The 50,540-nt window shown below is 39.2% G+C and overlaps 1 protein-coding gene across 1 annotated transcript; it reads right to left on the reverse strand.

Moving 5' to 3' along the window:
- Window positions 1–16,832: 16,832 nt before the first annotated feature.
- Window positions 16,833–42,447, reverse strand: ZMYM2 (zinc finger MYM-type containing 2; the record flags this gene model as incomplete). Its single annotated transcript, XM_010729103.3, has 14 exons — window positions 16,833–18,667; window positions 21,866–21,986; window positions 22,369–22,620; window positions 23,652–23,766; window positions 27,166–27,317; window positions 28,233–28,401; window positions 29,040–29,134; window positions 30,916–31,023; window positions 32,303–32,474; window positions 33,282–33,397; window positions 33,567–33,696; window positions 35,543–35,577; window positions 36,453–36,618; window positions 42,262–42,447. Coding segments are annotated over 14 exons (2,010 nt in total), but the record flags the coding sequence as incomplete, so codon positions are not given.
- Between the last annotated feature and the right edge of the window lie 8,093 nt (window positions 42,448–50,540).

Consider the following 50,540-nt stretch of genomic DNA (forward strand, 5'->3'; position numbering starts at 1 on the left):
CCAGGCAACGCTACAGGCTTGGGGCAGAGTGGCTGGAAGACTGTATAAGGGAAATGGACCTGGGAGTATTTATTGATGCTTGTCTGAATATGAGCCAGCAGTGTGCCCAGGTGGCCAAGAAGGCCAGTGGCATCCTGGCTTGCATCAGAAACAGTGTTGCCAGCAGGAACAGGGAAGTGATTGTCCCCTGTACTCAGCTCTGATGAGGCCACACCTCCAGTACTGTGTCCAGTTTTGGGCCCATGGCTGCAAGAAAGACATTGAGGCCCTGGAACGGGTTCAAAGAAGGGCGACAAAGCTGGTGAGGGGTCTGGAGCACAGGCCTTATGAGGAGCGGCTGAAGGAGCTGGGATTGTTCAGTCTGGAGAAGAGGAGGCTCAGGGGAGACTTTATTGCTCTCTATAACTACCTGAAGGGAGGTTGTAGTGAGCTGAGGGGGCCTCTTCTCTCATGTAACTGGTGATAGGACTAGAGGGAATGGCTTCAAGCTGTGCCAGGGGAGATTCAGGCTCGTTAGGAAATACTACTTCCCTGAAAGAGTGGTCAGGCACTGGAATGGACTGCCCAGGGAGGTGGTGGAGTTAGTGACCCTGGAGGCGTTCAAGGAATGTTTGGACATTGTGATGAGGCATATGGTTTAGTGAGAGCTATTCGTGATGTTGTACTGGATGATCTTGAAGGTCTTTTACAACCTTGGTGATTCTATTCAACTCTTGGATCCAAAGAAAAGAGAGATGGCTGGGCAGACTGGCGCCCACATGGGTGTCAGGATTTTAAGTGGTCCCTGCTGTCTCTTCAGGTATCATACCTCTTGATCATCTCAGACACCAGAAATATTTTGTGATATTTTTAACTAGAGGATTTGATGGAGGGTTGGAGACATGTCAAAATTGATGATAGTATTTTCAGAGTTTTTTTTAATACATTTTGGCTTAAAACAAAGTCTTAAGAAAAGGACAAGAAAGCAATAAGTAGAAATAATTTTAGAACATTTTCACATTTGTACATTTTTAATACATGTACATTTGTACATTTTTAATACATTTTGAATAACATATATTGAACTCATTAAATACTTAGTTAATATTTTACCTTATTAATCAACTTCAGTTTCCAACTTGAGTTGAGAGGTGGAGGTGGAAACTGACTGCTCATGCGAGTCATAAAGAGTACTGAGTCCTCATCCTCTGAAAAGATCCATGTTCTAACCGAAACTGGCTGGAAAGACTTGCACTTAGAAAATTTTAACTTCAATTTTTCCTAGCTGTCTAAAAAGATCACACAGTACTTGCTTAAACAAAACATTTGAAAATGCAGTTGTCATCCATTCTATTTCTCCTGCAGCTGAACACTTTGTTTTTTTTATAATGAACGGTGACATTTGTTCATATCATGTGATTAAAAAGGATTCATCGCACATTAGAGCCCATAATCGCAGCCTATAGTCACAGTTTAACATTTCTCACTGGCATATCCTACTTGACCCTGCTTACTGCAGCAGTTCTATTATGCTGTCTAAAAGGACAAGAGGACTGAACTGAAACAAAAATGCAGGGGTGAACATTGCTTTCACACTCACAGCTATGTGTTCAGTACTATTATAGCTCCAGATGAATAGAAGAAATCTGGAGTCCGGCCAACACTGCTTAATAGAAATCTCCATCTTCCAAAAAAAATGTCCTGATGCATTTAAAGTAACTGGAATAACTAAAACAGTGAGCAAGAACCTTCTTTCACAGAAATACAGGACTCCACTCAAGACAACCAGATTTAAAGTGATATCAGCTTTATACTTCCTGCACTGTTTCATGGCATTTATTTTCTTTCTAGGAATGCTGGTAACATGTGCTGAGGATAAATATCAAAAGGTTGAAGAATACTGATTAGGGAGGCTTATCATAGGTAGAGTAGTGCTGGCATATTGCTTAGGAAATAAATCAAGATCAAAAGTTTACCAACATGGTTCAAATTCGTTACATATATTTTGCTGTTAACATCATAAAAATTGCTTTCATATTTCTAATGAGTGACAAAACAAGCCAAAATTCTTTGGTTTATTGTGTTTTTTTTTTTTCCTGTATTCTTAATATTACAAGTTTTGCATATCAGAACAGTGTGAAAGCAAAAGGCAGCAAAGCACTGCCTGAAGATGAGTCAAATGAGAGCAAGCTGTGCTCGAGCTGAGATGCTGACAGGAGTGGGGACGCATCCCTTCCAGCCCTTTGGGCTGGGTGCATGGTGGTGTGGTGCCAGGGTGAGCTTCTCTTGTGTTTTGTCCCAGGGCTGAGGATTTGATGTGGACTGATCTTTTTTTTAATGTCATCATTTAAGGAGTGCCCTAGAGAGCAGCAAGCCTGAATGAAAGCTCTTGGGTTGGTGCACAGTGTGCTTGGGGCCCCCTTGTCCTTGTAATCCCACTTCTGGGTCCTGCATGCATCTACCTGCACACATCCAAGCTACACACCCATGGCTGAGCTAATTTAATTCATCTCCTTAATTAAAGCTTCTCCAGCTTTGCTGAAACCCAGGTGTGCAATGATGGATTTCTTCTACCCAGCAGCAGCACTTTCTTCCAAGGGGAAAAATAATCCAGAATAATGAAAAAAATATGGATAAAGTGACCTACTTCTCCATTTTTAAACCCTCTTCCACCGTGCTCATAGCTCCTCTGTCAGTTGCTCATGTTGTCCTGTCACACCACAGACTCTGTCTGTTCCAGTGAACAGTTTTCTTCTCAAAATCAAGCTGGACTCAGGCTTTCCCCAGCTCTTCCATAGCCTTCAAACAATTAATGTGTACAAGGTCCTGTGCACAGAAAAACCACAGAACACCCTACAATCCAAAGTATTTTACATTTTCACTAGAAAAAAATTGCTCAGGTTTTCAAAACTTAACAAAATTTTCCCTTCATTCTTTTGAGGCTGATTATTCTGACTGGGCCTTTTTAGACATAAATATATATTTCATTTTATCTTCTAAAGTTCAGATTTTAGGGCTGTTGTACAGTGGATTTCTTTTCTCCCTGCACTGTGGCTGATGATGTACTGGCTTTCCACAGCCATCTGTGTCAACCACTTTCATGGTCCTGTTGCTTCTTGGCTCTCCTCTCTAGGTCTGGCCCCATGGATGTCCATCAGCCACCATTTCTTTCTTCTTGCAGTCATGCTTCTGAGCTCTAACCTGTGAAAAGAGTCTGGTGAGGGAATTGATGTGAGCATTTCTGCAGCTGTCAGTCTCTCTCCCCACAGAATGGGAGCTCTTCCTTATCTCCTCCCACCAAATCATATCATTGTAGAATCATAGGATTGTAGAATCAAAGAATCACAGAATGGCTTGGATTGGAAGGGATCTCAAAGATTGACTAGCTCTAACTCCCTGCCATGGACAGAGCTGCCACGCACCAGATCAGGCTGCCCAGCGACTCATCCAACCTGGCCTTGAACACCTCCGGGAATAGAGCATCCACAGGTTTTCTGAGCAGACTGTGCCAGTGCCTTGCCATCCTATCAGTGAAATTTTTTCCTCTGACATCTAATCTAAATCTCCTTTCTTTTAGTTTAAAACCATCACCCTTTTCCCAATCACTGTCTATCCAAATAAAAAGTTGACTTCTCTCCTGTTTCCTTCATGTGAAGCTTTTCATCTCCCAGGATCCCCAAGTCCTTCCTGTCAGGGCTGCTCTCAAGGTGTTCTTCTCCCAGGCTGTGTATATATCTGAGATTGCCCCAGCCCAAGTGCAACACTTTGCACTTGGTCCTGTTGAACCTCAGTCAGTTCACTCAAGCACACTTCTCAAGCCTGTCTAGGTCCTTCTGAATGACACCCCTTTCTTCTATGGTGTCGACTGCATCACTCAGTTGATGTAATCAACAAACTTGCTGAAGGTGCGCTCAATTCCATCACCTATGTCATTGACAAAGAATTTGAAGAGCACTGGTCCCAAGACAGATCCATGGGGTCATCACTCATCACCAGCCTCCATCTGAATATAGAACCATTAACAACAACCCTCTGCCTGTGACTTTCCAACCAATTCAACGTAGAAGTCCTGGTGATGAAAAATTTAACATGAGTCTGCAGTGTGCATTTGCAGTCTAGAAGACCAATGGTATCCTGGGTTCCACCAGGAAAGGGGTGGCCAGTTGGGTGATGGATGGGATTGTCCCTCTCTACTCTGTCCTTGTGAGGCGCCAGCTGGAGTACTGTGTCCAAGTTTGAGGTCTCCAACACAGGAAGGATGTGGAGTTTTTGGAGAGGGTCCAGAGGAGGGCCATGAGGATGATCCAAGGGCTAGAGTACCCTTCCTATGAAGTCAGGTTGAAAGAACTGGCTTTGTTCTGCCTGGAAAAGAGAAGGTTGCTGGGAGATTTCATTGTGGCCTTCCAGTATTTAAAGGGAGTTTATAAACATGAGGAAAATCAATTTTTTACATGGGTAGATAGTGATAAGCAAGGGGGAATGGTTTCAAATCAGAGGAATAGAGATTTAAATTAGATGTCGGGGGAAGTTCTTTTCTAAGAAAGTGGTGAGGTGCTGGAACAGGATACCCAAAGAAACTGTGGATGCCCCGTCTCTGGAGGTGTTCAAGACCAGGTTAGATGGGGCCCTGAGCAATCTGACCTAGTACTTGATCCAACAGCTGGCAGCTCTACCTGTGGCAGAGGGGTTGGAACTTGATGACCCTTGAGGTCCCTTCCAACCAAAGCCATTCTATGATCATATGTTTACATATTTACAACTTTTATATCTAGAAAACAAAGTACATGAGGCAAAAGAAAGACTTTGAGAGTTATTTGAGTCACTTAAACATGCTGGGAATGGGGATTCAACTCGTTTAAATTTAGACAAGAATAAAAATACGCTGTCTTAAAGTCAGTGGCAAGAGACAGTCGCTTCTGCATGTGTGTAATTCATCTGTTTTCCTTTGTCCCATACTGAGATCTGCGTGAAGAGCTGTACTCTAAAGCTGCTTATTCTCATAGTGAATGAGAAAGTAGCCAAGGAAAGATCCGATAGTAGAATCACAGAATTGGAATGTTCCAAATTGGAAGGGCTACAAAGAGGGTGAAGGGTCTGGAAGGCAAAGAAAAGCACGTAACGGGCAGCTGAGATCTCTGGGCTCGTTCAGCCCAGAGCAGAGGAGGCTGAAGGGAGACTTCATGGTAACCTGCAGCTACTCACAAGGAGGCTACTGCTCTCGGACACAGACTTTTATTTTTGTGTGGTCCTGTGTGGATTCAGGAGCTGGACTCAGTATGGTGGGTAAAGCTGTAATGACATTACTGTGCATCTTTAAGTAAAGAAAAATATCTGTAATCCAAGTATCTGGCTCTTCAGACCTGGAGCAGATGAGACAGAAACTATGTAGTTTGGAGTTTGAGACAATGTTTTTGCTGGAAAGAACCTACTCCTTAGTTTCACTGTGGAGCTCAAGGCACCAAACACCAAACAGCTCCAGGAGGGATCCCAACTGTATGCATGCTATTATTTTTTTGTGATTTTCTTGATGAAAAACACCTCCCAACAAGTCACGTTCTCCATAAATCTTAGAAGGAAACATGGACAGGCATCTGTTGGCCTGCAAATGTTACCTGCCATCAGCTTTCCTTCCTCCTCTCAGGCCCAGCCACCTTTCCCAGACTACCAGGACACAGTGTTGCCTCCCAAAACGTCTCCTTCCATACCAGGGGGAGTCAGCTGTTTCAGTCAGCCCTTCTTCAGGCCTTCTACCCACACAGCAGGATTGCATCTTCTCTCTGTCAGCTGAAAGGCCACAGGACTCCTCTGTTGTCCCAGGAGAGGAAATCCTACCTGTTGTTCTTGGATGGTATCTCAAGGAGGACCCATCGCTCTGATAGTGTGCCTTGCTCTGTGCTGAGCACTCAGAAACCCACGTGCCTGATGGCTACTGCTGGAGCAGGTTTATACTAGCACACCTCAAAGGTATCAGGAAGGCATCAGATTTGTCATCTATTTCTTGCTTCATCTTCCAAGTGCAGAAGATCTGTTGGGTCCCAAGGTGTCAGAGCCACAACAGTGGTACTTTACAACAGGAAACTCCCCAGGAGTGAGTTGCAGCCAGGAAAACAGTGACACTGAACTTACTCATGGCTATATTTTCAGTCTTCAAGTACCATCTGCAGATGGTGATCACAAGAGATGCCAGTCTGCGTTGCTGAAAAGAGGTTTTTTTTCCCTCAGATATTACGACAAGATTGATTTTAGATGTTGATGTCCATGTTTACACAAGAAGTATGGCAGTGAGCCCCAGAAAAAGTGTGGTGTTCCTATGTTTGTTGACTCAAAGCCTCACACAAGTGTGATGCTCTCTCAAGGAAGATACACTCTCCTAAATATCAGGTTGGATGTTAGGAAAAAATTCTTCTCAGTAAGAGTGGAGAGGCACAGGCTGCCCAGGGAGGTGGTGGAGTCACCATTCCTGGAGGCATTTGAGAAAGGTGTGGATAAGGCACTGAGGGACATGGATAGTGGGTGTGGTGTTGAGGGGCTGATAGTTGGACTGGATTATCTCAGTGGTCTTTCCAGCCTTTATGATTCTGAGATTCTATGAAACACATCCATGGGGAGACTTTGGGGAACTGCAATGCAAACCATAGAAGACCAACATCCAAACTCTGTTTTACCTTGAGGAGTTCCCATGCCCCAAGGCCACCAGCCTACGAGATTGCCTGGTGCCACATCTCGGGGAACAGGAGGGAAGACCAGCCTGAAAAGCTCCTGGCCAAGCAGGGGTAGCTCTCTCCTCTCTGGGAGGTGTCCTTGTTGGGCAGATGGCTGAAGGTTGTAATGTTGTGTCTGGAGTTAGTGAGGTCAGCTCAGCAGGTACATATGGGCTAGAAAGGTGGAAACATCTGCACTGAGGGACTTAGGGCAGACAGGGTCTCCTTCTGCACTCTGAAGCCCCACTTCATTTATCTCTGATCCGTCAGATAGGAAAAAAAAAAGAAATGTGCAGTGTGAAATTCTAAATGTTTATTTTTGTTTGAATTTGTCTGGTTAGCACTGGCTCTTTCATGTCTGCTTCACTGTAGCACATCTGTGTTCCCCAAACCCAGCAGTAACAGCACACTATTCAGTGTACAAAAGAAGAAAGTCCATGCTTCAGTTATGTCAGCTTGGAACTGTTTGGATACATTACATGCTGAAATGGAAACTTGTAAAAAAGAGAGTTGAAACTGAATTACTCTTTCCCCCTTCGTTATTAGAAAAAGGAATTATGAAATCGTTTGCTTGTTAAAACTAATATGCATTTAGTGTACTTCTTTTCAAGCTAACATGAAACTTTGTGAAACGTACATTGTTAACATGCCTGATTTTTCACAGAGTTAACAGAAATGTGGTTACATCAACCTTTCATTGTATGCGGTCTCAGTTATGCACGGCAGCCTTTGTTATGCACTGACCGTGAGCTCGCTCACGTGACCGTCTCAAACACCTCACACAATGGCATAAAAAGGCTCTCTTCTGGTCAGCAACACCAAATTTGGAGTAAAAAAGAAAGGAAAAGATTTCAAATGATTACCTTCATTTGCAAGAGGATGTATTTTAGTAGAAATAACTCTGATACATCATTTATCATTTTATAGAATCATAGAATCATAGAAGCGTTTGGGTTGGGAAGCATCTTTAAGATCATCTAGTTCCAATCCCCCATTTTATGTAATAATGCAATTTTAACTTAGAAGCTGACAACATCAGGTACTGTTCAAATAAGTGATTTTGATCACCCAAATTCCTACTTCAAAAGAAATCCATCATCAACTTCCACAGACAGTGATCTGCTGTCACTGTTGTAACTGTCACGAGTTAGAGAGATTTCTGTTTATCTGGGAACTTTTACAACACTTAGAAGTCTGAACAGTTGAAAATTATGTTGAAAATGAGTACAGGTAACAAATGAGTATTATATATAAGGTACATGCCTGCTGACACATACTGTTTATTTTCTGAGTATAATTGCTGAAGTTCTTCTGACCTAAGACATATGGAAATCAAACCTGGCAGATACTACAGCAATATATAGTCAATGGTGTTAATGTTCCCACCTGCAGAAAAAAAATGTAACTGATTTGCATCCTGGCTTGTATCTGCAAGAATGCAGCCAGCAGGAGCAGGGAGGGGATCATCCCTCTACAGCTGGCACTGGTGAAGTCACATCTTGAGTACTGTGTTCAGTTTTGGGCTCCTCACTATAAGAAAGACACTGAGGCCCTGTAGGGTGTCCTGAGAAGGGCAGTGAATCTGTGAAGGGTACGGAGAACAAGTCTTATGGGGAGCACTGAGGGAATAGGGATTGTTCAGTCTGGAAGAGGCTCAGGGCAGATACTGCTCTCTGCAACTGCCTGAAAGGAGGTTTTGGTGAGGTGGGGTTTGGCCTCTGCTCCCAGGTAACAGTGATAGGATGAGAAGTAATGGCCTTAAGTTGCACCAGGAGAGTATCAGGTTGGATCTTAGGAAACATTTCTCCTCAGAAAGAGTGGTGAGGCAGTGGCACAGGCTGCCCAGGGGGGTGGTGCAGTCACCATCCCTGCAGCTATTCAAGAAATGTGGAAATGTGGCACTGAGGGATGTGTTCAGTGGGCATGGTGGGGATGGGTTGATGGTTGCAGTAGATGATCTTAGTGGTGTTTGTTTTTTTTCAACTTTAATGATTTTATGATTTTCTAAGTGTTACAGTAACTGAGAAACATTATCACCATTGAGCTGTGCCCCAAAGCTCCCTGAGACCAACATCACCACTTTGATTTTCTGCAGCTACCTTTGGACCTTCCAGCACCTACCAGCAGCAGGTGACACAGCTGCCATGAGATGTCTGCTTGCAAATATTAGAATATGAGTAACATTTTTGTACTAAAGAAATACTGGCTTATATTGGGGGAAAATACAATTATAAGGCAAAATACTTAGTGTTAAAAGAATGTTACCTGTTAAAAAGAAAAGTTACTTGTCTCCAAGCAAGTTACATGTACTCAGAGATCACTAATGAACGTGAACCAATGAGAAATGCTGCTTGTATGACAATTTTCTATTGTGCCTTTTGCTGGATTCATGGATGTGGTCACCATAAACACCCCTTGTAACTAGCAAATGAGCAGAATCATGGCAGGAACAGACTTGTATTTCCTATCTGGCCAAATAAGCAAAGGCAATTTGAGGAATTTGCACTGCAGTTCAAATAAGAGCTCCCTGCTTCTCCCCTGTGGGATGCTTTGTTTTGCCAGGTTTCCAGTACTCTTAATCAAACATTTGGTAACTTACAGAAGGGGTCTGTTTCCTACACCCTTTGTTCATTGGTCTTACTTGAAGGCCTGTCTCTTGCACTGTTGCCACTAGCAGAGGTGAGGATTAGCCATTCCAGACTTAGAGTTGGAAAGCAGATGCATGATGCAGAACTTGGCCCCAGCAGGAGCTGTTTGCTGCTAGCCATGCTTGTGGAACATGTCAAAACTCTAGAAATCACAAAAGGCTATTTGGTTCTTGTATAATTTAAGGCAGCAGCATCACAGATGTTTCTCAAGAGGAGATGTGGGAAGTTTGGGTGGGCTAGAGGAGTGCAGAACATCTCCACAGATGTGCAACTCAGCAGCAGTTGCAAGTGAGCTCAACAAACCTTGGCCCTTGAGGCAGACAAAGCAGCTCAGGTTTTCCATCTGGAAGTCTTGCCATGGTTGACCAGAAAAATGCCAAGAACTGTAACTGTTTCTAATACGGTTTCCTGTCTAATGCTCCTTGCTCTGACTACAGAGGCTTCCTTCTGAGAAAAGCAGTCTTAGTGAGACTTTCCCAGCAAATGAGTATGCACGTGTGTCTGCCCTTGGCAAGGCATGCTCTCATGGTGAGAGCATATATCACAGAATCATTTGGATTGAAAGGGACCCTTGAAGGCCATCTAGCCCACCCCCTGCCATGAACATGGATACCTACAGCTCTATTAGGTGCTCAGAACTACATCCAGCCTGACAGTATCTCCAGGGACAGTGCACCTGCCACCTCTCTGGGTAACCTGTGCCAGTGCCTCACCACCCTTATTATAAAAACTTTTTCTTTAAATCCAGTCTAAATCTCCCCTCTTTTAGTTTGAACCCTTGTCCTATCATAGCAGATCCTTCTAAAGTCAGAATCCCTTCATCACTTCGTGTGTTCATAGGAACTCAAGATCTCTCTTTTGACCAAAAGCAGCTGCTCATGGACTGAAAACAATTTATGAAAAGTGTAATTTCATGCACTTGATCTCCCTTTCTGTACCAAAGGAAGTTTTTTATTCTCAGGTATTAAACACAATGCTGATGATAGCATTGGATTCTCTTTAATTTGACCCAATTATTTGGGTATCCTTGGATGGGCTTGCTCTTTCTACCCTAGCCAATTCTATGTTGTCTTTCTTAATGACAGACAGAAAAAAACCAGACCTTTCACAAAGTCCCAGCGAAGACTTGTTGTAGCCTGTAGTTTATCACAATCTCAATGTATGGAGCTGGTGAGGCTGTTTCAGCCTTTGATACTGTCTAAGCTTCTCTTCCTGAAACAATACGGTTGGATCTATTTATTCTTCTAGCAACAATTCAGCAAAGTGATACTCATGAACCAGAAATGTACTACAAAAGCTCATCTTCAAAATCTCCTCAAAGAAAAGATTCTGTAAGGCAGTTTAAGCCCTTAAAAGATTCCTAGTGCTCTCCTTGGTACCTGCTTTTTCTGATAGAGTTTAGGAACCTAAATGCTGATAGAGAATCACATAAAAATCTAAGTTTTATCAGAGCTTCCAGATCTGCATTCAAACAAGTCAGTTTATGACAAATTCCCTATTTCTCACATCACAGAACAGCAGGGACCTCTGGGTCCCTCTGCCCAACCTTGACCCAGGAAGGACACCCAGAGCAGGGTGCCCAGGGCCACGTCTAGGTGGCTTTGGCAGATCCCTAAGGAGGAGACCCCAGAGCCTCTGGGCAGCCTGTGCCAGTGCTTGTGTGCACTTCAAGGGTCTGCCAAAAACACAGTGGCTGGCAGGTTATGGACTTGCATAGGATGCTCTTTTATTTAGGTGATGTACTGAAGCTTAATTCACAGAGTTGTTTCTTGTGGTTTCTGGGATTTCACTGGTATGAGGAGTTAGCATGCTGCTTTGAGCCTCCTCTTCTCCAAAGAGCTTCCCTTATGGGATTCTCCACTGAAGCTGGAAGAGAAACCATTTTGCTTCACCATGAAGATGACACCAATACGAATGTTGTCCCTGAATATTAGCACTTTTTTTTTTTTAATGTGAAAATGAGTGGTGGACCATGTCTCTGGAGATGGAGTGGGATTTTGGTATAAGAAACAGATGCAAGATGCAATGAGGAGGGAAGGCTTTTAGGAATTATGGTTTTTTCAGAGGCAAAGAGGCCAATAGTTTGGCAGTGGTGGAGGACACCTTCATTTGTCCCAAGCTGGAAAGCTTCTTCTTCAACCAGAAGGGACTGCAGAAATTCTTAAGGCTAGAAATGCAAATACTACACTTACATTGCCTTGCATAATGAATACTGGAAGCAGAAAAGATCATCTTCAAGACTGCAGGGAGTATTTTGTTTACTCTGCAATCACACCAAGAAATAAAGTGTTGCATTGTAAACCAGTAAAGCACTTTGAGTGATTTGACACAAATGAAGTGACTGTGGTTTAAACTATACAGATGATAAGGATGTGCCTGTTCTTTTCTGAGAAAGAACATGGAGGTTTACTGTTTTATAAAACAGAATTTTAGCGCACAAAATAGAGGATTTGGAATTATTTAGCCACAAGTACCCGGGAGAAGGCTCATCCTTGAGGAGCCCTTCTGAGAGGAACTGAACCAGCCTGCTTGTGCTGGCAAGGCGTTCAGGTCAGAATAGGCCACCAAAGCATCATTTGGGTTTTTTCCCCTCCAACAACCTCAGCTCAAAAATGGAGCTGGTTCAGCACTAGGCCTTGTTCTTCTCCGATCTCTCAGACACAAATGCTGGCTGCCCTTTCTGGCATCACTCAGCCTTGTTGTCAGAGGCCTCCACCTCCTGCACACCTGTACCTGGCAGGCCGCAAGGAGGGAGGCCTGCTCTCAGTATTTGCCCTGATCTGATTAAACAATTGAAGTATTGCAGCTTCTCTCTGATATCTGATACACAATCCAATGATTTAAATGCATTGGAAATGTGCTGTGGCAGTTCTGCCACTGGCTTTACGCCATGAAGGCATCAGATTCCTACGAGAGAAAATACAGAAATTTCCTAGATGTATGAAATCAGTAATGGATTTGGAAACACTAAAACAGGTATCCTGAAAATACAACTAGCCATACAAAACACTTAAATATGTGTAATGTTTCCACATTCATTAATGACATACAGTAGAACCTGAGTTAAATCCTTTGAGACAGGCTATGCGGGAAGTATAAGCTTTGAAGGGATTGTCAGAGTAAAAACTAAATTGAACTCGTAAATCCTATTATCTGTTCAAATAGGATACAATCAACCTTTTCTGTTCTTTCTCCGTTTGCTCACTCTCCTTGTGAACTAACAGCTTATCCAGTCACAATTTAAATCCTTGGAGCTCCTCACAACACCAGCATCTCACGCAAATCTTTTCTGCTATTCTGCCTTTTAGAACTGCTTTGGGGAGAATGGAGCCTTTTGCAAACATAACATTAAATTATGCCCTATTGAAGGATAAGGAAGAGGTAGAATTATCATTACAGCTCCTTCTCTGTCCATGCTTCATTCAAAGGATCACAGAATGACTTTGGTTGGAATGGGCCTTAAAGATAATCTAGTCACAACCCCCTGCCATGAGCAGGGCTGCCATCCACCAGACAAGGCTGCCCAGACCCCTGTCCAACCTGTCCTTGAATGCCTCCACAGATGGAACATCCACAAATTCTCTGCTCAACCTGCTCCAGTGCCTCACCATTGAGTAAAGATTTTCCTCCTAACATCTAACCTAAATTTCCCTTCTTTTAGTTTAAAGCCATTTCCCCTTGTCCTATCACTACTAGACCATGTAAAAAGTCCATCCTCCTCCTGCCTAATAGCTTCCTTCCTGGAAGGTCATAGTTAGGTCTCCACATAGCTCTCTCTTCTCTAAGATGAACAAGCTCAACTCCTTCAACCTTCCTTCACAGGAAAGTTGCTCCAGCCCTTTGATGATCTTTGTGGCCTCTTCTGGACCGGCTCCAATAGCTCCACTCCCTTTATGTGTTCGGGGCCCCAGACCTGGATGCAGTACTCCACATGGGGCCTCATGGGGGCAGAGCAGAGGGGGACCTCTATCTCCCTGTTCCCATCTCTCTTTTGATGTATCCCAGGATACTGTTGGTCTTCTGGGCTGCAAGAGCACACTGCTGGCTCATGTCAGGCCAGAACTCCCAGGTCCTACTCCACAGGGCAGCTCTCAAAGAATTCTTCTCCCAGTCTGTAACACATATTTGGGATTATCCCAAATACTTGCACTTGACTTTCCTGAACCTCAGTAAGCTCTCATGGGCCACCTCTCAAGCCTGTTCAGGTCCCTCTGGAGAGCATCCCTTCCTTCTGTGGTGTCAACTGCACCAGTCAGCTTGGTGTCATCAGCAAACTTTCTGATGGTGCACTTGATCCCACTGTCAATGTCATCAATAAAGATGTTGGAAGAACACTGATCCCAAGATGGTCCCCTGGGGCACAACACTCATCACTGGCCCCCACCTGGACATAAAGCCATTGACAACAACTCTTTGGCTGCAAATATCCAACCAATCTTTATCCATTGAATAGTCCAGCTTTCAAACCCACCTCTCTCCAATTCAGTGATAAGAATGTGGTGCAGGACCATGCCAAAGGCCTTGCAGAAGTCCAGGTCGAAGACATCCTTTGTCCACTGATGCTGTCACTCCATCACAGAAGGTCACCAGGTTGGTCAGGAACAATCTGCCCTTGGTGAAGCCATAGTGGTTTTCTCAGATCGCTTCTTCATCTCACGTGTACCTTAACATCTCTTCCAGGAGGACCTGTTCATCATACTCCATCCTGCTTGCAACAGAAAGAACATGGATTTAACTGCCTTTCCTATCAGCAACTGACTGAAACAGGACAGTGAGTATTACAACAAGGAGGAACTTCATATACTAAAACAAAGTCTGCTAAAAAGGAAGTGCAGTGTATGTTTACTTCCACTCATGCCTTTGATCTTCCATCCCAAAGACACGTCTGACACCCTTTTATGATTGCCAGCTTTATGGGACACCTTTCCTGTTTTCCCACCTATTTACACAGCTTCTCAACAAGACAAAGTCATAGATAATAAGAAAACAAATTTTTCTGCATTATAGAATCATAGATTCACATAGTGAGCATTTTCAAGGCAATTAAGATTGTAATTGCCCTACAACCATGACTTTCTTTTCAGTAATTTATTCTTAGTTCAGCAATTACAACACCTAAGCTGCCTTCTTCTCATATACCCAAAATAACTGCACATTTATTTATATGAAAAAAAAACCAAAAAACCACAAATGACTTTTTGGAAGAATGCATGCATTTATCACACCAATCTGTATTTTCTATGCAATTTGCTCACCAATACCTACTCATTTTCCCAGTATCTTGAAGCTGTAACTTCACCTGTGAGTTATTCAACACCAGAGCTCCAACTGAGGAGATGCAGAGCACTTTCCAGGTGTATTTCTCAGTTGAGTTATGCCAGAGGTCTGTTACAGAGATGACCAGAACAGCCACATTGCTCCTGCATACATTCCTCTCAACTTGGAAAATGAAGGTGGGATTCAGATACATATCACTAGCTAGGGAGCTCTATGTAAGGCAGGACATGGCACATTTTTCTGTACAGCAATTTGTCAGGTAGCACCTTACACTCTGGCATGATTCTAGTCCAGCTACTGGCAATTCTCACTATATACATACATATTTGTTCTAATCATTACAAAATTAAATGCCTTTTGTTTTTCTTCTTCCAGAAAGAAGGCTTTTTATTGCATTTTGCATTATTGTTCAAATTTAGGAATTACAGGTATACATTCAGCCTTGACTCATTTTTTACTGCAGTACTTCAGTAGTTTACATTTGGTTGAATCACACTATGCCCAAGAAAAACATTACTGCTGGTGGTGGAATAGCTCCATCTTCTGGAATAAAACTTATTTTCTTGTCAACCATCTTTATGTTTCCAACTTGGATCCATATTTAAAAATTACTTTAAGTTATAACTTAAATATCCACTGATGGAAAGTGAATCCTGGATAGAAAATGTGAGGATTTCACAATAATAGTATGATTTCTAATAAAATTCAGGAATTATTCGTTATTTTCTAACCAAATTGAAAATGTAGATCCATTTTGAGTATACCACACTAAAAACTGATCTTATCATTTAAGGAATAGCCATTATCTGATTCTGAGAACAACAATTTAGTTTCTGTTTAAGACTAAACAATCAACATGCTCACATTTAACTCTAGTTCTGATTCAGGATACTTTAATTTTCACATTAAAAATATGTCATTTTACAAAAGTATGTTTGTGTTTAAACACTGTCCTAAATAGGGAGAGATGTTCCCCGGGGGTTGGTACGGGGGCCTGTCCTGTTCGATATTTTTATTGATGACCTGAACAAGGACACTGAGCGCTCTGTCAGTAAGTTTGCAGATGCCACCAAGTTGGCTGGAAGCGTCGATCTGCCTAGGGGTAGGAAGGCCATACAGAGGGATTTGGACAGGCTGGATAGCTGGGCTGAGGCCAACGGAATGAAGTTCAACAAGATCAAGTGTCAGGTCCCGCACTTTGGCTACAACAACTGCAGGCAACGCTACAGTCTTGGGGCAGAGTGGCTGGAAGACTGCATAGAAGAAATGAATCTCTGGGTAATGGTCAGTGATCAGCTGAACATGAACCAGTAGTGTGTCCAGGTGGCCAACAAAGCCAACAGCATCCTGGCTTGCATCCGAAACAGTGCAGCCAGCAGGAGCAAGGAGGGGATCGTCCATCTGTACTCAGCTCTGGTGAGGCTACACCTCGAGTGCTGCGTTCAGTAGAGAAGGCTTGGCGGATACCTTAATGCTCTCTACAATTACCTGAAAGGTGGTTGTGGTGAGATGGGGGTCGGCCTCTTCTCCCATGCAACTAGCAGTAGGAGCAGAGGGAATGGCCTCAAGTTGTGCCAGGGGAGATTCAGGTGGGATGTTAGGAAATACTTCTCAGAAAGAGTGGTCAGGTGCTGGAATAGGCTGCCCAGGGAGGTGGTGGAGTCACCGACCCTGAAGGTGTTCGAAAGACATTCAGATGTTGTACTAAGGGATGTGGTTTAGTGGGGGATAGTGGTAACAGGTGGACAGTTTGACTGGATGATCTTTTCCAACCTTAGTGATTCTATGATTGAATCTCACACTGAAGTACTTTAAATCTGAACTATGGAAAATACAAGTGATCCTCTCTTTTCATAGCATTTGAATGAAAGATTAAAATAAATATTTCACATTAAGCACAATGCATTTTAGCAGGTAAATGGTTTCTGTACTTAAAACTTAACTTATGATCAAGTCAGGTGTTCAACTGGAGCAGGCAGAACAAAATGGTGATAGTGATTCCTTATTTAACTTATTCTGTGTTACGTGGGCACATTCTATGGCTGTTGCTTCAAAAATAAACAAACAAACACCAAAAAACACCCTTAAGTTCTTATTGCACTCACAAAGGGAAGAGTACTGAAGTCAGAAGTGATCTACTGAGTGTTTCCCTGTGCTACTTCTTGATTTCACAGGAAGGACAAAGCCACCAGAAAGAAATGAAAAATAAAAGATATACATCTCCATCTACTTTTGAAACACTGGTATATCTAAAGTCAATACATATTCATGGACATACAGGAATAGTAAAAATTTAAATGAACTTGCTTTACAAAACAAAGCAACCGAAGCTTTATTTCTCTGTATAGAAAGATGAGTATCCAAGTGCATTCTTCTTAAGCTAAGGAAAACGATAAAGTCATGCAGCCCTTGCAAGAAATCAGCCCTAAGGTGGTATGTGTACACACACACACATATATGCACATATATATATATATGCACATACATACACAGACAGAAAATTTCCCCCTTTCATAAATGATTCTTCTCAACACACTTGAAGTCAGTTAAGAAAGCAAAACTAATGACTACTTTTTGTAGGAGAATATTTTACCACATTTTTTTTTCAGAACAATAGTAAAATCATTGCATGAGCCACCACAATGCTTGCATCAGTTCAACAAAAGCAAGGAACAAAACTTGAGCAGATCTGGAAATCAGATTCCTTATGCAGAATAAGCACAATGAAAGGATACAGAACATATGAAAGGCATTTTCTTCAAAAATTTATCAGCGTTCTGCAACATCTTATGTGTCATATGGCTTTTGTATGGAGGCATTAGTTAAGAGAATTTTCCCAGCCATTGTCAAGTACTGACTGTATTTAAGTACAGCAACACAAGAACAAACAAGTTCAAATTTAGTATACCATATTACTTTATGTAATACAGCATCAAAATTCATTTTGCTAAGGCTACAAAGGACAGATTTACAGTGATATGAGGTACCAGCATTTATGGTCAGAAAAGACAGAAAAGAATTATATAGCATTGTCATCAGACATTTTTCTCTTTTTCTTTTTTCCCCCGCTTTTTCCTTTGGATTTTTTTTTTCTTTTGTCTCCCTTTTTTAAACAAAATACATGTCATGATGATCACATGCTTTAAGCTTATGTTCATTTATTTATATATGTATATATATATTATTTGTAGGGGCAATTGAGAGAGAGTCACAAATAAGGAAAGGACACTAAGGTTTTAATAAGGGCAACAAAAAAAAAAGTTTTCACCAGAATAGATTCACATTACAGTACACCAATATTGACAGCATTCTCTTTTGTCTATTTTTGGTACATAAGATGGAATCTCTCTACATAACCTTATAAGGCTTCAGTAACTAAAAAGTAAAAACCTATTAGTTTACAATTTATTTAAAAATTCTCAAAGACACAGCAAGTTCTAAACTTTAGTAGTGCTACCCATACACAACCATTCGGTTTAAGAACCCATTAAAAGAGAGTGTCCTTTCAAGGGAGCTTGCAACAGCAGAGTTGTGCAATATGGATGTCTCTTACTACGAGAAAAAAAATTACACATGGCACATTCTCATTCATATTTTGCAATGTAAAAAGTTACAAACATACCTAGTCAAATAAATAATAATAAAAAAAAAGAATCTGAAATGTGTTTGTTAGGTATCCTAGCATCACTACGCAGAATAATGGAAACTCACTCACAGACTATTTACAGTGTTAATACCCAGGTGAGGGTACACAATGCTACAAAACTCATAAAACAAAGGGTAAACTTGAAATGTTCTCCATAATAAAAGTCTAGCAGCATGACTATATCTAATGCTGTTTTTTTCTTGTCTGTTTTTGGAAGTTTGTTTTAATCTATGTCTTCATCCAGTTCATAATTGTCTTTTTCATAAATATCTTTTACTAAAAGAACCCGTACAAGCATATTTTCCAAAGTGTTGCGATCCAGTGAGGTGGAAGTGTACCAGACAGAACTATCTGAGGAGACAGAGCATTCTGGCTGCAAATAGAACATGTCCGTCCTCTGATTCAGATTCTGTGGGCTACAACGGAGAAAAATAAGGGGAATTAGGATAACAGTTTTACAGGATAAATTAATACATTAATATTTCTCGCATACTATGTTAACAAAACTCTACTTTTACCTTGACCTGCTACAAAATGAAGATTACTATGGAGAAATGCTATCTTGTTCATAGAGCTGTGCAGCCAGCCAGTCCTGCACCCTCAGGACTGCCCAAAGCAGATGCCTAGGTGTATGGGAACTGCTGAACCATCGCCTGAACCTCTGATTGATCACCTGAGGTGAGCAATGAGTCAGCCATGGGAACACAGGAGAAGGCAATTCACTTGTGCTGCTGGAAGGGGTGGAGCCTGGCTCTACCTCTCCTACACCCATTTAAGAGCTGACCACCAGTGGGAAAGGATCTCCTCTGGAGATCCCTCCTCTATAGAGTTTTGCAGTGAGCCCAGGACACAGGTAAGCTTTCGATCTGTTCTCTTTTTGTTATTATAATCTGGTTTGCCAAACTCTCTTGTTTATTTCATAATTATAGCATCTTTATATTCATTGACTATACACTAGGACTGAGCAAGAGTATATGAGACTGAAGGCTCTTCCAGTTTTGCAAAACTTTACAACTCTAGGACTTGCTAAAACAGAAAATATTTTCTGTTTCTGAAGACAGAGATTGGGCTTCCTTTGGAAATCAAGGACGGTAGTTCTGAGCTGCATGGAAGTGCAACAAGAAGCTAAACTCCCTCCTCCTCCTTTTATTTGAAGAGTTGGTCACTAAGTCTTAAAATTCCTTAATTCTCAATCCGTTATATCTTGCAGTTCATATACTTGCTAAATCCAACTCAGGCATATCTTCTAACCTACTAACAAATACTTTTATTTTGCCCATTTGGGCAAGAAAATATTTTTCAATCCTGCATACAGGTATTCACTCATGCTGTCTCTTCCATGAATACTGCGGACTTCAGAAATCAACTGTAAGTCATGTTACTTTGTTAAAACTATCAAGGTCATCTTCCCAGATTGGCAGATAAATACACAGGTGCTGCTTTTCACCCACTAGGGCAAATTTTGGTTTCTTCTGCTCTTACGTAAATCAGATTGTCAGATTAGAAGGCAGAATATGATGTCTTATTCTAATATTATTCTATAGTCTATAGAATATTATTCTAATAATAGTTAAACTATATTCAACTCCTTCCTACATTTTGGACAAGCCAGTATTTTTATAGGAACAACCAATGGTGTATTGCGTACAGCTGTGAATGAGAGGACTCTCACATTTCAGCTGCAACTGTCTACTGGTTGGCACATGTACTTCAAACAGCTGGCACTACCTCAAACTTTACAACAGTTCATATATACATACATTCATACATACAACACATTTCAAAATATTAAATACTTTAACAAAATTATTTCAAAGATGCAATGTACACATTGTAGAAGTGGAACCAGAAGAAACAGTCTGCTGCTCTAGGCAGCAGTAGTGACCAGCATCTGTAGGAAAGTGGGACTAGCTGACAAAATTTGCAATTTTTGACAGCTTCAAGGTAAAAATCAACTTATCTGCGCTATGTTTCAAACCCTAACAGGGTTCAAAATAAAAATTAATTTATGGTAAGCTGAAGTTATGGCAAATAGTGGTATGCATTTTGATACATTGGCTAAACACAGCCCTGTGAACAGCAAAAAATATGCAGCTATGCTTTCCATTTTGATACAGGAAATTGAGAACAGGGTTCAAGATTTCTGAAAAAAAATATCAGAAATTATTAGTTTCACAAACCCAAGGTCAAATCTCCCACTACCTTTACATTTTTGTTGCCCTTTTTTATATGTTTTAAAAAAACCTGCTACTTAAATACATCAGTTATATATTCTATTTGCACCCCAGGTCAATTCCTCTTCACTCAAAGTGACTCAGGGAACAGAGTAAGATATTACTTCCCAGTAAAGGTTGGATCTTATACTTCATTTGATCTATTGTGCTGCATACACAATGTAATTTTTCTTCTCTTGTACCACTTGCCTATGTTCTACTTACACTTACACAGATTAAATTCCACTAAAATCAGTTGATGCAATGGCTGCTCAATATTGACAAAAAGAATATTTAAAAATAATATTTCTCATGAAATCCTGTTCTCAAACACTTACAAAACATTCAGCTGCTAAATTATTTTTTTGCAAGATCTTCCTAAATTTTCTTCTTAATGTATTAATACATTGTTAAATGCATTCATCTCGAAACCAATAGGAAGGAAACAAGCTATTTCTAAATGCAGAGTTAATTATGATTATATTTTTTCTTCTGCAAAATACCTTTAGATATGTTATCAAATTGGTTACCTTAAAAGTATCTATTTTTCAAATTTGTTATGACTTAATATGAAGCAAATCTTTTTCATACAATCAGAGAATTAAGGTTGGGAAAAACTTCTAAGATCATCCAAGTCTAAGTGTTCACCAATCAGTAATATTGCCCACTAGACCATGACCCTAAGTACCATCTACCCTTTCCTTAAACACCTCCAGGGACAATGATGCCACCACCACCTGCCTGAGCAGCCTGTGCCAATGCCTCACCACTCTGAGAGAAAAAAAAAACGTTTCTAATATCCAACCTGAGCCTCCTCTTGTGCAACTTAACCTCCCGTAATATTCTGTTTCCCAGGAGAAGAGGCCAACCCCACCTTGCCCCAGCCTCCTTTCAGGCAGTTGTAGAGCATGATATGCCCTCCCCTGAGCCTCCTCTTCTCCACACAGAACGTTTCCCATTTCCTCAGCCACTCCCGCTAAGACTTGTGCTCCAGACCCTTCACAGCTTCGTTGCCACTCTTTGGACACATTCCAGGGACCAAATTTTCTCAACAAAACTCTTACTGGAGAGACACAGATGTCACAAACAAAATTCCAGTAGCAAAATCTACCAGATTCCTTGCTGGTAATTCTTAATTGGTAATTCTCTGCAGAATGCTTGGGAATTTTGTGTAAGAAATCATTCCCAGATAAAGCCCTTGACAGTACTCTGCTTCCACACTTTGTGCAGGTGTTGTCCAGTTACAAGACTGGAGATTACAGTGCTTTCATTTAAGAGATATTTTTTAGAAGAATTCAATATTTCCCTTTGCTTGAGCATATTTAATGCACCATCAAAACATTTCCTTTTTGTACCAGGTCTTCTCTAGAACTCTTCCTTTTTACCCAGTATCATACATACCTTTTAGACAGATAGCACTCAAACAGTTTCACAGGGCATCTAGTTGGATCAGATGTGTTTTCAATTTGTTCAAATACAGGTTCATCATCTTCATGTTTCCTTTTCCCAGTAGTAATTTTATCTTTAAGAAGAAAACCAACAACATCTAAGCCATAACAAAGTTACTTCACATTTTTCAGTAAATATCCCAAAGCAGACTGACTAAAATTCAACCTAAGCACTGCAACACAGTCATCACATCTACATTTATCTATGCACTGGAAACGTAACCCATAGCCACATCAGAGTCTCAGCGCGTAGCATGAAGACCAGAGGGCTGAAAGCGATCATTTAAAGCAGAGACACTGCATTCCCAACAATACACTCCCATTAAAGACCCAAGAGCCAAGAACTGAACTTTACGCAACAGCAGACCTCTGGCTCCTGGCAAGCTGCCCAGATGTCCCTCAGATGAGTGAAACGTGGATGTTCCTGCAATACTTATTTTGGAACTGTCATAGTACCTTCACTATCAGCTCTGCACAGGGAAGACACCTGATATCGAAGACAAGCTTTGCTTTCCATTGTTAGAGGATTTTTTTTCCACTGTCTAAAAACAGTGCCAAAAGAAAGTCTTAAGTGCTGTTCCACTGTTTTCAGACCAAAATACTTGGTGTTAAAGTAGAATAGAGTATTCAGAAGAGCAACTGGCGAATGTGATCCTAGCTGTTTGATCCTCCATAGATAATCCTCTTCCACTCGAGAGAATATTGATCCTTCAGAAAAAAATATCAGAGAAAGTATAATGGATTATCCCATAATCTGTCCAGATGTAATAGTAATAAAAGTTTCTGTTTGCTGTAAAATTTAGTAAAATGTTCTTGACAGAAGCCTGTCATATTTAATTATATGCCTATAACCCCTGAAAACCACCCTGTAAAGACACTGGACCCCACAGTTTCAGGAAAAAACAGACAACAGGAGATATGCAATTTCACAGATAACCTATTTCTTACATGCAATTCCCTCACATTATTACATAAAAGCAAATGTTCACGGGCCAATCTCTTAGTCCCTTCACAAAAAGCATATTTTTGAGTTTTCTTTATTCTGCTCAGGCAAGGCCTCTGCATAGGTACACCTTCTTTCTCACTGCTCATGGATATCTCACTTGGAAAGAACTTCCAGGCCATGTGGATGCCCGTAAACAGAATCCTCCTAAGCTATACAGATAAAAGACAATGTCAAGTAGAGAGAAGAAGTGCTGGTAAGGAAGAGCCCTCATTCACAAGTTTATGACAGAAATGGAAGAATGGATTCTGTTGTTTAGTGCCAAAATGGATTGGCTGGAAAAAATTTTCTAGTATACCACACTTCTGTTTTCTCTATGAATTGACAACACTCTTGAGCAAAATGTTCCAAGCAGACACTTCTCCCAGTCCAAGTAAGACTTAATAAGTTGCTCATCGGTCCAGCATTTACCTGGCTTACTCCCATTGGAGACTCAGTTGTGCAAAAATAAACTCAGCTCAGGCAAAATCAAGTAAAAAACCAGCCATTTCTGCTGATTTTCTCTCCTATTGAAGATCAGTAGTCAATTTAAAATAAACAGGTGGTGGCAAAAGTAACTCTTGCTGTGTGGATTACCAAGAAAAAATATTTATAGGTAATTGAACTCTTACATGAAATCTTTATGATGTTTAATCAATTACTACCACAACATATAAAATATTTCTATATAGCTACATGCTTAAGAAAATAAAGCTATTAGGAGATGAAAAACATACATGACCAAAAAGGAAATTACCATCTGGAAGTATGCTTGGTTGCCAACTTCTAAGGATTTTATTTAATTCTTGTTCAAATGTCTGGTAGATTGGATCAATAAATATGTTGTCTTTTCGATTACTTCCATATAAATACTATAGAAAAAAAGTAACAGACAACATTTAAACATCAGATTAGAACAATGTGCTACAGTGTTGTTTTTCAGCACAATCCTACTAAAAGCAGTATTTGAAGATACAATGAAATCCTGCTACTTACTGGAAAAGCTTTTAACTGCAATGCTGTAAATTTCTAACTAGATGTGAATCATAGATTAATTACAATCTAACAATTCTCTTTAAAATATTCCTGTATCCAACACTGTATCAGTGAATGAGGAGTCATTTAAATATAAATGTATATATTAATTTATCTTCTTCTACAGCTAGGTCATCAAAGAAAAGAAACATATAGCAAGAAACTGCCATTTATATGTGAAGACAAAAGCATCTGCAACAAGTCTGAACAAAAAACCCACTCCCATGTATTTGTAGTAATGACATCCAGCAGTGCAAGAAAAACGATAGGTTGATGTGAGGCACCTGCCTACTGTGCAGTCTATTTACCCTCACTCTCTTGACCTTACAGACAAACCTTCCCGAACCAGGAATTAATGGTGGAGGGCTACAATAGTATTTGATGTTATCCTCTCTGGAGACATTTCTAAGAAATGGAGGATTGGCTTCTTAACATTTCCACTTCAGTGTTATCTCTGAGTGAACAAGCCTGTTAGTGAGCACAATAAAAATGACAGACACAAGAAAACGTGCTCAGTTCTGGAAATGGCATCTATTTCTATCCACGTACTTGAAATAACATCACACAGCGCTCATTTTTACTGAACGGTTCAGCACATCTTGATTTTCCTATCTCTGCACTTCAGTTTTAAAAAGAGGAAAATTAATTAATACATTTCCAAGAAGCTTCCAGCACATCTTCACTGGGATGGGGAGCAGGCAGCACAGCTCCAAGCACATTCAAATACCTGATAAGCCCTACTGGCCTGAATTTTCCCAAATCACCCTCGTAATTAGACTCATTATTAAATTACACACTATTGTTTCATTAGCATTTTGCTGAGCATATGGAGGTATAGATTGTGGAGCAAAGGAAAAGGCAAGCAGCTGAAGAGGCTTCAACTCTCCCTCTCCCAGTGCACCCAGATCAATTTTCTTCCACTGCTGCAGACATGACAGACCCTCCCCCTCAATGCAATGTGCAAAAAATCAGCCTGTGCTGGAACAAAGAAGGAAGGCCACGATGCAGCAGGGCTGCCAGACAGGGTAACGCCTTGCTCTAGAGGAACCCTTTCCACTCAATGCTCACCTCATCATGCAACAACCTTTATTTTAGGCATGATATTTTTCAGGAATAGTACTTTGGGTTTACCAAAACCATTACTGAATCAATTCTGGCTGCAAGTGTAACAATTTCAGCTTCAAATGAACCTGAACTGAATATGGCTACTGGTTTCATTTGGGGACTATTTTGCTGAAAAAAGTTTTTTCGCGTGTTTCATTTAAGAAAAGTAATTATTGTACAAAGTCAGAAAGACAGCTTCGGGCTTGAAGGACTTCTGAGCACTTCCTCTGGGCTCTAAACCATGGCACATGCAGGAGGAAACACCTCAGCTTGAGCCAGGGCTTCACCACTGAGAGTGAGTGCAGTCTGATGCAGGAGAGAGCTCTTTTTCAAGTCCACATCTTCCACATTCCATTCCTTTGATTCCTTTGATTTCCTTCTATTTCTTTGACTTATTCATAAGTAAAATATCACTGGTCTTGGCATCATTTGATCTCTGAGCCCCTTTTGAGTTAAACAGAGCCAACACCCTTCATACAGCAACTGGCAATTTATCTCATTTTCAGGAGTACCTACATGGGAGCCGTCAGATGCTAAGAAAGGGTAGGAAAATACTGGAAGGCAATGAAGTTTTGTTGCATGTTGCAAAAACGACATCACATTTAGTGTACCACTATCTTGTTTCAATCTCTTTCCGAAGACACACAGTTTGCCTTTAGCACACAGGAGCTGGCTGCAACCCTTGACAGATCACATGCTTATATGTTTCTGCTCCTCATGCCTCTGTGAAATACAAACTCATCAGAACAGGGAAAATCTTCCTACCAGCCTGAATGCCAAGGCCATGAATGGGCCATCAACAGGCAATGAAATGAGGCCAGTAACACCACCTGAATTAAATACCAGACACTAAATACAAGCAATACTTAAAATAACATGAGTACAAAGTTCTTCCTTTAATGTTTCAGTGTTTGTGTGTGTGTGTTAAGGGTCCTTATATTTGCATAGTACCACACACACTGGTTCTGATGAAGCAAAAAATCAAATTTTATGTACCGTTAGTTTTCATGACAGACAAAATACACAGTGTCAAAGGCATGAAGAAAAAGGTGAAAAGAAAAAAAATGCTATTAGTTAACGTCCATTTCCTAAATACAGAGCTCTCTCTCTCTGTTTATCAGCTCACTAAGACTGTTTTCAGTTCCACAGAAAGGCACAGAGACAGTAGATCATGCGAGTGCAGTGGCAGAAAGCTAGCTGAATTGAAACATGCTTTGTAGCAATACTGACTAAAATGCCAATGGATGCTCACTTCTCATATTTCAACCATGTGGAAAAATAACAGCCACCTCCTTAATTTTGTATATTCTTAATACAGAAAAGTTATTGGAGGTACTGATTTCTTTTCAAAAAGATTTTCATTAAAAGCAGAGCAGTAGTTTGTGAACATCTGGCTTTCCACATCCCATGCATTTTTTTGTCTTTTAAACAAAATTTTCCATTTGTCAGTTCTGAATATGGTTTATTTTATCTATGACTTTCCTTATGTACCAAAAATTAAAACATCCGCTGCTTAAAAGATAAACTAAAGAAAAGCTTTTTAAAATATCTAATGTTACTGCCTTCACATGCATCTAAACTGACTCCCTTTTGCTTTGAAATATGAAAGAATTGCAATTTGAGGGAGCTGGGGAATGGAAGGCAACAAATACAGCACAGTTTCCTACATTCTGGAAAAGAAAACTGTCTGTCCCCAGTTTTCAGTAAAGTAAGACTCTCAAAACAACACTTTAAATAGCTTGTTTCCACTATCTGCTAAGTAACAGAGTTAGTAAAACCTTTACACCTCATTCCTCATTTCATTCTTCTCTTATGTCAGCAACCAAAATGAAGTAGAGCATGGAAAACATCATTACAGATTACAAATTCCTTCTTTTAACCCAATGACACGCTTAAAATTGTAACAGCATACCAGCTTATATTTCAGTTTTCAAAATGGGTCTGTAAAGTCATCTATTATATAGATTTCTACAATGTCATTTATATAGCAGCCTGAGTTTCAGACCATAGGAGATATTAACAATATCTCCTAGCCTCCTCTCAAACAAATTCGCATTATCTCCATTCTCCCACTGAAATAGATTACACCCAAATCAGCAGCTCCACTTCCCATCTCTACAGCCTCTACTAACCTCCTGAATCCCAAGACACAGATAATAGATGCTGTCAGGTGCATAGTTCTCTCCATTAGGCCTTCGAATTTCGTTGACAAAATGGGCCAACCCATAGTTTAACTCAGCTGAAGTATGTGATAATAGATCTTCCTTTAATTTCACAGACTTTGCTGTAAAATAAAGAAAAAATGCTACATTATACAACAGTATTGTTACACAGCGGGGGTGGGATGGGGTATTTTTGGACTGGAGTGGGGCAAACTGGTTTGACATCCTCTACACTAACCAATGAATGAGTTGAAATGTATGTAATAAGTAGTTCAAATGTTAGGTCTGCATTAAAATAAACAAGGCTACCAGAGTAAAGTCCAATTAACCAAACGCAGACCCACTGCAGAACTTGGATTCATGCACAGCTGAGGATGACACAGAGAAGGCAGTAGCCCAAGATACTGAAGTGAACAGAGTGGCAGAGGGAGACCTTCAGGAAAAATGCAGCTTCCAAAGATCCAACAGCATAACACAATGGTGCTAAGACACACGTGGGAGCTGAAGGAGATCAAGAGTAGCAGAGTCCCTCTTCTTCCCCTCAATGTAAATAACTCTACATACAGAGGAGCTTGGCAGAAAGAGTAGCAAACCCCACAGGAGTGGAAGCCACACTACGCCAGATCTCCAAAGCCACATAATGCCAGACTCTGATGAAGATCTCTTCATCCTACAAAAAGTAGGATGCCTCTCCCTCGCAATTTAGAAGCTCAGAAAAAGTGCAAACTCTGAGAAGAGTTAGGATACAAGGAAAATCAGGATGCAAACAAACAAAAAAATAGAAATAGTCATGAGAAGTCAGAAGAGCTAGAAAAGCTTTGTCCTGGCTTGCACTAGATATAAAAGTCCCAGTGTGTTGAGTAAAGAAAATTCTTTTAGGAAAAAAAGAGCGTTGCAACTCTGTGGTAAAATAATCCTTGTTATTGTGGGAACTAATTTCTAATGTTTATTAGAAATTCTAGCTCAAAATCAGACAAGATCAACAATTCTCACTACCAAATAAAAAAAAAGGATGCCAGATTTTTAGATATACTTACTTGATTTCAGTTCCTCTAATTCTGGAAGCTCTTCATCTAAATGCCGAGACTTTACCCAGTGCTTCCATGCATTCACACCATACGTGTATTTGAATGGAAAACTACATTCTGAGTTTTCAGAGCTATCATCATGTGATTGGTACTCTGACACTGCTCTCCTCTTCACTCCCTGCCATTGAAACAAAGTGCTTAATGCAACTTTAAGGCACATTCATTCTTAGAAGTTTTAGTATCAGCTTTGTGTCGTACACCAGGAACTCTGTATTTCCTGTTAGTTTTCATTCTAAATGAAAGAATACGGCTAATTTGTTTGCAATGTCTAAACTAAGATTTTTGACTAAAACTCTGGAGAAATTAGAGTCAAATTAAAAAGGACTTTTAAAAATATTTCATACAGCAGGTGCTATAGCTCCATTATAAGCTACAGTGACACCAACATTCTGCTATTTCCCTCTGAAATGAAACTGAGAGTTTTGTTCCGTGTAGAAAGTAGAGAAGCATAACTGAGAGCATAAGAAGTATATAAAACACAGTGGGTAAAATACTTGGGAATAGTTCTACCACTGTGTGTCTTCTATAGCAAAAATGGGATCAGAATTTAGAAACTGCACTCCTATTAAAGCTAACAGTTAACTGCAGCAGATACAGGACTTAACTATTTTAAGTATATCAATTTACAACAAGGAAGATTGGAAACCAGGTACTGGTAAGCAACTAAACATTTTAGAGCAATAAGAGAACTAAGAAAAACTGACATATTTTTGCCCACTTAAAATTTGTGAGATTTTAATAGCTTGATATCATTACCTTCTTTTTTGAACGAGGCCTTGGCTGCTCCTCATATTCTTCTCCAAAAACAGGAGGCAATAAAAACTCATTTTCTGTATCAAGCTCTTCAGTTGCTGAAAATACATTAAAAAAATAATTATTTTTAAACTCCTTTTAAATAATACTGGTTTGACAAAACAATTAATTATATCAGAGTGCATTAATATAAAGATTCTACACAAAAACACACAGATGAAATGTTAATTACAACTGGATTCTGGCAAGAGGGAATAAATGTATTTGTATCTTGAAGGTAAGGCAAAACCAGAGTGCTTTTTCTACATATGTTGCAAAGAATGCAGTGCTGAACATTTTCAAAAACCATCTCACATCACTAAGTCTGCATTTCTTCCCCCAGATCCTTACACAATTATTCCTGTCTGGGCAGGCTTTGATATGAAAATGTTTAAGTTATGGTGAAAATGTAAAGCCATGAATGAAAAAAATACAAAGTAGCTCAAGACAAGTACTTCGTTCATGGAACACCATCACTTGTATTCATTCTTTGTATTTTACACAGCAACTGTTCCTGTTTAAACATGTTGGAGCATCAACTCTTTCAGACAAACTGTTCTTCGTCCATATTTACAAAGGCAGAGGCCTAGCTTGTGACAGATGTTACAGAAATGTAGATAAACAGATAAATGCTATTTTGATATACTGCCATTTAATATTTCAGGCTTAGGATGAAGGACTATTACTTCAGACAACAAAGCAGAACAAAGAGATTTAATTCTCTGAGTTCTAAATTTAATTACTTTACTGAAGATACTTTACCTCTCACGTAACTATCAACGACTTCACTAAAAACAACTAAAAACAACACTCTTCTGAAGATTATTCCAATTTCATCACCTTGCTACTCAACACATCATTCGAAGTACTACCAAGTTTAAGGAGGAAAAATGGTCCGGATAAAATAGAACACATATGCAAAGATTTAAGAACTTAACCCCAGACTACTCACCGGTCTTTCTTTTGCTATCTAATATCAGAAGCACTTCAACAGAATTATCATACAATCACAGAACAGCTTGGGTTGGAAGAGACCTCAAAGATCATTTAGTTCCAACTCCTTGCCACAGGAAGGCACTACCATCAGGCCAGGTTGCCCAGGGCCCCATCCAACCCGGTCTTGAATACCTCAAGGATGGGACATCCACAACTTCTCAGCACCTTACCACTCTCTCAGTGAAAAATTTCCCACTGACATCTAATCTAAACCTGCCCTCCTTTAGTTTAAAATCATTTCCTCTTGTCCTATGCCTATCTAAAAAAACATTGATTTTCTCCCTGCTTATAAGCTTCCTTTAAGTACTGGAAGGCCACAATCTTTATAAACTAATATTGTTTACTATTCCACTTCAACTTCTTCCTTTTTTTTCCCCCACTTCTCATGTACCAAGTCCTGACTATGAAGAGGATTCACGAATACATATCTTGCTAGTAGTCAATCCTTTCTCCTAATCCCAAGAGACAACATTGAAATTAGATATGCAGCAAACTGAGCAACTCAGTCTGAGTGAGTAGTGTGGTTTTCTACAGCACAAGGAGATTTTCAACAGCAGATACAGAAGCTAACCAGGGAAGGTATGAGTTATCCACCTAAGAGAAGCTATGTCAAGAGAGGTTCTAACCATACCTGAGAATTTTTTTGGATCTCAGATTGATTAGGATACACTGAAAGGCAACAAAGACTATTTGCCTGCATTATGTAGAGAGCAGTAGAAACAGCCAAGAAGGGTTTCAAAGTAGGGATTTTCATGATATTTCAAATATTATCTTATTCAAATACGTCATATAATATCTATTTCATAGTATTTCACAATGTTTATTAAAATGACAGAAAAAATACCTCTTGGAAAGTCTATTTCAATATCGAGGTCAGGTTCGTATGGAACATCTGGCAAGCTTGTCTGTGCCTCCGTTTCGGAATTTAGTAGATTGGATTCAGCTATCACACCTGTAAATAAAATTAAATAAATTTAAAAGGAAAAATTCTTGTACTTTAACTAATGTGGAGTAGTAAAAAATGGGCAGATACAGAGAATTATAATCTTAGTGGTTCTAAAACTGCTTTTTCTGCTCATCACCATCCTTGTTTTTGTTGTTTTTAGGATATCAGATTTACTTCTTCAATCTAATTTCCCTAAACAAAAAAGATACTAGCTCATCTCTCCTTCATTAAGATGAATTTCAGCGTACAGAAAATCAAGTACCAGATAATCTGAATCACATCAACCAATCACGAAATACAAATTAGCTTGAAAAACGCAGCTATTTTTCTACATGATTTTGCCAGCAACAGAATGGACTTTTAAGTCTGTGAAACAGATCCTACAAAAGCAAACAAGGAAGGCAGGCTGATGAAAAACAAAAGCTTGACCTCATTACAACTTCTGGCAAGGATAGATTTCCTCAATTCTCTGAAAAAAGCAGGCATATAACTACTTCGACAATGTTGACAAGCAGAGTTGGGAAAGAGGGACAAATAGATGTGTGCACTGCAAAAACAGTTTTATAGGATACGCAGGATTTTTTAATCTTTGGCTGTAAAATTGTCCCAGAGAGAGTTCTCTCTTTTTAGGTGACCTTCTGGAATTAGAAAACTATTCCAACATCACCACCTCACTGATGTATAAGATAGTAATACATTAGCTGAAAGGGAATGACAAATGTAGACAAGGATTAATGAAGAGCCAGAGCAGCACTAGGTAATCTGGTTTTGTTGACCACAGTTCCACTTGTGAAATATATATTCCTCTAAGTTTTAGCAGCCCATGTGCAAAGTAAAATGTGCCCAATAAAGTATTACCACAAAGAGGCTAGGTCCCTGTTGTGCTCAGAGAAAGCTGTGTTCACACTTCTAAGACTCAGTACAGAAAACACTTCCCCTAAAGTTTTGACCGAGTTTCTGGAAGGAAGAGTGGTCTGGCTATGGCTTGTTTTGAGTTACACTCAGGAGAAAATGTGTGACAAGCAAGGAGTATGTTGCAGTTTTAAAAACAAAGCTATGGGTACAGCACATCTGAGTCACTCAGCAGACTTCAGAAAGTTTTCTGTATTTTAACTTTGCTAAAATGCTCTAAAATTACTTAAACAATTAGAATTTCAACTTAATGTAAGAGCTCAGTAATAGCACTGTTGTACAGAAAGAATCTTCCCTAACGTCTGAAAGTATTTCTTCCTATTCACACTCATCTCAGCACTCCAGAGAGCCAAAGACATGGTAACTAACTCACTGGTGGCATCAGAAACTTCTGCTTTTCCTTCATGTTCAGGCACCATCCCTGACAAGGTCAGCAGTTCCGTTTCCAGAGGATTTGAGGGAACTTTCCCCCTCAGGTCTTCTATTGCTGCAAAGATTTTCTCAGTGCTGTCCAGAGTAGTGGGCAAGAAAATGGGAACTGGCACCTGTGCAGACACAGAGGAGAGAATTAGAAAAAGAAATAACAGCTGCAACAAAGAGTCAACTGCAATCAATACAGGAACACTAACTCTACGCTCCTGTTCTAAAAGAGGGTTAAAACAAACTAACAACATAGCACTTCAATATGAGCTCAAAGAACTGATGACAGGTTAAATGATTCAGACCAGAAGGGAGAGCAGTAAAAGACACATAAGAAATACAACAAAATAAAGTGCGCATAGTAAAAGCAAAAAGGACTTTGGAGCTCTCCACCTCGATGTGACTGCAACACCAGACTAACAATCTGGACACATCAACATCCTGTCCTAGACTTGTTTATGAAATATGGAACTTCAGGAACTTAGGGTTTCTTTCTACTGTTTGGATAAGATTTGGTATGTAAAAGATAAAAAAAATCAACTTAAGAGTAATTTTCTCAGCGCAAGATTCTTTTCTTGTTTTTCTTCCTTTATCCTGCTCTGCCATCCCCCTCTAACACAGTTTACCCATTACAAACAAGAACAAACCTTCTTGTTTAATGCTTATACAGAAAACAAAAGCATCACCCAGAATTTTCCCTAACAAGTTCAGCAGCACGAGATTTTTACACTCAAAGAAGATAGAGGATAGATCCTAAAGAGCAATCAGGAAATTATGTGCCACTGTCAGATTTCTGATTCTAATTCAAAAAGCAGTGCAGTGGTATCCTTGCAGTCGTTCAGATGGAGCAGAACAGTCAGCAATACAAAAGCAGTCCCTTGCACGCATATGAATGGTCACCAGCATAAACATAAGGCTGAAGTTTCACTTACAGGAACAGGAATTGAAGTAGGAACAGGAACAGTTTGGCTATACATGTTCATAGGCACCGGGACGTAGATGGGTACAGGAATAGGCACTGGGACATACTCTTTTTTCCAATCATCTTCTATTAAAAGAAAAAAGGAAAAAGTAAACACTGCAGAAACTTAGGAATATTTTATACCTGCAGGTTAGGTGAAAAAGATCACTTATTTGCAATATCTTTCAATAAAGTAACAGTTAGAAAGAAGCCTGCAATGATGAAATTGGTGGTTCGAGCACAAGTCAGGAGTTACCTGTCTGACAGGATTTTGTCTGCATATGAGGTTTACAGTATGTGGCTTTTGTCATTGTCAAAGGCTTGCACAGAACAGCCTTGTTCTTCATCTCCCTGTTAGGGGTTGGGGAAGGTGGTGGTGCTGACCCCTGCAGACAAGCAAATAAGAGAATACGTTGTTGTTGCACTACACTGATTTCAACACAAAGTTTTTTAATTTAATGGATCAGTCGATACTCTCCATGCACAAGATACTAAAGAGGAAGCTCACAGCACTCAGCAGCACTATGTTTCTTTCTTTAATTGCAAGCTATTCTGCATTCTAGCAATGATCTGCCATTACCAGCAGTGTCACATAGCTGTGTTTGCTTAGTCTAGGCTAGCACTTCAATTCCTAGCATTCCAATTCACAACTTCTGCCACTTTTTTTTTTTCCTCAATTCCTTGTCTACATGAAAGTACAACTTAAACTATTTTATAATTTAACAATAACTTTAGCTGCACTATAAATAGCAAAACAAACTTTTGGCTCAAAGTCTGATCTCCTTAGGTAGGCCACGATCCAAAATCACCTACCAAAAAAACCCAGTATTTCTAAATAAAACATTGTTACACTCTTTACTATGCAAAGGATGAATGGCGAGCTCCCCCTGCTGCCTCCACAATAGCATCAACATACTTGAAAATAGCACATAACGCTCAAATGGTGTTCTTACAGTCAACAGGTAAAAATATTTTGCTCCAAATACATTTTTTGACCACCAGTACCAAGCCTGCCACTTTTATTTGATCATTAAGACTAGCCTCACATGTTCTCACACGGAAAGAATGTGAAGTCACAAGAATGGCAGGCAGCACACCTTCTAAAATGTGAACAAATAAAAACTATTTGTGATTCAGTTATCTGATGGCCCACCATTTTTTTTAAAGATATTAATATCATTGGAAGGTATTAAATCTGAAATACTGTTTTTAACATGATGGTGTAACATGCTATTAAATATGTCTCCAGTTACTCAAGCAATCTTATTTTGTGTTTAACATTATAAAATGCCACCAAAATACTTTCACTTAAGTCTAAGATTTAGCTTACAGCCTGTTTTCAGGTGAGACAAATTTTTCCACTGAGAAGTAGCAGCTATTGAGATCTTCTGTGTGAGAAAACAAAGCCAAGTTTTAACAAAAAACACTAAGCTTAATGTTCAAAATTATTACTAATAACGAGATTAGGAAGAAATTCTTTACTGTGGGGGTGGTGATGCACTGGAACAGGTTGCCCAGTGAGGTTGTGAATCCCTCTCCCTGGAGGCATTCAAGGCCAGGCTGGATGGGGCTGTGAGCAAGCTGGTCTACAGGGAGGTGTCTCTGCCTATAGCAGGGTGTTGGAACTAGATGATCTTAAAGGTCCCTTCCAACTCAAACCATTCTATAATTCTGTATTTATGACAAGCTGACAAAAACTGATGGACTCCAAAGGCAAGCTGCTGCCCCACTTAGCCCTCCTCCTGCAAGGAGCTCGCACTTCCCCTCTCAGCCACCAATCCGACCCTGCGCACCTGTATCTAACCGTTCTGCTCTCTGGAACTATAGTTCAAGAACTGAAGCTTTGTTTTCATCCTTTCAAAGCTGCAATACAACTTCATATTCCAACTGGCCAAGGAAATTCCCTTCCCTTTCTACACTCAATAAGCACATCTCATCAGTCTAAAGAAAGGAGATACACACATGGTTTGTGAACTAACTTCTAAGCAGTGGGTTCATGCAGACAGACAAAATACATGGCTGCTTTCTCCAAAAAATGTTGAAAAGAACATATGAACATTTAAAAAGTTAATTTCAGCTATTGATATATAAAGAGTAACAAAACCCAGTTATCAGTATCATTTTAAGATACTAATTTGTGGCATTTTTAATAGCATCACTTGAAGCCACCAGCAGCTCCATTTCAAATGCATCTAATTAGGTTATATACACATATAATATAGATGTACTTACTGTTATTTTTGTTCGGGGAGTTTGACAGCCCTGATCTAAAAATGCAAGAAAACATTTTTTTAGATTTCTTCTCCCTCTTTCAGTATCAGAACAAATGTCAACATGTATCACTGAGTACCATTAATTGAACAGTGCTGCTCAGCACTATCTGGCAGGTGAGAACTGAACTTAACACTTCGCACTCAGGCATACTTCTCACTACTCCAGCACTGATCCTTACACAAAGCCAAAAGTCAAATCAATGCTACAGTCAGCTGTAAGCAAAACTTGATTCAGAAGGCAAATACTAAAATATTCAAATATGAAAACAACCATACAAATAAGCCGTGATAATTAAATGAGAAGTTGATTTACTTGCATGCTAACATGTTATTTAGATTCCATATAAGCACACATTTTTCTCCCACCAGAAAACTAAAGGCACCTCTTGTCAACAAAACAAAAAAGCAACACATCGCCCATGCCTGGACACTTTCATTTTGTTTTATTTATAACTGCACTTATTTCCTTTTAATTCCAGGTGTGTATATCTGCTATCTGTGACCAAAATATGCTTTGAAGAGAAATGTTCCCACAGAGCAACTAATAACAAACTGGAGCACAATGAGAGTGGAAAACACTTGGCATTCCCATGACCAGAATGATGCATAACCTAAAGAGGTTTGCTTTCTATAAAAAGTCATCTTGAAAGAGTTCGATTACAGACAGCATTTCAACTCTCAAAAGAGCAACAAAATAAAGGTTAAGAAATACAGAGCAGATGAGTAAGTTATACCTTATGATCACATAAAAAGGGCGGTCTCTAACGCAAGCAAGTTTGTTACATCGAATAAATAACTGAAGCAGTTTTCAATCTTTGGTTTAAAACAAGTATTTTATTTCCGTTTAGCAGGCACAAAGCAGCACTTACCATATTGTAAGTTCTCCGGTCCTTTTTGGGTTGCCAGATTTGGTTCATTTTGCTGACAGTAGAAACGGAGCAAACAGTGCTGATCACAAAAGTGTTTCATTTCTCCACGCCACTGCACTTTCTCTCTGAGAGTTCCTTGTGACTTACAACAGTCACACCGTGCAGCCTTAATGCAAAAAAAAAAAAAAAAGATTTGGACATTTTAAGAAAAGACTTGTAAAAAAATTACATTTACTTTTTGAAAGCTTACGTTTTTAGAAGTACTAAAGCACTGTTACTGCTACACAGTTAATTCTCATTTGTGTAGGCCCTACAATATTTACACGACCCTCTAACCTGTGTAGACCAACACAGTCATCACTTCACTTTCAACTGTTTCCTGGGGCTTAATGCCTACAGTGAGTGTGCTGGTTCCACTTACACATTAAGTCCTTAAAAACTGTTCATTTCTATACGTTCAGAAGAAAATAAAATTGTACGCGATTGCTTTCATTAATTCCACTGAAACATTCTGCAAAACAGGAGCAGAAAGTAACTGAGATTCCTTCACGACTTGCTTGAACCCATGACACATGCTGTCTGTCCCCTTACCCCCCCCAGAGTTTTGTAGCTTTTTTTTTTTTGTTCTGCTTACGATTTAAACAGGATAGGACTAGAGGACTAGGACTAAGTAAGACTAGAGGGAATGGCCTCAAGTTGCTCCAGGGGAGTTTCAGGCTGGACGTTAGGAAATACTACTTTTCCGAAACTGTGTTCTTCTGCATTCCTAACTAAACACTGAAGAAATGTATGCTGCACCAGGCTGGAGGATAACTTCATGAGGCATCACTAATAAAGACATTTTTCTATTCAATTGGTTCTACTGAATTTAATCGGCCATGATATAATCTATCTGAACAGCACTAGCCCCATCTTCAGCAGGAAAGGGCTGTTTGCATTGCTCCTCCCCTTCGTATTTGCTTTCAACCTCCATCCCAAAGTGGTCTTTAAAACTAAGTGGAAAAAAATAAATGCTTTATGGATGCTTAGGAATCCAAAATAATTCAATCTAATAGTATAGCCAGGAGAGGAAGAGGGAAATTGTATGCAACACAAAACATTATTATGTAAAACCACAGACAACACTGGAGTTAGGCACATGGCTCTGATGGCTAAAAAAGTGGTCTAACTGTAGTTCTCTCAACTCCAAATGAGTGTCAACAGGCCAATAGCTTCACATTTAAAAACTAATTAAACCTGAATTCCTTCTCTGTACTTGACCAGTTCAGCCCCATTTCCTGGCAATGCGGGAAATTCAGATCTCAGTTGTCATTTTCAAATATTTAAAATGATAAAATGAGAGACTTGTTTCTAACAATATAAGAAGATTCAAGTATATTTCATTTATATATATATAAAATATACTTATTAATACATGTTTATTTGAAGGAAATATGTATGTTTTAATCTGTCTGGCAGCAATTCAAACAAATAAAGCAATTAAAGGTGCCACTGGAAGGGGAGGTGACACTTTTCCCTTTCTGTGGTGCAGGCACCAGCAGTAGTGCTCATGCACCTGCATGGTAGAAGGTCAGAGACCTGCAACACCCCATTCCTCCCTCACTTTGTTACATTTGTCACTTTGACTTTCTGCTGATGCTGAGCAGCAGCAGAATTTTGCAGCATAAGACGTTCTCAGAAGGACAAAAGAGCAAGTAAATTGCACTCATGGAAGTGAGAGTGTAAAGTGTTGCCAGAATATCCTAGGTTTATCAGTTAGGGAAATGGTGAATTTGCACCTTCAGTGCAAATGCATCTTTCCAAAGCCACCAAAAAGCTGAAATACTGGTGGGAAAAAATAAAATTATATAATTTACTTTAAAAAAAAAAAAAACATTTCAAGCCCATCGAACAGTAATCATTAAGAATGACTGCTGACCCACACATGGAAAAGTCCACTTATCCTGAACTGCTGCACACAGCTTCACTAACAAAGCACCACTTCTCTGTTCTCTCTGTCCTATGAAGAAAAAAAGGTGCTAAATAATGTAAAATGCAGGAACTACTTGTAGTTTGTAGCTACTAATTGTTTTCTCCCCCCTCCTTTGTTTGCTCTTTCATTCAAGTTTTTGAATAAGCCAATTACTGTCTCTCAGTGGCTGCAACTATGGTATTTAGCTTCAAGATGGCAAATCACCATTCCTTAGCAAGCCCAATATTCCTCAGTGAGGATACTTTAGTTCTCATCTCTACGTTTAGTATGCTAATTCTAAATATTTACATAATGATTTCTGTAGTCAATACTATGAACTTCTTCATGCACTGAAGTTTCCTATACTATTTGCTTACTCTGTCAACTTCTTCGACAATGAAATTACTGAAAGGAAAACTGAATTCAGGATGTTCTGCTCTTTTCCTTCTATACCCTTTCCATTTCTTTTCATTTAGAACACTGACAACTGTACGTGAACTGAAACTCCCAAAATGCCTACTTTCAAGACCTTCTTTCTGTGCTCTATCCACACTTAACGCCTTCTCCACTCATGTCTGGTTTTTGGTACAATTCTTTCCCGAGGTCTGACTTCAACAAGTTCAAATTACCAGCACCAATCTAAAAATGTATAAATCAACACTGTTTGCCCCAGAGTTGGTTCAAAATCTAACATCTTACATGTAGAGCTCTTTAATTCTTCAGTGACCCATTCCCAATGTTCTCCAGTGACATGGACTGACACTCATTTGACATTATCTTAGCTATCTATTTTGAGCTACTCTGGTTCAATCTACATTAAGCAAGAAGCAAGAGGTGCTTCCAGAGAGTGACTGACTATAAGAGAAAGGAGATCAAGTGATCTAAAAGCGTACCTCATTGAAATTGAGATGCCTAACTATACAATGGTTGAATTTGGACAGGAGGAATTCCACAAGGTTGTCTTGTTGCCTTTACCATTCAGATTAATACTGGCTGCACTATTTCCAATCTTACAACGGTTGCCCATTATGGTATCTGCAGCTCACTAGCTATAATAATTTCGCTTGTGCTCCCCACTTTCACATTTAGTCTCAGGTACAGACCTCTGACCTCTACTGAATATGCAATTATTACCAAACACATTCAAGTCCAATCACTATTCCACTGTAGACCTGAATGATTTACATTTGCACTTCAGCTGTGGTACTTTCAGCAAAACATAAATTTCACAACATAAACTACAAGAAACAGACTTCCGCAGTTCTCTGCATACAGAATATTCTTTTTCAAAGGTACTTTCAGTTCTCTAGTATGAGAAACAACAAATGATCAATATCACCATCAAACAGGCTAAAATATTTATACTGACATCTGAAAAATGACAGAAATTATCATCCTAACTACAGCATGCAATTTGAGTTTACAAGATTAGCTCCCATTGTGATTAGAGCTTCCGGAGGACACCAGAAGTTTTAATTCTATTCTTAGAAGTGCACTGTACGCCATACTACAGAAACTTCCTCAGAATTTGGCACCAACTGATAATTTCAGCTGTCGTTCACCGGATGGTGATGGTTGAACTCTTCTTCAACATTTCAATCACGCAATATTAAGTTGAAGATTACTTCTAGATAAGTCTGATGCGCTTCTACCACTGATAACTTTTTCTAGCCTTCTCTGATGAGAACTTTGTCGCTTAGGGAAGCTCTCACATAACTAATTAAATATTTTCAAAAGTTAAGATGTTTTACAGATAATTATGTGAGAAAAATGTGTCCAGAAAAAAAAAAATAGACAAAGAAGATGGAGACAAACACTTGTTTAATGAACACAGCGCTAATGTTAAAATATTACTAAGCTATTACTACTTATTTCTCTTCATGTACACATTTATTGCAACTCCAAAATAACACTAGACATTGCATAAATGAGACAAAGCTCATACACAGATATCTATTCTTTTAAGAAGTTAAGACAAAACAGCAAATGAAGTACAAGTTGAGGGAGGGATCTATATCTCATCTGTATTCCTGTATTTTAATCATTATTTACGTATGGTTAGGCAAGAATGTTCACTAACCATGTACTGAAAAACTCAGCATATCTGGAGTGACTGTTATAAAAGAGGTGAAAGTTACCCACAAGAATGTAATGGAAAAAAGGACAATTCTAGCAAAATACACATACCAAACCGATTACAGGTCTTCTTTGTGTAGTAAATTCCAAACTCTTATAATCAGAACTGAATTAGGCAAAGACTAAGAAGTATTTGGGAAAAAAAAATAAAAATTAACCAACAGTTCCACTAGCAAGCACAAAAACATGTAACACTTCAGTATCCTCTAGAGTACCAAAAGTTAACTGTGCTTAAATTACCTTTCCAGAGCACGTCTGATTTTCCTGTACCAAAGTACCAACAGCATTTCTAAAGCACACTTTAATGGGCCAATTAAATTACTGCTTTATCCCATAGATCTGAAGGATAATTTGAAGTGTTTTCAAAAATCTGAATCACAGTACAAACTTCCATATCAGTTTACAGCATATGAAACTAGTTGGGTACACTCAACCCCAGACTATTATTTGTTGAATCCCTAAGAGATCTCTAAAGCATACAACAGCTTTATTAGATTCTCTATTAGAAGGCACTTTTTAAGCAGGGTCAAATTTTATCCCAAACCTCAAGTTTTAAGGTGTACTGATTAAGTATTATTGCATGGAATGACATTTTAGTACGTCTAAGAACTTTGCAGCCAAGGTTTTCACCCTGTTTTTGCACATGAGAGAGAAGATTCTGGTCTTCAGTAGTTTTCTTTCAGGAATTCCTACAAGGACGCTATGTACATAACTCAAAATGAAGACTTTACAATGTTGGGTGGTAACACTTCTGGAACATGCCATTCCAAAGTATCAGATACGTCTTCAGACTCAGTTCTATCATGGTAGGTAGATCATCTTGAATTACAGGACTAGAATCTAGCCCTCTAACAATTCTAGCTTTTTATTGCCTTTCAGGCTGTGCCAAGAGTCTTGGTAAGGTGATGAATTTTGTATCGTTTCTTTTTGCTACTGCATCCACAAGTGTTGTTCTTGGCTTGATATTATCAGCGTAGCTTTCCAGGATGTTCACACCAGAGATCAAATATTTTATCCACGTTTCTAATCACAGGTTAAATCCAGTCCAATCTCACCCTTCTTTCTTTCAAAAAATAAAACAGAACACTACTTAATGTGAATTCTTTGCTGATTGTGCTTCACAAGGTAATTAAACGTCCAGAGATTTAGAAATAGGTGCCATCACATTTGACTTAAACTTTTATTAGAAATCCATTTGGCCTTGCTTTTCCCCTTGCCATCATTTCCACTGTGAAATAATGTAAAATCAAAGGCCCTGCAGTTCATACTGTGGTAGAAGGGAAAAGGCAAAAGTGGAAACAAAAACAGGAAGACGAAGAACCACCAACCTAGTTTATCATCACTCAACTCAAGTTATCATCCAGCTGCTACTAACATTGTTTTCAACATCCTGAATACACATTTAAATAACTTTGACAAGAAAAATATGGTATCAGTTGAGGGGGAAAAATTGTGACTGTAAAGTACATAGTAGATTTTTTTCTGTACAAGACTTCCTTGCCAAATGAATCAATAAATCAGATGGTAGAAACTCTGCTCTAAGTTCTAACAAAACTCAAATGATGAAATTAATACATCTGCTTTTTGTGTAGCAAATGCTTTGCTGAAGTAAGCCATACTTGCTGCACAAGCCTTGAGATATCCTCACATGTGCATATTTGATTATTTTATTTTATTTTTTTTAACCTTCGGAGCTCTTTTCAAAAATTCTGAGTTACTTGCCTTGTAGTACCAGTCCTGAAATTTTTTACAGCACTCTTCACTGCAGAAATCTCTCACTACACCATCAAGTTCCTTAGTTGCTCCCTTTTTGCACAGCTGTGAGCAGTAATTACAAGTAACACATCTCAGTCCTAACCGTCTTGCAAAGTCTTGTTTATATAGCAGCTTGCAGCCTGAAAACAGATTTTAAACATTAGGAACAAAGTAATTTTGACAGAGAGATATCACAGTTAAGAGTTAAATATTGAAAACAATGGCTAACAATTGGGGCTTTAGAAAAATTCAGGTTGCATAATACACTGTATTTCGAGACATTTTTACCTGAAGATCTTTCCTGCACAACTCTGGTTTCATGTGATATCTGCATCTCTCACAAAACACTATGCTCGAATCTATGCTTATCAAATTCCTGAATAAACAGTCAGAAAAATTACATAATTTGTTTTTCAGACAGACCCCTGCAGAAACATTGTCTTGGAATGAAATTGTTCAGTTACATATTCTCAGAATGCTAGGTATCCAGACAATGACAAGCAGAAATTGTAAGCTAGGCAGCACTATGCACTAAAACATTTCCTATCTTCAAGTATCTTATTTCTATTAATACTTTCATTCATGTTAGCACAACAAACCACTTTGACAACTCATTCGTTTTTAAGAACACAAGATGATGATGTAAGAATTGAAGAGTTTCTTAAAAAAAAAAAAAAGCAACTAGAAAGTAAACTATTACAAGTTCTGAGACTGTTAAGCTCTAAGTTTACAAATTCAATTTGTGTAAGATCTGTATTCAACGCATCTTACTTTTTGTGCTCACATTAGGCGGGTTGGTTTTTCTCATCTGCATTTGCTACGAAGTTGTAACTCTAAGGTCATCATAATGAGAACTACACTCTTCAATAATCTGATCCTCTCTCAAGCAAATTGGAAAAGATATTCTAAAGTACTAAATGCATTAAAAGATGAATACTGCAGCTATTACATAGCCTATTTGAGAACATAATGTATTGAAACTACCTCAAATCTGGTGTCTGTTCAAGTTGACGCTTAAATCTCCATAATTGTGCTAATGCACAATTGTCCACGCATTTCTAGAATTGTGCTACTTTTGCACAGGAGAACACTATGAGAATATGAAGAAACTGTCTATATTAAACACTGGAGGGACAAGATAACATCTACACAGATTACTAATCTAAGGCACTTCTCCTGTTTTTACGATCTCCCAAATATCAGAGTACCACTGAGACCAGAACTTAAATTTTCCAAGCACTTGCTCTGCTGAGGTATGCTGTCTACCACATGCAAACTTCTGTACTTCTGCTAAATAAGGAAATCCAATAAATAATATGTACTTCCTCTGGTATACAGAATATTGAAATATCATTTGAAATACTACTCAGTAATTTCAATTATCTGTCTTGTGCTGTTGTCTATTAGGGAAGAATTTGGTGTTCTGAATTTCACTGAATCAGATACCAATTTCAAAATCACTAAAAATGTGAATACAAGTGGAAACTGCTGCAGACAGCATTTTTCAAAGCAAAAAGTTACTGAGGAATTTTAACTTGCAATGCTACAAATTCTGCTAAAGAATTGAATTTGCTAGCAATGTCAAAGCAATAAAATTACAGAATACACTGTACATAATAACTGTGTTTTCAGTTGATTTTTTAAAGTTATAACTCAGATCCCACAACAACAGAACAAAGAATATAATTAACACACAATAAGCAGTGCAAAAGCCAAGAGCCAAAGTAAGCAATCATCCTTACAGTGTAACTAATCTGAAAGTTAAATACACTGCTCTGAAGGAAATTGTAATCCTGAAGGTTACCAGCATGTGCAATGACTTCAAAGTACTGGTTAAAACACAGAAAATTTCTTGCTAGTATCTCTGATGGCCGTATTTCTCATTACTGTATGTGGCATCAAAGTCTTACCATACTTTTTTTTTTTTGTTCGCAGAGACAGCTCAGCACCACTTCTCTTCAGCTGAGCCTTCCAAGTGCCATTCATTGCAGCATCCACTTTTTAAGACTAAAGCTAGTAAAAGTACTCTACCACCAATCAGGTACACTAGCTGACTATACGGCCTACAAAATGGAAAAAATTTACATTTTTCTTGACTGCTAAATTATGGAGAGTAAAATTGAAGACGACACTGCTGTTACACTAGAGGAAAAAAGAAAATCAGGAAAGAAATTTTCCATTCTACAGTCAAGCATCACCATGACTGATGAAAAAATAATGAGTAGTGAAAACTAAATAGGGAGGGACAAAAGTTCTAAATTCAGCCCTCGAGAATAAAACTCTGTAAAAACTTTTTATTTTATTTTTTAAATCACTGACTGCAGGACTTCTTGACGAAGGACGCCTCTACGAAGGATAGAAAATCTATCTTCATAAAACTTCAGATGTTGATAGAAGATCGTTACATCTCTGAAGATTTCTACCACTGAAGCATAGGCTTGTCTTTCTGCATCATCATAAGCAAAATTCTTCAGGAAATTCAGTGCTTTTTTTTTTTGTTTGTTTTGTTTTGTTTTGTTTTGTTTTTGTTAATGTCTTTGTAATACTTAACACAATCCACTTATCAGGAAACTTTTGGTTGCTTCAAGCTCTCGTCGATTCCGACAAAGGGAAAACAAAATGCCTTTTTATAGCAACATAAAAGCTCTTTCTTTAGGACATATTTTAATTAGGCCCTTGGTATTCTGTGCATACCTAGAACGTAACTTTTTATTTTAAGGTTATGGTTCTGATTCAATTGTTAATATTTTCCTTGAATTATGGAAAAAAGTGTTCCCCTTTGGCAAAACAGGCTGAGTTCATTCGAACAACTTAATCTCCACAGTGAACAACAAAATCCCAAACTAACAGAGCGTAGCACCCACGCTACCTTTGAAGATGTGACCAAGAAGTGGGCCTTAACTGACAGACCATTGTGGATGAGAAAACAAAAGACACTAGTTGTCTGATATGTCCAGTATCAACACCAGAATCATACAGGTTTGGCCAACATTCCTGTTCTTGGAACTTGAGGTTCATGAATAAGCACTGCTTAATACAGCTGCTAGCCTCATCATTTTGAATGAAAAGGTACATGTAAATTCTAAACCATTCAGGATTTCTTCTGTAACACCAGGTACACCAGTTCAAACATGACTAGGTGGAAGCCTCTGGAGCTGTAAGCAATTCTAAGAGATTAGCTCTTAGTCATTTTAAGGAAAAATTTTGTGCAGGTCATTTGATTACAGCTATACAGGTAATTGATTATATTCTTCAGCAAGGTTTTAACACAGGACCTAACCTGTGTTAGAGTAACCTGAGACCAATACTCTATGAGAAATCACTTAAACAGCATTTTATGATGTCTCTCCAACTTGGAATTTGAACCAGAAATGAAAGAAGTTGCTAGTGTCTGCTAAATCAACATAAAATCATGGCTGCCAAACAAAATCCAGACCCAAATCCATCCTTTATTTAAACTCTAGACTTCAGTTTTCCACATCCAACTGGAAGGAGAATTAAGCATCTGAGCACGTACACCACAGCTTACTGGCAGGATGATACAGTAGTTCTTCCAAGCCTGCACCTCAGACAAGCTAAATGTCAACAGAGCTTCCTCAGATCTTTCAGATCCAGCCCTACAGAGTTATTCACTGCAGAAACATGCTTCACTGGCCTGCCTGCAGACTAACACAAGCAAGCTACCAATGACCTGGTCTGATTCTGCCAGTGGCAGCTACTTCAATTACTGCAAGTTGAGTACACCCACACATCAAGAAGCTGTGAAATAGAACTACTTCCAGAGTCTCCACCAGCCCCTTGTTATCTCAAAGAATAACATCTTTTATACAATGTAAATGTTCCACCCTAAAAGTAAATAGGTTTTTTTGTTTTGTTTTGTTTTTTACGACGCAAAGGCTGTACTTGATTACCTCTCCCTTCCTTCAAGCAACATAGCAGACTCACTGTTCTCTGCAAGAACTGCAACTGTTATCCATAACCACTTCATCTAGTTATGAACAGCAACAAACTTGCAATACCAGAAGTGAGGCCTCTGAAGCTGTGTTCCATCCATGTCATTATGCTGCCTTCCTCCGCCCCCTTCCTCTTTACTGATTTGTGTTCAATAGCCATCTTTTCCACACTCTTGTTTCTATCACCCCCATTCTCTGATTTCACAATAACCATCACCATCCTTATGAAAAGAGATGCAAAGCATCCAGCCTTGGGTCTTGCTGGAATTACCATTAAAATAGACTCCCTTCTGTCTGTGTAACAGGGAGATTGTGAATCCTGCTTCCTTCCATGTCTTCTGCTGAAGAACCTTTTATTACTTTACCATGCAAATACAGCTTACTTTCTAAATCTTCTAAACTTATCCTACTCAGTATTTCAGATCTTAAGTTCTTTTCTTTCTTCTCCTCCCTACCCCCAATTCAGTTACTCAGTTCCTGCTTGTTCTTAAAGCTTTCTAAATTTATTATTCTCTCAGGTTAATAAGAAGCATATTTATCAGCTTTCCTCCTTTTGTGCTTGTAATTTCAGCACCTTCAGTTGCCATCATCCCGTATTTGCAATAGTCAGTGTAGTCTTTGTATAAAGAATTGTTTGAAACCTCTGCAAAGACATAACAGAGGAATTAATACTGAAGAAAGCAAAGCTAATGAAGACTTGTCAAAGCACAGATAAGGTTTGACATTTCAATTTTATATTATTACCGTGTTAGAAATTAGCCCTACATGAACTAAAAATTTCAGATTCAGCATAACCTGTATGCAAAATTCAAACACTATCAATGTTCTCCTACAGATAGACAGAAGATAAACATAATAACCTCCTCTTTAGTGCATCTCTAGCACTCAACATTTTCAGCTGTAGGAACGCTGTGAGAAGTATCAAAATTCACAGTAATACGTACAGTAATATTCACAGTATTCACAGTAATACATAACTGTAAATACATATCCAGAAGATACATATACAACCAAGCTCTACTTGGAAACTACATCCACACAGCCAGATTCTTCCACTCACAGCATCCCACAAAAACTGACTCTTCAGCTTTTCTGCATGCATTTGTCTGGAAAACATGGATCTGTTTTCCCTCAGCACAGACAACAGCCTTCACTTGATGCTTCTGCAGTGAGACAGCCTATTAAATATTTCATAAGGGACTTTCCTGGTTTTAATATGTTCCTTTCTACCTTAACTTCCCCTTTCCTCCTTTAATCAGTGAAAGAATATCTTACAGTAACAGAAATTGTAATAGTCATCTGCAGCTCAAAAATGTAACACCAGACTACTAAATAAGAAAACGTGGCCTAAACAACTGCACTGTGCCAATCTCAGCTTGTTAACAAAAGCTGTCATAGCTCAATTTGATGTCAGGGACACTCCATAACAAATTTTGTTTGTAACTGTCAAAGCATATTGTACTCTCTCAGGAAAACGCAGGCACTTCAAAATCCCTCTGAAGATGGCTTCCATTTGTACTAACCAACCTGCTTTGTGGAAAAGCACTGTTTTCCCTCATTAGCAACACATCTCCTGTGTTAACAGATTTTTGAGAATGATAAATTCTACAGGATATTTAAGATATCCTGTTCTTTATTTGTTCCATTTTGACATGATATTCCAATTCATCAGTGAATAAATCCTCAAAAGAAAGCCACAAGGAAGCCAACACTTTGGGTTAGTTCCTAGAGAGATTCATCATGCATTGCCAAAGGATGCAGTCAAAAGCAAAAGCAAACTCTAACATAGCTGTCAAAGCTGAAAAGATGCCATATTTTAATACGGTAGGCCACTGTCAGAGCTGCAGTGCAGGAGATAACAGCTCTGTGAAGCACAAACCTGAAAGCTTGTCAAAGAAGATTATTATGCAAAGTAGTTAACTGGGATATAAAATTTTACACATACTAAAAAAATATCACTTTTTTCTGTCAATACAATGTATACTACTTACCAACCTATGATAACTTTATGAGGTCCCTTTGCAAAACAGCATGCAATTAGGAAGTTGCAACTAACAAAAAATGGTCATAAAAACTTGTGCTTTGTTACCAGATTTTCTATGCACAATTTCATACATCAGTATGAAATAAATAGCTGACAATGTAAACTTAATTTTGGTTGTAATTTCTTAACTAGTTATGAGATTTTCATATATAAGCATTTCTAGGTAGTTTAAAGCATCAGTATTTAGGCTCTTTTCAGTATCTGTAGCATTTGCACATAAATGTAAAAATCAACTAAGCATTTAATAACATATTTAACGAACTACTCTGCAGAAATGTCTGAAAAGATGCCAAGCTCAAATCCACAATTCTGTAACTAAGTAAGTATCTTTTCTAGACATACTAAGATTAGAACGCACAATCCTCAAATCCTCAATTTTTTTTCCACTTGTCAGCTCTGCAGTATTTTAAAAAGGGTTATATCCTATTTAGATGAAATGATAAATCTTGCAGAATCCTGGACTTAGATGCACATAATTCCCAGAAACAAAGTAGCATACTATCAACTTTATTGTATTGTTGTTGGTTATCTAGTTGAGCTTTACCTATATTACCCATTTGAAAAGAACTTTGAAGCACTGAATAACTGAGTTACTTGACAGCTTATTGACCCTTATTCAAGAAGCAGACTATTGCATGTGAATCAGCGTTACTAAAATTAATACTATACATTATTGAAATGTCTGTGTTATTTAAATCACAGCACTTAGATCTATGGAGAACATGAATTATATGCCAAATAAGTCTATGAAGAAGAAAGTGAGGGAGACGCTCATTATAAAATATTTCCTTTGCTGGACTGCCAAAGACTGACTTCCTCTTTAAGATCTGTAGAAAGGATCCCATCTTCAATTGCCTATCATGTGACTATACACATACAAAAATTCACAAAGACCTTAGATCATCCTGTTTTGTTTTAGCATATATCTCATTTAATTTAGATAATGCTATTTTGGTACACCTCCCTAATGGCAAAACACTAGGATAATTTAATTCCAAAAAGACAGATTAAACTCTTTCAACAGGTCAGTTCAAGGTTGCTCATCTTCCGCGCAGCATATGAACTTTGGACAGAACCAGAGAAAGTATACTGTCCACCACAGAAGATTAAAAACCACCTTTAGCATGAATAATAGGTTAGCTCTAATTATACCTTATTGCAATGGAAGTTTCAGCTGTTTGCTGCACATATTTTCAAGCATCTCAAAAGATGAATTACGAAACAGAGTTGGAATCAAGCTGCAGAGAAACACTGATCCCAGAGACATCATAGAATCACAGAAACATAGAATGGTCTGGGTTGAAAAGGACCTTAAAGACCACCTAGTTTCAACTCCCCTGCTATGTTGGCAGGGGTTGCCAACCCTGCCTAGAGCCCAGGCTGCCCAGAGCCACATCCAGCCTGGCCTTGAATGCCTCCAAGGATTGGGGCATCCACAACCTCCTTGGGCAACTTGTTACAGTGTGTCACCACCCTCTGAGTGGAAATCTTCCTCCTTATATCTAACCTAAATCTCCCCTGTCTCAGTTTAAAACCATTCCCCCTTGTCCTATCACTATCCATCCTCGTAAACAGCCGTTCCCCCTTCTGTTTATATGCTTCCTTCAAGTACTGGAAGGCCACAGTGAGGTCCCCCTGGAGCCCTCTTCTCCAAGCTAAACAAGCCCAGTTCCCTCAACCTTTCCTCATAGGAGAGGAGCTCCAGCCCTCTGATCATCTTAGTGGCCCTCCTCTGGACCCGCTCCAAGAGCTCCACGGCCTTCCTGTACTGGGGGCCCCAGGCCTGGATGCAGTACTGCAGATGGGGCCTCACAAGAGCTGAGTACAGGACAATCACCTCCCTCTCCTGCTGATCACCCCTTTTTTAATGCAGCCCAGAACACAGTTGGCCTTCTGGGCTGCAACCGCACACTGCTCGCTCATGTCCATTTTCTCATCTACTCGGACCCCCAAGTCCTTCTCTGCAGAGCTGCTCTCCACATCTTGCCCCAATTTGTACAAACACGTGGGATTGCCCCGACCCAAGTGCAGCACCCTGCACTTTGCCTTGTTGAACCTCATTAAGTTCTCATGGGCCCACTCTCCAGCCTGTCCAGGTCTCTCTGGATGGCTTCCCTTCCTCCCAGCTTGATGTCATCTGCAAACTTGCTGAGGGTGGACTCGATGCCATTGTCTATGTCACTGATGAAGATGTTGAAGAGCACTGGTCCCAGGACCAACCCCTGAGGAACACCGCTTGTGACCGGCCT

Source organism: Meleagris gallopavo, chromosome 1 (genome assembly GCF_000146605.3).
Source record: "Meleagris gallopavo isolate NT-WF06-2002-E0010 breed Aviagen turkey brand Nicholas breeding stock chromosome 1, Turkey_5.1, whole genome shotgun sequence".
Classification (NCBI taxonomy): domain Eukaryota; kingdom Metazoa; phylum Chordata; class Aves; order Galliformes; family Phasianidae; genus Meleagris; species Meleagris gallopavo.